At 33.7% G+C, this 63,445-nt stretch overlaps 3 protein-coding genes and 4 pseudogenes across 3 annotated transcripts in view; 2 read left to right on the forward strand and 5 right to left on the reverse strand.

The window, feature by feature from the left end:
- Positions 1-2,116, forward strand: part of LOC120216789 — a 3,650-nt gene extending 1,534 nt beyond the window's left edge. The window contains exons 4-9 of the mRNA XM_039214117.1: positions 605-644; positions 774-855; positions 1,003-1,077; positions 1,158-1,204; positions 1,503-1,621; positions 2,099-2,116. Of these exons, the coding sequence (XP_039070048.1) occupies positions 605-644; positions 774-855; positions 1,003-1,077; positions 1,158-1,204; positions 1,503-1,621; positions 2,099-2,116 (381 nt within the window). The remainder of the gene's footprint in view (positions 1-604; positions 645-773; positions 856-1,002; positions 1,078-1,157; positions 1,205-1,502; positions 1,622-2,098) is intronic.
- A 149-nt stretch (positions 2,117-2,265) lies between these two features.
- Positions 2,266-3,015, forward strand: LOC120216790. Its single transcript, XM_039214118.1, has 3 exons — positions 2,266-2,284; positions 2,334-2,559; positions 2,714-3,015. The coding sequence occupies exons 1-3, from the start codon at positions 2,266-2,268 to the stop codon at positions 2,862-2,864; spliced, it is 396 nt and encodes a 131-aa protein (XP_039070049.1). The 3' UTR covers positions 2,865-3,015.
- Positions 3,016-6,934: 3,919 nt separating this feature from the next.
- LOC120216791 lies at positions 6,935-11,733 on the reverse strand (annotated as a pseudogene).
- LOC120216720 lies at positions 11,544-13,130 on the reverse strand (annotated as a pseudogene).
- Positions 13,131-37,265: 24,135 nt separating this feature from the next.
- Positions 37,266-40,244, reverse strand: LOC120216792 (annotated as a pseudogene).
- LOC120216636 lies at positions 37,710-39,242 on the reverse strand (annotated as a pseudogene).
- A 3,664-nt stretch (positions 40,245-43,908) lies between the features above and the next one.
- On the reverse strand, positions 43,909-54,714 carry LOC120216721 (regulator of telomere elongation helicase 1 homolog). The gene is given in 30 exon segments (XM_039214068.1): positions 43,909-44,161; positions 44,256-44,363; positions 44,594-44,665; positions 44,788-45,709; positions 45,970-46,121; positions 46,234-46,254; positions 46,376-46,500; positions 47,350-47,397; positions 47,637-47,738; positions 47,741-47,757; positions 47,836-47,864; positions 48,053-48,097; positions 48,561-48,748; positions 48,968-49,124; positions 49,209-49,292; positions 49,374-49,467; positions 49,880-49,988; positions 50,725-50,820; positions 50,915-50,987; positions 51,061-51,148; positions 51,629-51,702; positions 51,793-51,866; positions 51,955-52,016; positions 52,723-52,864; positions 52,948-53,048; positions 53,164-53,208; positions 53,310-53,371; positions 53,514-53,589; positions 54,060-54,153; positions 54,306-54,714. Coding segments are annotated over 30 exon segments (3,669 nt in total). The 5' UTR covers positions 54,694-54,714; the 3' UTR covers positions 43,909-44,140.
- Between the last annotated feature and the right edge of the window lie 8,731 nt (positions 54,715-63,445).

A 63,445-nucleotide genomic window follows, 5' to 3' on the forward strand; every position in this document is an offset into this window, starting at 1 on the left:
TGAGTGACATCCATATTTAACATTCAAATCTTGTTGGAAAAATTTCCTTAAAATCAATCATGTTAAGAGAATTCATCCTAGGAAGAAATTTCTTTCTGCATTTTCTGTAACTTGGAAGAGATTTATAAGAGGCCATCATTTGCTATGATTTCTAATGTACCCAAAGTTCTGCATGTGATTGGCGGAACTTGCTAATTTGCAAGCCTTGTTTGCTGATTATTGTCATGCATATCTGTATTCAAAATTATCGGTATATTCAGTGACATTATGTGAAGCATATATTTGTTATCATTATAATTTAAAGGAAACACTCAAATTCAATTAGCATATTCTTTTGTGCTTTGCAGCAATGATTGATCAGCCAACTTGTCTTTTGTTTAATTTGGATGTGGGTGCCAACATATTGGGACACTGAATCCTCTTCCTTTTGAGGCTGTGTTAACTCAAGAACATTCAGTGATCTTAAGCTTGAGATCTAGGCACCCAAATGGTGTTAAATGACTTTTAATGTTAGTTAAATTGAGGAAGAAAAGAACTTTAAAGATTGAATTTATAACCATATTATCATCCCAGGTGGTTAATTGGATTTATATGTCCTTGACAGTGGTGGGAGAAAAGCAACTGGAGTGGATACAAAGAGCTAGGTACTTAGTTATCTTTTCATTGATTTATTCTATGAAATGAATTGTGGTAATTTCACATGGTTTCTTGCTTCAATGATCTAAATTCATCTGAGCATGGATATGTCTAACTTTTATTACTATATCTCGTAGGTGTTGAGAAATCAGGAAGAAATGCTGAAGGAGATTCATGGTGGGAAACTTGGAAAGAGGTGCTTCATCAAGATGAATGGAGGTCTTTATTTTCACATCATTCACTTCAGCAGGAAACACTTCAACGTTAAATCAATAAATTATCATATAGTGACAAATGGGATATTTTCAGTTTATCATGCTTGCAATTGTCACCAGTACAATAATTACTAGATCTTTGAAACTGCAGTAATTTAGCAAGGATAGAGAGTGCTCAGAAGCAAGCTAAATCAGGCAGTGAAAATGCTGGTTGGTATGAGAAATGGTATGGAATTAATGGTAGTAAATTTCATTCATATTAGTACTCCTATTATTATTACTTCATACTGTGACTTATTTTGGTAGGTGGGAGAAGTATGATGCTAAAGGCTGGACAGAAAAAGGGCACATAAGTATGGTAGACTTTTTTTTTATTGACATGTTAGATTCTGGAAATTTAGATGGCAGTTTTTATTGTCTCCATGAATACTTAAACTGATTGATATTATAAATGTCACTCTCTTTACTCGTATTGTTAAGGCCATTCCAACCTCAACTGCCTATGGTTTTTACATTAAAATCTGTTCTATACTTTAACGATATTTAGATTATAAATTTCCTTCTCTTTATATTCTCATATTGGTCAGGCCATCCCACTTCAAGCACTTTCCTAGTTTATTATATTAAAATCTCTGTTCCTATAACATTCAGGACAGATAAATGGGCGGAGACTGAGGGGAACTAAATGGGGAGATAAGTGGGAAGAGAAGTTCTTTGCTGGATTGGCTCACGTCAAGGGGAGACATGGCATGTATCTCCTGGTGGTGAACGTAAGTTTAGTCATTTCACCCTATCTGCATGTGAATTGTGATGCATAATTTCACGAGGTTGTTTGGTTCAGGTTAGGTTGTACATAATATTAGCCATTTTGTTTATCCTTATGGGAAAAAAACTATCCTTTATTTCTCTAAAGTTTGCACTTAGCATGAGCACCATATTCGGTAGGCAAACCTGTGGAAGATTTCAAATCAATTTACGCTGAAATGAATAGTTTTATTGTACTAAAGCTGTAACAAGGAGCTGTTGGGAATATAAATTATTTTTCCAATGAAACCTACGTTCATTCACTAGGAATGAAATTTATGTACAGGTTTCAAGTAGGCTTCTGTCTTAGTGGGAAGTAAACGCTTAGTTGAATATTGTTCCCTTTCATGGCATTGACAATGGCCGGTAGAATTCTTCAACACTGGTTGTAAATGTTGAGTAGTTGTATGATACTTGTTTCCTTTTTGGTTTTTGGTGAGTAGGCATATAGAAGCGACTAAGGGATGTTTTGCCTAAAATTCCTCTATAAAGTGAAACGATGTGATATTTTATATTTGTATTTGTTGCTCATCCAGTTTTATTTGCTTTTTATACTTTTTTTTTCCCTTGGTTACTAAGATACGATTGGTCTTACAGGCTGGTCGAGAAAATGGGTGAGGAGCATACGGGTATGAAACATTGGTTCAAACCCCTAAACTTTTTCATGTAATAAGCTAGAATTGCAATGCTTTAACTGCTCATGTCTCATTTTAAATTATTTTGTGATTAAACATTTAAAATTTGGAGCCAGGCTTTTATTTGATCTTGCATTTCACTCGGATGCATTATCAGCCACAGTAGGGGCTAATGTGCTTTGTATCATAAACAGAAAAGTTCACAAATACGGGAAGAGCACAACCGGTGAAAGCTGGGATATTGTTGTTGATGAGGAGACATACTACGAGTAAGAGCATGCAGCTTTTGGCTTTAGTTCAACAGTTGTAAATGCTTTTCTTTTTGTGTATAAATATGGGAAAGAAGAGTAGCGTGTAATATTATTTGTAAAGACAGTAGCAGTTTGGAGCAGGAATCTGACACGTGTTTGCATTTTGTTTTAGGAGAACCTCACTATGGATGGAGTGTGGTGGGCGACTCGAGCCAGTTGCTATCGATACAACCTCGGGAGAGGCCGCCTGTGTGTACCCACCCCTTATTTCGGGTCAAGGTGATGATGACCAATTAGACAAGCCTCCCTCTTCAAAATCATGAGAGTAGGCTCGTTTGTTTTTCTCCTTTTCCTTTGTTGACCCTAATTTATTTTGCTTTAGGTGCTCCATTTCATTTAATCATATTGGTTTAAACTCCAAACGTGCGTCAGAGACATTTGGATTATTTCAGTTTTAATTTATTCATGTTCCAATCCATTGGCGCTTTAAGGTAAATCTAGAAAATGCTACCTGTGTAGGGATTGACCAATAAACTGAACTAAAAGAAAACTAACGTGATTCATTAAAATCATAATTATTCACCAACCACAACAATGAGTGTCCAGTGGGATGAGGCAATAGGTTTTCTAGCAAGATTCGGAGTTTGACCTCTGTTTGTAAATGGAGCAAACTGGATTGAAAGAGATGTCTTCGTCTTCGTAATACTAATTTGGATTAGTTGATAAATAATAAATAAGAGAGATTAAAAAAATCATAATTATTCAATTGGAACATTTTTTTTTGGGGTACATTCTTGGGTGAAGGTATCTTGCAAGTAAATGTTGGACAGAGAAGAGGCGGGAACGCCGTGGGATTAATGGTGGCGATGATTGTGGACTGACTATTCAACATTAAAAATAAGGGTAAAGTATACGGGTGATTATTTAATTATTACTCTTTTTTTTTATTTGATCACCGTTGTTTCGATTGTATCAATCAAATCACCCAATAATTTAAATACTTCAATCAATTACTAGCAGTTAACTTTTAACTATTAATTTGGTCATAATTTTAAATTAATTTAATAAATTTAATCTCTCAATGAGATATTGACATGTGTCACCACATGATTGTAAGTTATTTAATTTTATTATTTAATTGTTTTATTTTTTATCCACTCAATTGTGACACGTGTATAATCAATTAATTAAAATAAAGTAAAGAAGAGCATACGCTAAAGAAACATGCAATTAGAATATTACTCATGCGTGAAACCACTGAGCTAACCTACCTACGTTGTACATATTAAATCATTGTTATATAACATATTCTAACTCAAGGAAAGCAAGTTGATTAGAATCTTTTAATATAATTAACAATTTATTTTTATTAAATATAAATGTTCGAATCAATTTTTAATTAACTAAAAAAATTCATTTAAATTCTTTTAGTATCACTATTTAATACAAATTTAATATTTTAATAAAAATATTAAAAGTAAATTAAACCCATAATTACTTAACTATTTTAATATCTTTAAAAACCATTTCAATAAAAATAAATAAATATTTTAAACTTAATTATTGAGTCTGAATATTTTATTTTTAATAAAAGTTTAAAATTATTAATTAAATTAAAAATATTTGATTTAATAGTATATATTAAATTATAAAAGTAAAAAAATCTAATTTAAAATTTTAATCTCATCTTACTATAAAAAGATTCAGTTTAAAATTATATATATATATAATAATCAATTAGATATTTACTTTGGCTTGATGGATAATATACTCACACGCTACCCTAATCCCTTGAGTAGTATTTTACATCTTTTTTACCCTTCCATTAGTTAGAATAGGTTATTTAAAATTCTAAGTGAAGAGGTTAGCTGAGTGGTTTCACGCGTGCTTGTTATTCATCTAAACCTAGTTTCAAAGCCTTTCAATTGTAAATTTCTACCAAACACATATCACAATTTGAGTGGATACAAAATAAAATAAATTAAATTAAAAATAATTTTTTATCACGTGGTAACACATGTTATTATTTAATTGGGAGATTACATTTATTAAATTGAATCAAATATGTAATTATACCAAGTTTTTTAATTGCCACATCACCTCCTCCGTAGAAATTATCAAAATACTCGAAGTCAACGGATCCCGACCTAACCCAACCTTATAGAGGTCGTTTTTTGTTGTTGAAATTTCAAGGATTGGGGCTGGACGGGTTATACACACACATATATTAATACTTTTTATTTTTATATTATTATAATATATTATTTAATTATTAAAAATATAAAAATTATTGTACAATATATTAATTTAATCATTTATAAATAATTATAAATATATATTATAAATATATTATTTAATAAAATTAATATATCATATTAGATTGAGTAGGGGTCGAGATTTTAGTTTATTTAGGTATATATTTTCGGGTCGGGGTTGGAGCGACCAAAAAATTGACTCTCTCCACCCACCCCATGCCCATCCCTACTCCTCCGTTAAAAGTTAACGGCTAGTGGTTTGATTGAAGCATTTAAATAGTTGGGTGGTCTGATTGATTAAATTGAAACATCGATGGTTAAAGTGAAAAGGGGTAATAATTGGTGGTCATCAGTGTTGTTTACCCTTAAAATAATAATGAAATAAAATTGTTAAATATTTAATGGTTTAATACAAAAATAAGTGTCTAAATTATACCCTAAAATACAATTTGGTGTCTAATTTTTTTCTTCTAAAAACAGGTGTCTAACGTTTTCTCCGCTACATTTTAATTATTTACCATTATTTTTAATTTTTTAATAAAAAAATATTATTTAAAAAATAAAACCCCTTTCCCTCATCATCCCTCTCCCTCCCGTTGCCCCACCTCTGACGACAAACGATCACCATTGGTCGAATTTTGTTCGGAACATGACAAGGAACACAAAGGTGGCGACTATGTAACGTTTGGACAGTTATAGAAGTCGAAATCTTAGAAAACTTAAACGAAAACCTAAAATCCGACGATACTTTGAGACATTTTCATGACGATCAACACAATTTCATTGTGAATGAGGACAAGGTTTTGGTCGCAATGGCGAGAAGATTCTGATGGTACAACGTTATTGCCACATATCGAAGGTGGTCGACCGACAATAGAAAATGTTAAATTTGGGATTTTTTGGTTTTTTAATTATAATATTAATTTTTTAAATAAAATAAATTTAAAATTTTATATACATGACATGTATCAAATAACAATTAAATTTAACAACTAATACGACCTATACACTTAAAATTGTAACATTAGAAATTTTAGGCACCAATTTTTAACAAAATTTTTTAAACACTAAAAATATGGAGATAAATTTAATCACTTATTTTTATATTAATCCTATTTCAATAAGAAAAAATAGACATCTGAATGAAAAGTAGCTGTAATTCGAACTTCTATTCTTGGATATCGTTGGATAAAAACACATGATCATGACAAACCATACCCTTTTTTTTTGTAACACAAACAAAAAAAAACCATACTTCTAATACACAATTTCAGTGAACGTTCGCATTGGCGCTGGTTAAATAGTATAATATATTAACAAAAGAGAAAATAATCTCAATGACCAAAAATACCTTATAATATATGATTTTAATCAATATTTTTTAAATTTGTCAAAATGACCAATTAAATCGCAATGCGATCGATAATTCACAACGCGATCTTCGATATCGCAAATCAGTTTCCAGATTCGCAACGCGAACATCGACTATAGCAATGCGAACTTCGACTATCGCAATGCGATTTTCCAAATTCGTTACGATAGTCTAAATTCGCGTTGCGATAATCCATGTTCGTTGCGATAATCGAAGTTCGCGTTGCAATTTATTCCAAATTCGTTGCGATTGTCCAAAAAAAATTGGTTAAAATCGTATATTATAAGACATTTTTTGTCACTGAGGTTTTTCTCTTAACAAATCATAATTACATAATAATTATTACAAAACGCAGGGGGGACAAATTAACAACTGAAATATAATTGAATGTAGATCAAATAAATTTAAACAAGCCTAAAACATTGATCAGATCACAAAAGGTCGTCCATCAGATTGTTAACTTGATCAAGACTGTGAGAAAGTAAAGATCGAATTATAATTAATTATTTCAACTATTCAAGATATTCAAACAACTGTGGGTTAGTATATTTCAAATCAAATTCGAACTAAAGTATTTTGATTAGAATAATATAATTCAAATTAACTCTTATAACTATTTAATTTACCATTTAAAAATTTAATCGATTACCTTTTCCCATATTTAGAATGCACAATCTCACGCGGTCCCAGCTTAAAAAGTACGAAAGAGTAGCACACCATTGATTCAAAACTCTCTGGATACATGAACAAAATCTTTGTCGGTTTGTTACTGAAGCTAAACCAATCAGTTCAGAACCAAAAAGGTAGAACGAAGTTCAGATATATATATATCATAGTCTTGTATTATTATGAAATAGGGTTTACCTCGAAAGTAGTCTGGTCTACTGGATTGAACTTTTAAAGCAGTCTTCGCTTGAGGTTTTATCACCTGCATAGATCTGCCACCCAACACTCAAGCTCTTTATGTTATTTAGAGGTAATCTTGGATTAAATCGTTCACTGAAAGTAGAGTTTCTATTTCAAATACCTCAAAGTTGAATGACATGGGTACTCTCACAGCTTCGTACATGTAATCTGGTGCCGTCCCGTGTGCCAAATACCTGAAATCAGCAACTTTCACATATTACTGGTCCTGCACCAACTGGAAAGAGTTTTGGTATTATACAGTAAAAGCTACCACAAAATCATCATTGCTTCACGTATAAGAATACAACCAGACAGATTTTCCATCAGAACCAATCTTGCAATGCCCATGGCAATGAACCTTATTCAGTTCTTCAGTCAATGCTTTCATTCGCAGCCCCTGGCAGTCCGTCAGGGTACAGTTTTTGTGGTCATATGGCATAAAAACAGTGCCTGAAATGGATTGATGCATATTGCAAATAAACAGGATTAATCCATCTTGACAAAATAATCCATGGAAAAGAAACACAAAAACTAATTCAAGATGCCACAAAACATCCAACTAAATCTGGAGTTAAGCTGCGATGAACCCATTTCGAGAAGCAAGCTCTCCCAGCGTTGTTTCTTTTTTTTTCAAAACCTTGCTGATGGTGATATCCAAAAGTTCACATTTATGTACAACTTAAGTAATGAACAAAAGTCGAGGCAATTCAGCATCACTTACCTCCGTCCCAGAGTGTACATTAACCCAAATGTGAGGATTAAATGATGTGGCAATATCTCGAATGATTTTGGTTTCAGGTTCGCTGAAAGGAGCAGTTCCAGGATACTCTTCGGCTGGATCATAGTCCTATATGATTGACGAAAGCTTTCAAATGGAAAACTTCACTATGTAAACAACGTTAATAAACATTTAAACATTAAACTGTAGCATAAAAAAACAATTTGAAATAGAATTTGCATGAAGGAAAATGCAAGGCATAATGAACCTTCTCCTTCCTTCCCCAATCAACACCCCAATTCCAGTCGAGATCAACTCCTCTCCCTGCCAATGAAACCCAAATTTAAAACATTTCAACTTCTTGCAAAAAAATCCTTCATATTTTACATTATTGCAATAAAATTGCTTTACCATTCCTCCTTCACAAAGTTTTCCTGCTTCGACAAGCTTCCGGCCATTCATATTCTCAATGGTACCAGCTATTCATATCATTGCATGTTAGCAGTCGAGTTAATTGAAGTTAAAAATAAACTAAATTTGCATAAAACACTCACTTCACTGTACAGAAAAATTTATAGATACACGAATTCGCATTGTGGCAAAACAAAAGCTAAGAATGTTCCCGACAGTAAATTAATTATACCTTGACAACTAAATTCTCAAGGTTTAAGGAAGCATGATCCATTCCAGGTAGAAACTATTCTTCACTTAATATTGACACAATTCGTAAAGCCAGTTCCGACGTGATAAGCTCTCGCAAGTGCTGCCCAAAATCCTGGAAGACAAGGAATTGTGTGTCAAGAATGCCACTACACTAGAAACGAAGTTAACGAACACAGTCATTGCATGCAAATCTAAGCATTGGATTTCAATCTTTAATAACTAAAGTGCGAAAACATCAATTGTTCTTCCATGCTATTCACCAAACATTATTATGCAAGAAACTTACAAGAAGTATCCGGATCTTGGACCTGTCATCACTCTGTTTCCCACTCTGGCCATAAGTAACAACCGTGACATTGGCATTGTAGCCTTCAGTCCCAGATTTGAGGGTTTCGACCTGAATATGATATTGGTAATGTTAAATCAAATCCCCACACAATAATTGTTTCCAAGTATAAAGAAGTTGTGCTCCACCTACAGTGAGTTTGTCAGGATGTCGATGGACCAAAGACTCGACCTTTTCAATCAAATCAGTACTGCAAAATTGTATTAAGAGTGAATCAAAATAAGAAACAAGATAGATTAAGGGATAAAAAAACTCTTACAAGGAAGATGAATTTCATAAAAGCAGATAAAGGAAGGCATCAGCCATCACAAACTCATTTTTTCCTAAAATTTCCTTAATCTTTCTACCTCGGTTTCACTTTTTTCAACTGTATATCAAGCTGATGAATATCCTCGCCATTCAGATATTATAGGTTCAAATAGTAAATATATAATTAGATGCATACATATTCGAATACATTATCTAATATGAATCAACAGTGAATTAAAAAATGAGCACCGGCATAACCGCATAACACTGAAATGAATCTTATTTTAATTCAAAATTTTCAGATATTTGAATGTGTTGTTGGATGTTAAGTTATTTGTACAAAATTTTTATATACGAATCCAGCATTCATTTATATATTTAGTTAATGCTTAATTTTATATTTTATTCAAAAACAATTTAACAAATTAAAGTTTTTGTAGTGGGCCGTATTTAAAAAGAAAAACAAATACTAATTGCTTCTAAAAAAATTCAAATAAATAAACGAATCCTGAGACTTGCATGAAACAAAAGAAATGCATATCGGATACCCGGAATGGTAAAGATCTCGGTTGATGGGAGTTTGATCAGGTTGGGGGGCGACCGGCAGCAGCGTAAACAGAATAGAAACTTGGGAAACAAGCCAAGAAGTAGAGGGAAGAGGAGAAATAGACCAGCCATTGCCCGGCAGAATTAGAAAAACGTTCGGGACGATAATATAAAAGGCAACAATTTGTGCCTTTCAGCGAAGATTCTCTTGCTTTTCTTTTGAGTTTCCATGACCAATTATTTATATTGAATTCGCGGGGGGAGAGTGTGTAAGAAATGTGTGGCTTTCTCGGTTTGTCTCCTGGATTTTCTCCATTCCACCGCCTTCCTGTTCTATTTCCCGCTTTTTTTTGGGCTTTTTCAATTTTTTAACATTTTTTAAAAATAATTTTAGGATGTCATGGAATTATTTATAACTCTTATTTTAAATTAATTTTTAATTTTTAAATATTTTATATTACTTTTTAAATTATATTTTTGTTTTAAATTAATTTTTAAAATATTCTAACTCCATCTTCAAATTATTAATATCATTTTTGTTTCAAAGATTCTCGATACATTATTTATGTATTTTTTCGTCAAAGGTATTTTGTGTATCATTTTGTACCCCAAAATCTCTTCTCGATCAAGATTCCAAAAGAGCATCTTCATGAAAAAAAGTTGAACATTCAATATTTCTTGAAAATTCGCGATATTTTAATATGATATTTAACAAGTTTATTTGATCTATTAGAGTCAAATTTATCGTTAATTAATCATATTCACTCAATCTTCCAAACTACATGTAGTTATTATAACTTTACACCTAACACCATACTAGGATTCATTATAAATTTTCTCGTCTAAGATAAAAAAAAAAGGATAAAATCATATATCACTCATTTATCTTTTATCTACCTCCTTATGAAATATAACTTTTGAACATTAACCAACCATTGCGACTCTCCGTTGATGCAACTAATTTGTTCTCGTTTAACAATTTTATTTTATTTTCTTTAACATGTAATCGTTTTTGAAATAAAAACAATGCTAATAGTTTATGAATTGATATAGAGTATTTTAAAATTTATGAATTAATTTAAAATAAAAATCATATTTAAAGATTAAAATTCTAAAATTGTTGTATAATTAACTCTATTTTTTATTCGGTTAATTAATAAAATTAGACAATTATATATCAGCCAAGTGAATTTGTTTGTTTATTAATTACGAAAAGCAAATTTATTAGTACTGTTTAAAATTAGGGTAAAGTGTATAAATGATCTCATAACTATAATATGTTGTTTTATTGAGTCATCGACTATTAAAGTTATAAAATAGTCATCTAATTAAAGGATGTTACTTTTTTTGAGTCCCCTAACTATTAAAATTTATAAAATGGTCATTTGACTATTCATCGTGCTTCAAACTCGTCTTTTTTATTAAAAAAGTGAGGATAGTTTGAGCTTAATGTTAACATGCTGATTGGGATATCATAGTCGTTGGAGATTCTGAGATCAAATTATAGTATATCTCAGTCAGTAAGTTAACATCCAATTGAAGTTGTCATTAAATTTTTAACGAAAAATTATGAGTTTGGAATAAAATAAATAATCAAGTGACTATTTTGTAACTTTTAATAGTTGGAGGATTAAAAAATAATGTTTTATGATCAAAAGATCATTGTGTAACTTTTAATAATTAAAAGACTTAATAAAATAATATCTTATAGTCGAGGAACCATTTATATATTTCACCTTTAAAATTAATATTAGAGATAAATTTATGAAAATGTTGATGAATACACGGAAAATACTCATCGTGTATGCCGTTACCATAAGCACAGACGGTGACTGAAACTGGAACTGGAGTTGTCTCAGGAACTGATTATTGTTTGGTGTCCCTTTCTTGGTACCGTGATGGGATCGGATTCCTTAGCTAAATCTGGCTCGGCATTTTTCAATTTGCTTTAGTGGAAGACAAGTACAAATATGACGATAGAACAAAGGTGTCGGCAAATTTCAACTTTGGATGGCCACATGGAGTATGGACCCATCTCATTCATTGCAAATCTGCATTGGTCAAAAGCACTAATTACATGTCCACACACTTGCTACTTTATAATACTACTTCTTACTGCATTTGCTTTTTCTTTCATTGTCAGAAACAAATGAATGACTAATGTTGCACAAATGAGTCGCTGATGATCAAAGGACTGGGATCGAACTCGGCCACTTGGAGAAGCTCCTCATCGCGTTCAATTATCGCCATGTCCTGTTCATCCAGGTCACCCATGCTTCTATGCCATCACCCAGTTTTGTGTCCACCAAAATGACCAGATTCATGAACATTGGAGTTTCCGTCCCGAAACTGCTGACCCATAAAGGTTTTCCCCATCCAAAATCAGCTTCGTAGAACCCCAACTTACACCAACTGCTAAACCCAAAATGATCTAATCCGTGTTGGGAAGCTTCATCACCTATTTCACTAATAATTTCAGAAATCAGAGATTTCCCTTCTTCATCGTCTCTTAGTTTCTTTATAATCACCATCGACTCTCGATATTGCTTTCCTCACCTGTCCGACCAAATCAGCTAAATCCATCGTGTTTTCACTCTTGGTCTTCGCTGATGCAATCCACATGAGATTCCCTGTAGAATTCTCCGTGTTATACGCCATTCGTCTCCGTAGATTCACTAGGTGGTTAACAAGGAAGCTCTATGAAAACCGTTATTCTCTTTGGAAGCAGCCATCGTGCACTTCCATAAGAAAGCTGAAACAGTCTCGACTCTAGTGGGGCACTTGCCCAAGATGGTAGCTCGGGCCTTGAGAGCGGCTATCGATGAAGCACCGAATACGATTCTCCTAGTAACACTCTTGCCTTTCTTAAACAAAGAACCCCACATCACTAGCGATGAATCTCTAAGCCACAAATCATCCGCGCTAGGGAAGAGAGACGTCGAAATGAAGTTGGGATTTATTATAGTTTCCTTACAGCCACGAGCTGTTGCAGTCCATGCTTTGAGAAAGGTGCTTAGGGCGGCGCCGTCGAGAATCTTATGGGAAATGCATACGCCGATAGCAATGCCGCCACATCGGAACATGTTCACTTGAATATTGGTCACGTAAGTTCCTGCAGTTGGTTCTTTCGGATTGAAGTCGCGGGGAAGGAATCTAGGCAAAGCCAGAAGGTCGGGTTGTTCAAGAAACTCGTCGAAACGACAATTAACTAGAGCTTCGACGAAATAAGCTCCTTCATCGCTGCACACGATGGACAAATCGTCTCTGATCCTCCCTGCAAGAGGGTAAAAGCGTGTTAAGGTGTTGGATAAAGATTTTTTCAACAGCTCGGGTCTGTCGGGAACAATCTCATGATCCGGAGGGTAAAATAAGATGATCGGAGCGTATGGGACGGGAATAAGCTGGTCCAAAAGCGAGAGTTTGAAGATCTTAAGGTGTTGAGGTGTTGGAGAAGATGGTTGTATGAGTTGTGTGGAGATGATTTCCACATCCATTTTCATTATTTTGTCTTAATGACAATCCACCAAACTTTTGTTTTTGAGCATAGGCTAATATGCTCGACCTGCTTTATAAATGCAAACAGAAGGTGAACTGAAATGTGTAGAGTGAGATGACCAAGCACTCCTTTACGAAGATTCCTCCAACTTCGTTAACAGATCTTTTAGAGGCGGCTCATTCGAAGATTTGATGGCATATTTGAAGTTTGGACTTGTCTACAACTAAAAAAAATTTGAATTGTCTTCCAATTTGAATTTTGTAACATTTTGATATACAACATTTAGAGAATATGCCTTGTGAATTAATTTAATAAATTTAAATATCAAATTAAAAATTAGTCAAATCTAGGTTTGAAAATTTGATATATGGTAATTTTCAGTTCGACGGTAAAGGTGGGTGATATCTAAATGGCGACTCTCACACCAGCCTTTTGTTTTTTAGCAATTGTTAGTTAGTTACTAGTTGATTTATGGAACTTTGCCGTCCGAATTTCAAAGTACTGGTGTCTTCCCCAGTCACTGAACTTTAGAGTGTTTGCATTTTGGTCATCAAAATACAATCACTTAACATACTTTCAACACGATCATTATCCTGAATAAAATCACTTAACATACTTTTAAAATGTGAATACAATCGCTTACGTACTGTTAAGAAATGCTTACATAACACGTTAAAGTAATATTTTCTAAAAAAATTAAATTTTTTAGACTAGTTTACACTTGTCGATCTCCTTCTATTTATACCATCTAACTTTTTAGATCGCTTGTTGTTACTGAAAACAACACCCATTATAATCAAAAAGCTTATTTTTTTTTCATGACCTCAAACCATAGAATAATTTCGACTCAGTTTTTCGGAAAATGAGATACAATAAAAGAATAGAAATAAAAGAGAGTATAAGGTGAAAGAATACATTACTAAAAATCCAATGGTACAATTCCATCCACGAAACAAGAGGGTTTTATCTAAATATAAAAATGGTAATTTTCATGGAACATCCACGTGATAATTAACACATATGAGTCATCGATTATTGGATTTTACTGTTGTTGTCTTGTTATAGGGCCAGCATTTGGAGGATGCACACGAAACTGCTATATGTAGTTTCGTCATTGGATTGTTATTCCCATTTAGCTGCAGCATTTAGTGTGACAAAGCCCAACATGGAAATAACGCCTACTTGTTGGAAATTCTTATACAGCTGTTGCATTTTGTCAAAGTCGATTGCTAATTGTCAACCCCTTTCTTTATCTTGCATCCTTTCACATGGAAGAATGGCCCTAGACAAACTTCTATAAATGCTTTCAAAACAACTATAAATGCTTGGTCGTTGGAGATTTGTTAAATTTTTCTTAACGTTTTGGAGATTTGTTAAATTTTTCCTAACGTTTCGTTAGCAAATTATTAAATTTAGTCTATACTTTTTTTTCAATTTCTGCATTTTTATTTTAAAATTGCATTCTCAAATATTAAATTTGTTGAGTTAAATTATATTATTTATATTTTTATATAAATGATAAATTCAATTTTTATCTTCTATTTTTATCATTTCAAATTTCTATAATTTAATTATATTACTTATCTATCACTTAAATTAAGATAAAAAATTTAAACATAGAGAGTATATAGACTAAATTTATTGAGTTGTCAAATTTATTTAAATATTATAAATAATTATTAAATTATAATAAAAAATAAGTATTAAATATAATTTAATAACTAAAATAATTAAAGATTTACTTTACTCTTTGTTTTAGTTTGGGTCATTTTAGTATGGATCTTGGTGGGCTACGCATGTACTTTGGATGTGGGCTAGTATTGTCTATTGAGTTAATTGGTGTCTTGTGTTTATTCAGGGAAAGTGAGTATCAATTACCATCGAAATCTGAATTTATATCAAAAGACGTGACCGTTTGAAACGCTCCTCGTATCTCCCATCCTCTCCGCAATTTCAAAAGTTATAAACCTCACACCACTGTCTCACAATAAAACATACCTTTGTTTCACGTAAAATAATTATTTGAAAACGTTTTTTTTTCGCTTTTTATTATTTGATTGGAGAAGAATAATTTGGTCAAAATTAAAAAATTTCCTGATCAACAGAATTTTCTTTATATTTTTTGAAAAATAATTTACGATTTAATTTTACGTATGTCATTTTTTAAACTTTTCATTCAAAACCTAAATACTCAAAATAATATTATTTTATAAATTTAATATTAATATGATATTTTAATGTCATTTTAATAAAATATTATGATTAACATATTTAAAATATTTATTAATATTTTTAATAATATAATAATAATAATATTATTACAATAATATACTCAATTATATATAATAATATTATTATATTCTTATTTTAATAATATATAATAACTTATTAATAAAAGTTATATTATTTATTAATTTCTTAAAAATAATACTATTGAATTATTAATAGTGAATACTTTTATTTATGTATTTAATATTAATATAATAGTCTAATAATATTATAAAAATTCTTTAAAATATTTATTAATAATTTTAAAATAATAATATATTTTTATTTTTATAGATATTCAATATAATTTATCATATTTTTATTTTAATAGAATATACTAGAATTAATATTTTTATTTATAAAATTATAGATATAATATTTTAATAATAATATTGACATAAATAATATTAAATAAATTATTCTAATATTTTTAAAATATTAATATTAATAAATATATATTATTATTTTTATTGACAATAAATAATTTCTAAAAATGTTTTCCTCTAATAATAATAAGAGAAAATCGCCTCAGTGACCAAAAAAAAATTATAATATACGATTTTAACCAACTTTTTTTGGATTTGCCAAAATGACCAACAAATTCGCAACGCGAAATAAAAATCGCAACGCGATCCCCAGAATCGCAAATCAGTTTCCAAAATCGCAACGCGATTCTTGAAAATCGCGATGCGATAGTACAAATTCGCATTGCGATTTTCCATAATCGCAACGCGAATATGAAAATCGCAACGCGAACACATAAATCGCAACGCGTATCCGTAAATCGCAACGTGTATCCGTAAATCGCAACGCGTATGGGTAAATCGCAATGCGTATCCGTATATCGCAACGCGTATCCGTAAATCGCAACGCGTATCCGTAACCGCAACGTGTATCCGTAAATCGCAACGCGTATCCGTAAATCGCAATGCGTATCCGTAAATCGCAACGCGTATCCGTAAATCGCAACGATAATCCGTAAATCGCAACGCGTATCCGTAAATCGCAACGATAATCCGTAAATCGCAACGAGAATCTGTAAATCGCAACGATAATCCGTAAATCGCACGAGAATCTGTAAATCACAACACTGAAATTTTGGGTATATAACACTGAAATCATAAACTAAATCCCTAAATCGCAACTCATTCCATCTCCATCTATCACTCTCTCCGGCGACATCCGTTCCTATATCCAACGACATCCTTCCCAATCCGGCAACAGGTTTTAGTTTCGCAGCTCGTCTGTTTAGTAAATTAATTTACAACCATGAAATCATCTAATGTTGATCATGTTTGGATAGATTTGTGTTTTGGAGGGTCATGGGATAATGTTCATGGTGTTTTACAATATATGCCTTTACCCATGAATCTTCAACTAAAATTGTCTTTACAAAAGTTAACTTATGAAACTCTAATGCTACGTGTTTCAAATAAATTGAATTTAGAGCCCCTAAGTGGATTTAGGCTATCTTATCAGAGAAATGGTAAAGTTTATTTGTTAACCGACAATGAAGATGTTGAACGATTCATTGCTTACATTAGTGTTTCACAAGATGATGTTACATTGTATGTTGTTGAACCTAGAAGTAGTATTGTTGGGTCAGTAGCGGGTAGTAATCAACTAAGTTTTTCTCAAAACCCACAACCTTTCTCTAATCCAAATCCCAATCAACTTTCAGCACCAAATTCCGGTTTTCGTATTGACCAGTTAGACGATGATGAGCCAACAGAAAAATTGTGAGTACTAGTCAGTATTCGAAATTTGGTCTTGGTCAATATCCGACTTTGATATTGGTCAATACACGGATTTTGATGATTTTCAGAAGAAGAAACAGACCATGCGTGTAATGATATTGATATTGGTCAATACCCGAATTTTGATGATGAAACAGCCGTTGCCGAAGAATGTAATGTTGATGATAATGAGGAGGAAGTTACGACTGTGAATGAACATGTTGAACATCCATTCTGTAATTTATATAATCCTGAAGAAGAAAAAGAAGAAGAAAAAGTCCCCGAAGAAAAGAAAATGCCACGGGCGTATAACTGGAATATGCCAGAATTACTTCAGATACCGGAAGAAGAGTTGATAAAGAAAGCAGTTGATTGTTACACAAAAGTTATTCGTATCAAGAAAGATGATTGTTTTGATACAAAGGAAGACTTGAAGATAGCTTTATATACGAAATGTGTGGAAGATGGCTATCAACTAAAAGTTAACAAATCAAGCAAAGATCGTTTCGAAACAAGGTGTATGATTGACAAAACTGTACGTGGCGTATGATTGCAAAGAATAAAAGATTGCAAAATGTTTAAAGTTAGGACTTTTATTGATAAACATACATGTTCAAGAACCCAAGTTTTTCCTCACCATAGACAGGCAAACAAAAAGGTGTTGGGTGGTTTTCTGGCTGAGTTAATGTTTTTGAATGGCAGGGTATATCGGGGACATGAAATTATGACTGACATGAATGCTCGGTTCAAGATTAGTATATCATATTCTCAAGCTTGGAGAGCCAAATGTTATGCCTTGGAATTGTTGAGGGGGTCGCCAGAAGCATCGTTTGCCCAACTGCCGGCTTATTGTCACAATTTAAAGCTGAAAATCCTGGGTCGGTAACTCATATCAAAACAGATAGAGATGGACGCTTGAGTTGCTGTTTATCGCCATTGGTGCTACGGTTAGTAAATCAATATAATTTTGTTGACTCATTTTTGTTAGTTACATGCATTTCACATTTAAATGATTATATTCTTGTGTATATTTTTTGTAGATTCGTTCGTTTATTACTTGCATGCGCCCAGTTATTATAGTTGACGGAGCACATTTGAAAGGTCGATACCTTGGAGTAAACTTATTAGCAGTAGCCATGGATGCTAACAATGGGATATTGCCAATAGCTTACGGGTTGGCAAATCTGAAACCTCTGATTCATGGACATGGTTTATGGGGCATCTTAGGGATTGCATAGGTCCTATTAGCAATCTGACAATCATATCCGATAGGGCAAACTCAATTGACAACGCTGTTAGAAGGTGTTTCCCAGATGCTTTTCATGGACTTTGTGGTGTTCATTTGTATAGAAATCTAAAATCAAGGTCTGCTGGTATAAAAAAGCACAAATGGACATACTGGAAGGCTGTAAAAGCTTATCGGGAAGTGGATTTCAATAAGCATATAAATTGTTTAAGACGTTGTATACTGTCGGGTAGATTTGATGTCATGGTCTGAAGCCACAAATGGGTCAAATTAGCATCTCCACCCGGATGCTGTACTCTCAGCCATGGCCCGAAGCAGGTTTCCTCAAACAATTGTCTTTGAGCAGGTGAAAGCTTCTTTGCAATTGTAGTGGCCAGGCTGACTTTATTTCTCAAGGTCAATTGAGCCGAAAAAAATTTCTACAAAAACAATAAACATACCAAGTTAGATATACCAAAAACTACACTGTGAAGATATACCAAAAACAATAAACATAAAAAGTAGTAGTTTATTCTTGAAACTAAAATTTGCAACACTGTTTTGTCTTTTGGTTGAAATGAAAATCGCAACGAGAGAATCGCAACGCGAGATGACAATCGCAACGAGAGAATCGCAACGCGAAATGAAAATCGCAACGAGAGAATCGCAACGCGAAATGAAAATCGCAATGCGATTTTGGTTTCGCGTTGCGATTCTCTCGTTGCGATTTTCATTTCGCGTTGCGATTCTCTCGTTGCGACAGTCATTCTCTCGTTGCGATTTTCATTTATCTCGTTGCGACTCTTCTGCAAATTGAAACTTGAATGGATTGCATTACTTCAACCAAAAGACAGAACAAAGACAAAGACAAATACTAACTTGAAAATCGCAACGAGAGAATAGCAACGCGAAATGAAAATCGCAACGACAGAATCGTAACGCGAAATGAAATCTAAGTGAAATGGTTAATCTATTATTGAAATGACCAGTAAACTTATCATCAGTTTCAATATGAAAAACCTACAATAATGCAAACATTTCAAAATAAAAATAATTAAAAAAACTAACCCTCGGAGGTTGATTTTCCATTTCTGAATATGTGAGGGATTTCTGACCGTGAATGGTTGTGAGGGATTTCGCCGGAGATGGGGACGGAAATCTTCGGAGATGGGGACGGATTTCTTCGCCGTAGAGAGTGAGAGATGGAGATGGGACTGAGTTGTGATTTTAGGTTTTAGGTTATGAGTTGCGATTACGGGATTTTGTCTTAATATTCTTTTTGTAATTTGAAAATAAAATACGCGTAGCGATTATAATGGCGCTTTAAATATCGCGTTGCGATTTACGGATACGCGTTGCGATTTTATGTATTATCGTTGCGATTTACGGATACGCGTTGCGATATACGGATACGCATTGCGATTTACCCATACGCGTTGCGATTTACGGATACACGTTGCGATTTACGGATACGCGTTGCGATTTATGTGTTCGCGTTGCGATTTTCATATTCGCGTTGCGATTATGGAAAATCGCAATGCGAATTTGTACTATCGCATCGCGATTTTCAAGAATCGCGTTGCGATTTTGGAAACTGATTTGCGATTCTGGAAACTGATTTGCGATTCTGGGGATCGCGTTGCGATTTTTATTTCGCGTTGCGATTTTGTTGGTCATTTTGGCAAATCCAAAAAAAGTTGGTTAAAATCGTATATTATAACTTTTTTTTGGTCACTGAGGCGATTTTCTCTAATAATAAAAGTCTGAAACAGTCTCGACGATTCGCTCTACTCTACTTTCTCAATCGAAGGTACCAATGTATAAGATGAGTTATGATCGTAAGCCGCGGCTTGCTAAATCGCCTATTCGCCTACTCGGTTCAAGCTCAACCTCTCCGTCAGGTTTCTACGGTTAAAGTTCATATTGCAACTCGTAAATTCATTTCTTCTTTTTGGAATAAATATTCATTTGTTTGTTTCCAAAGGTTCTTTGATGAAATCCCTGAAGCCGGTTCGTTCTTGGAGCAGCGAAGAAGCTGAGATTCGACCCGAATATCTGTCTATTTCTAGCGAGTTACGTGCTTTGGCTTGGATGGTCAACTGTGAATTGGAAAAGGGAAAACGGAAAACATTGGTTTTGGTGAGACTAGTCTCGGTGCCAATTCGACTGCTCAGTTCGAGAGAGGCAGATTTTACGAGGAATACTCGGCAAGGAGAAACGAGAGGCTGAAAAGGACGAGGAGAGACGAAACCGAGACAGAGTCAAAGATTGGGCACCGTCCTGGAATTGGAATAACCATTGAATCCTCTAAGAGAAGGGGGTCGAGGAAGCTTGAGAGTTTGAGGACGTCGATGTCTGCTGCTTATTCCTTGGAGAGGAATGAGATTCACACGCCCAGGTATTCGCTCCGAAGTATGAGCAAGGCTAAAGATAATAATAATAACAAGATGAAGCCTCCCCTTGCTTTCAATAACCACAACTAGACTGTCTCTTTCCTTGGCACTGCAAGCAAAACTACGACTAGACGAGTTGGTAGAAGGGTCTGAAAATTGGAAATCGGATTTCAATTTGGCTTTTTTTTTGGTTTTAAGAAATTTGGGTTTTATGATTATGCTTTCGATGCTGGTAGGTAAAGTGTTTAGCATTCAGCTTTTACGGGTTTTCTTGATGAACAACGGAAAGCAAGCAAAGAAAATAATTTACTGAATGTAAATGAGTTAATGAAGTTTCTTAGTTTCGTCTTCTCCTTTCACATGTTGGCGGTAATCTGCGAAGGCTGGGTTTCCACGCCGTACAGGCTATCCCTCTCCTTTGGATGACGTAAAATTTTTACGGATGAACAAGACAAATGAAATAGCCACAAAGCCTTCTAGAATGCAGTGCAGACTGCAGAGATGACGGAGATGAGCGGTTAGAAGTAATTAAATTTTTGGTAAACTATAGATTTAGTACTTAAACTATCAATTTTGATCTGTTTTAATACTTGAATTTTTGTTTTTTTTTTTCAAAATCATACCTAACTTTTGTTTTTGTTTCATATTAGTGCCCACTGTTAAAAACTTAACGTGTTTAGTATTTAAGTTATCCGTTTTAGTACCTAGACTTCTAACATTTTTTAAAACTTAACGTTACATCTTAAACTGAGTACTAAAATGAAATAAAAACTTAACTGTAATTATGATTTTGAAAAAATTGAAAGTTTAAATACTAAAAGGGACCAATATTTCAATTACCAAACGCATAATTTACCCTAAAATTTTATATATTTGAGATATTTTTTATTTTTAATTAAAAATATATTTTCTTCCTCCAAAGATTTTATAATCACTCTTATGTCCATTCCTTAAAATTTTATAAATTCACCTCTTTAATATAATATTGCACGTCCATCCCTAGTCCTGAGTACAAAATTTGCCATGAAGAATGAGGGGTTACATCACATGTAATCTAAGAACAAGCTATAAAGATTGTTTGGGGCAGGGTCTCCCACTTGAAACACCAGTTACTGGTGTATTCTTAGGAAGGTCTTCTCATGCAGTGACCAACAGATCCGCCGAGCTTCTTCCGGAAGCAAGGCCCAGATTAGAGGGGAGAGCCAAGTGACCGTTGTTTCAAGTGGGATGATTGCATTGAGGTAAATTCAGTCCTCAACTACATAAATTTTATTGGTAAAACTGTAAATGGTGATAGGTTAAACAAAAAGAGATACCTGAACGTGTAGGCCCTGGAGCCGTCCTGTCTCAATGTGTAGTAGTTGCACATAAGCTGCATTAATCACGTTTGTCATTTTCTATTTAGAAAAATTGATAAACAGTTTTACTCAAAGTAGAACCAATCCCAATCAATTTACTCACGGTCCGTGCATTCTACAACTGGAAGAGATATCGCGTGCTCAAATTAATACAACTAAATGAGTGTTCTTATAGTATGTGCGGTTAATAAGAGGGAGAACAGAGCAGAAACTTGATGATCTTGGCCAATGTCAACCATCCACCATGCAGAGACGTTTCCGTCTTCCATACGAGGCATGGCATCATTTGGTTAAGCAAAATAATGCAGGCATTATGCTTTATACTTGTTCTGCAGAGCTTTGAAAAGGTTTTATTCATCATACCTGGTAAGTTCTTGACAACAAAACCTTGGGATCTATATGTCTTAAAACAGGGCTACTGGGTGTAATAGCAATTGTCTGAAGAAAGAAGTTGACGAGATGATAAGGAACAGTAACTGTATTATGAATGAAAAACCAGAGAGGATTGATAGAGTATTTCATCTTGGACAGAACAGGGTTAACCCATGGATGTTCCCCATATGATGTCCCAGAAAAGTACAGAACTCCGTTGCTATCCCATCGCATATATACTGGAGCTCCTTATACAGGAACGTCTTTGCTGAAACCTTACACTTCACAAAATACACTCGTGTTAGTCAAGCTCAAGAACACTCCCTCTAACCCATGTTGTATTGGCTGTGTAGGATATATTTGTGTACTTTATGATAAACTTGATTTTAGATTTATCTAGGTAGAGTATAAGATAGTTATCTGCACAAAGTGGGACTCTTGCGTTGTAAATCCTATTAGGACTATACTGTTGTAACTCAGACTATGTTGACATTTCTATACCCTACATGTTTATCCCAGCTACTAAGCCCAACATACCGAACACCAAGTTTGGGATTTTTATCTAGCCACTCGAACACACGAATCTGAAAAGGGTATCTTCCTTTACCAATACTAATTAATCCATCACAGATACTAATCCAATAACTCTGAAATGCTGATGAACAACATAGACAAATACCTAGAACATCAACCACAGTTTTCCCATCCACTTCAATCTTCAATCTACTGTTCCTATGTCTTCCAATGATTACAGTATAATGAGGACAGCTATCTCTCTTGTAATGGTAGTGTTGACTTCGAACATTCTCCCTAAAGACCACAGTATCATCATTGTGTGCGGAAGCATCGAATGCCACACATCCTCTGCCAGCTTCACGGAATTTCAAATCCTTTATCCAAGCACACTCAAAGGAAGCAACCCTGAGGAACTTTTTCTCTTTCTTTTCCATTTTTTTCCTAAAAGAGAAACCAATAGTCTTCACTTACTCGAACTTCCACTAGGAAATCAGCCTTATTTATAGGACCTGAGATAGCAAGAGGGATATCACACACCGCCGGCTAAACTCACGATATAATGCACGAAAAATAAATAATTCACGAAATAACGTTCTCGCAAGATTATTTGCTGAAATAGGGCGAAATCAACAGTGTGGCCGTAGGTCGCCATGCCTTCCGGGAGACCTACGACGTGGCTTCCGACGAGGGTCGTGTGCATGGGAATGATCGTGTGCATGGGACATGCACAACCCAACCATAGGTCGCCATGCACTCCCAGCGACCTCCTAGGTCGCCATGCACGCCCGGCGACATCCCTTGCTGCATGCTCGCCTGCTCGCGACCTTGTCTTTGGCCCCTACTCCACGCTGCATGGTCGCCTGCTCGCTGCATTATTGCTCGCCTGCTCCCGCTGCTCGTTGCATTATTGCAGCATAATTTTCGCTGCTTCATGCAGCAATTATTGCTGCAATCCACGAGAATCAACGGCTCGTGATTCTTCAATTATTAGTGCATGGCGTGATTCTTAAATTATTGGTGCATGGCAGCCGACCCTTTAATATATAGGGGGTATGATTTGGGGTTAAGGAAGCATAAGAAAGAAAGGGAGAAGAGTGTCGAGAGAAAGGAAAGGAAGAAGAGGAGGAAGAAGAAAGGGAGTCCGGCAAGCAAACATCGAGGTAAATTTTCATTTTATTTAATTTAAATTAGTTTATTATTTTAAATTATTAGTTTGTTAGTTTAGGGTTAGGGTTAGTTTAGGGTTAGGGTAAAAATTTACTTAATTAGTTAGTTTGTTAGTTAGTAGTTAGTTATATATAAAATATGTAATTAGTTTGTGTTAGTTAAATAGTTAAGTTGCCATATGATTTGTTGAATTTATTTTATATAAAAATTTAGTTAATTAGTTTTTTAGTAGTGAATTATAATTAAAAATATTTTATTAGTTTAAGTTATATTAAAGAATAGTTTATTAGTTGAAGTTATATTAAAGAATAGTTTATTAGTTGTTTAAAGAAAATTCACGTTTAAATTATATTTTAAAAAGTTTAGTTTGTTACTTTATAAGTTTATTATATTATAAGTTATTATATAAATTTTTTTTGTTGGGTTGTAAATTAGTTAGTTAGTTAGTTACTTAACACTAGATTATATTAAATGATTTTTTAAATGCTGTTGTTTAATTTTTTTTACAGATTCATTCCAATGGCTGACCAAATTTCACTGCTGAGACTTGACAATGAACATATTTCAAGTCATTTGGGAATAATGGTGAAAAAAATATTTGTTTAATGAATTATAATTAATAAATATTTGAATATTATTTTATGGTGATTGTGATAAATGTTTTGTATTATTTAATTGTAGGAGGACGAGCAGCGAGTCCTTCGTCTTCGGCTACATAAAGTGCCCAAGCCACACAGATTGATAGAAGAAAACTTGCAGGAGGCTGGATTTTGGTATGTAACATTTGTGCGAGATTACAAGTTGGTCCCAGGTTTGATCAGTGCCTTGATTGAGCGTTGGAGACCAGAAACGCACACGTTTCATTTACCGTGTGGCGAATGTACGATAACTCTGGAGGATGTGGCATTGCAACTCGGGGTCTAAACAAATGGGATGCCAGTGGTAATGTCACATGAGTTTAATAATGTGGCACAACTTTGTAGCTTGTTTCTTGGGAAAACGCCCGTACCACCAGAGTGTAAAGGGTGGCGTATGAGGTTGTCATGGTTGAAGAATGAATTTCAGCTTCAACCAAATAGTACGGAGCACGAAATTATATATGCAACACGAGCATATATATTACAGTTGATTGGGGGTATTTTAATGCCGGATAAATTCGGTAGTTATGTTCACACTCAATATCTTCTTTTTTTAAGAAATTTTGAGAATAGTAGGCAATATAACTGGGGATCGGCGATATTGGCGTTCTTGTATCGTGAGATGTGCAAGGCGTCATTAGTCGTGAATGATAATAATACAGCAGAAATCGGTGGATGTCTGTTGCTGCTACAGTCATGGGCTTGGCATAGACTTCCGTTTCTGACACCGATTAGTCAGACTGCGGTTGACTTTCCGCTTGCCGGAAGGTAATATGAATTCTCTATTTTAATATAAAATATTAATTATAAAATAAAAATGACCATATTTTTGTTTTGATTGATATACAGATGGAGGCATAAAATTGAAGGCACGGGGTTGGTGCACAACAACATTAAAGAGTTCAGGCTGAAGATCGACATTAAGGAAAAAAATGAGGTATGTATAATCTGATATTTTTAATTATTATTTAAATTAACTATATTATTTGATTTAAATAAATTTTATTGTTTTTGTAATTTTACAGTTTAATTGGAGACCATACATGAATGAAGAAATACTTGCGTTGATACCGCACGATATTTTAGATGGGTTTCAATATTGGTGTGCTGTTACACCATTGATCAATTTTGCGTTTGTTGAGATCCAATTTGGGGATAGAGTATTGAGGCAATTCCACTTCCACCAACCTATTCCGCGGAGTCCATGGGATCATGACCTCCTCCAAATCTTAGATGGTCGTCGTCAGGTGAATTGGGTTGAGACGCATGACCAGCTGCACAGATTTGATGGTCGTCGTAAAGAAAATGTTAATTGGGTTGAGAAACATGCAACCTACATTAATGCTTGGAACAATAGGGCTTCATTCATGCCAACTCTTGACGACATTCAAGACGACGACTTTAATTTTGAGACTTCGGCTTACCTTGCTTATTTTTTGGATAATGGAAAGCCATTCTTGACAACAATTGTAGAGATGCGACAATTTTTGAGGTTTAAGAAAAGATTTGGTAAAGTTGAATACTCTCTACCAAGTGGGAGTGGGAGTTCATCTCAACAACCTGAAGCGGAAATGACCGATGTGGATAATAGCGCACCACAACCGTTCGGCGATGCATACATATCAGAGTTTGTGCAGCCTGATGCATCCATCTACTCTCCCATGTTTTCATCAACGTATGACTTTGAACACATATCAGTTCAAATGCCCCCAACGAATGAGGAGGATGGGTACCATACTCCTGAGCAACCGCAACGGCCACAACGCATCAGACGTCCACCCCAACATTATCATTCAACAACACCCCGACATCGGCAACAATTGTAAACTAGTTTGTTATTTGTTACAAATTTAATATTGAAATTAGACTAGTTTTTTCAAACCTTAACAAATTCAACATATTTATAATAAATCATTACTATCAAATCATTATTAAATCATTACTATCAAATCATTAAAAATTAATAATAATTTAATTATTACTAATCATTACTAAATCATTACTATCAAATCATTAAATATTAATAACAATTTCATTATTACTAATCATTACTAAATCATTACTATCAAATCATTAAATATTAATAACAATTTCATTATTACTAATCATTATTAAATCATTACTATCAAATCATTAAAAATTAATAATAATTTCATTATTACTAAATCATTACTATCAAATCTTTAAAAATTAATAATAATTTCATTATTACTAAATCATTACTATCAAATCATTAAATATTAATAACAATTTCATTATTACTAATCATTACTATCAAATCATTAAATATTAATAACAATTTCATTATTACTAATCATTACTAAATAATTACTATCAAATCATTAAATATTAATAACAATTTCATTATTACTAATCGTTATTAAATCATTACTATCAAATCATTAAAAATTAATAATAATTTCATTATTACTAATCATTACTAAATCATTAATATCAAATCATTAAAAATTAATAATAATTTCATTATTACTAATCATTACTATCAAATCATTAAAAATTAATAATAATTTCATTATTACTAATCATTACTATCAAATTATTAAAAATTAATAATAATTTCATTATTACTAATCATTACTATCAAATCATTAAAAATTAATAATAATTTCATTATTACTAATCATTACTAAATCATTAATATCAAATCATTAAATATTAATAATAATTTCATTATTACTAATCATTACTAAATCATTACTATCAAATCATTAAATATTAATAATAATTTCATCATTACTAATCATTGCTAAATCTTATAAATACATAGAAATTCATAGAAATACATATATCATTACTAATGATGAGGCCTATATCTTGGTAAATTAGGACAATTGTTTTTTGAATGGCCTTCACCCATACATAATTCGCATCTCTTTGCTTGACCTCTCTCTCTAGCATGGAAATCCATACTGGTATGAATTCGAGTGGACTCAGGTCGACCCTTCGGACTTCTGCGAAGCATTGGATTTGGTAGCCATTCAACATGATCTTTTTTGGGCTAATATGATTCATTCGAGATCTGTCTGAACGCATAGCTGTAGACATTTAATATCCTACGTAGGTGGAAGCATTCATCAACATAAGTGTATGCGCTTACACCAGCATACATACATGCAGCGACTGCATGAGCACATGGATATTTTCATGCCTGAAAATGACCACAATCACACCATTTGTGTCGTAAATCAACTCTAAATGTTTGGTCTTCTCCTCCGACGTTACGGTGTATGCACGACACGACAAAAGTATGACCAACTCGATCGAAATTATGAACAACCATCGATGTTGCCAATCGCTCATTTGCTCCCATTGATTCCACCACTGTAAGAGCCCAAGTTTGACCTCTATTTATGAGACTCTCAATTTCCTTACATTTGTCCGACCAAACTTTAGCCAATCTAAAGTACGTCTCTTTCACCACACTCGCTATTGGGAGATGGCGTGTACCTTTTAGTACTGAATTAATGGCCTCAGCAAGGTTTGTGGTCATATGTCCATATCTCCGACCTTCATCGTATGCTTGCGACCATTTTTCACGCGGTATTTTTGAAGCCCACTTCCAAACACGCTGATCATCGTAAAATACCTTCAAATTCTCCAATCTCTTGTCAAAATTTGGTCGACGTAGTTTGTATCCTGTTCCATAATATATTTTGTTAAACCGCAATTAAAAAAACCACGTAAAAAATGCACAAATATTGTAAATAAAACTTACCTATGCTGTATATCTCGCTACGAATATGTGCGTTATGAAACTGGTCGATACTATTCTTGCCAATATGACGGATACAAAATGTCGGATATGCATACGGAGGTATCCAACGACTTCCTGGTCGTTCAATTGCCGCCAAAATACCCGTTCCTCTATCGGATATCAAGCAAACTCCATCTTCACGAACGACATATTGACGTAGATTGGTCAGAAAGAAATCCCAAGCCTCTGTTGTCTCTCCCTCAACAATGGCGAATGCAATTGGGAAGATATTTCGCTCACCATCTTGAGCAACTGCCATCAAAAGTACATGCCTATATTGACCATACAGCCACGTACCATCTACTTGGATCATACGTTTGCAAAATGGAAATCCTTCAATACATGCCTTGAATGCCCAAAATAGTCTATGAAATATTTTCTTCCCTCGCAGAAGTTGACCTTCTTCGTCATATGCAGGCATGGTTTGAGACTTCACTATGGTTCCTGGGATAAATCGCTTCATTGCTTGTAGCAAATGTGGTAGCTCATTGTACGATGTATCCCAATCTCCATACGTCAGCTTCATTGCCTTCATCTTCGCATTCCACACCTTACCGTATTTTACTTGATATCCAAATTGGGTTCGAATAGATGCAGCTAACACTGAACAAGATATCCTTGGATCCTTTTCAACCATCGCCTTCACGTATTCACATATTACATCGGAGTCCAATAGTCGGTGATCTTGTTCGATGGAGTTTCACAAACATGTGTGCGGACCATTGTACCTCGTGATGACCCAAACATCGTGCCTTTGATTTTTCGACACTCTGATCTTCCACTTGCACTCTGGGCCATATTTTACACACTTCGCGTATAAGGTTTTCTGGTTAGACTCTGCAACATGGACATCAACATGGCATTTGATGCAGTATTCTTTAATCGCCAGCGTAGCTTCATTTTTTCCTCTGAATTGCACCCTAACTGAAAATTCACCAGAATTATCGAATGATTCAGTCATTTGGTATGGAGGTAAATGTGGCATGTATGGGAATTCAGGTGCCCTCATCGCATCATAGTCTATATCATACATGTGAGGAGTAGCTTCATACGGTGCCGGAACTTCATCAATTGCACCTCCACCAAAAATATTTTTGTCGTCGCCCAAAACGGGTTCTTCGGTTTCTTCATCTTCGCTTGAATCATCGTGAATTTCTCCCCATCGATTTTCAGCGTCAATATCAACAACCAATTTCGGTATGTTTCTCGTCTCATACTCTGCTGTTGCAAATGTCCCCCCGACTTCATTTACACTTTCCAATAGTGCCATAAAACTGTTCGGGAACCTGTATGTCGGCTCCTCAAACTGACTATATAAAGCCATTTCAGATGGATTTTGAGCCACACCTCTTGATGACCTAGGAACATCACATATGTTACGCACATCAACAAATAACTCAATAACTGCTATATTGGTTGACTCATGTAATCCAACAATGGTTCCAAAATATCATCATCTTCTTCAAGTGGAACTGCAGCATATCTGACTGAGTTGGGACATATCATAAACCTATACCTCAAACCATCAACTGCAGCTCGAATTTTTCTTTCTATCTTATGCTTCATTTCTACAAATGTGATGTCTTTTTTGAACATCATATTTATTGGTTTTTCAGACTGAAAAACTACTCCGACCTCATTTTCCATAATCTGTCCATTATAATGGACAATCGTGAAAAAGTTGTTGCTCATTTTCTCTACAAATAAAAAATAAATTAATTTAGATTAAAATATTAGATAAGATAATTTCATAAAATATTAAATCATTAAATATAATATAATATACTATTATATTATATTATATTAATGATCAAATAAAATTTGTTATTTAACTTGATTAATTGATTGATTACTAATATTATTAATAATGATTTAATAATTATTATTTATCTAATGATTTGATATTTAATGATTTAATAATAATATGATTTAGTCATGATTACTAATAATTATTTATTATAAATATTTAATGATTTAGATTTGATACTAATCATTTAGTAATTATTACTAATAATCATGATTAGTTTGATAATATTTTTTATTTTTTAAAAATATCAAACAAATTTGTTAGGCAAAATATCGTGATAATGCGTTGGCCGGATTATTTCATTCAATTAATTTTTACTCCTTACTAATTTACACATACAATATAAATAAAACAAAATATTTTTTTAAAACAACACTAAATATTTTTAAACACAATATTTTTTTAAACAAAAATTATCTCGCACAAATTAGTTTATATAATCTAATATAAATTTACTATCTAACTAATTTACACATACACAACAACAAAAAATGGACAACAAAAAATAATAAATTACTCATGTATTTATGCCTTCCTCCTTTCCTTTCTTTTCCTTCTTTGTTTCTTTATTCGAATCAATTTCAACATGGGCAAATGTTGTGGAATAATGCACTGTATGTGTAAACCGTTTAATTTATTTAAACAGCAATAGCTCCCACAAATTAATTTTATATAATCTAATATATTATAATATAACTTAAACTAATAAACTATTTCTTTATTATAATATAACTTAGTTAAAATAACACACTAATTAAGCACTAATTAATTTTTTTATAATATAACTTCAACTTCGATGAACAATCTAATATATGTTTAAAGACACTAACAAATTAATTAATATTTTTTTATATTTAATAACTTAAACTAATTAACTAATTTTTTTTATATAATATAATATATAACTTAAACTAACAAACTAATAATTTATACTAACAAACTAATTAACTAAATTTTAGTTTTACCCTAAACCCTAAACTAACAAACTAATAATTTCATATAATAAACTAAATTAAACAATAAAAAATTACCTCACAAATTATGTTTGATCCTTTATCTTATTTTCTTCTTCTTCCTTTTCTTTCTCTCGGCAAAGTTTATATGTGCTTATGCTTATGCTCCTGGTTCTACTTCTGCTTCTACCCTAAACCCCATATCATTTATATAAAACAAAAAATCGTTGTACAGAGTCATTAAAATTTCAATATTGAATAAAATAATATTAGGATTGAATCGTATAACTATTGAGCATTGAAAGTCTTCAATTGAATAGCAATATTTGTTGCATTTAACAGCTAAATTAACGCTGCAATCATACAACTATAGATGCAACGCGTGCAGCTACGGATGCAGGAATCTCCCAGCTAGCTATGGATGCAACGCATGCATGAGTGATAGGGTTAAAGCTTGGTCGCGATGCAGGAATCTCCCAGCTATGGATGCATGATGATGCAGACCTACCATGTCGACCTACCATGTCGTCGGGACTCCATGGCGACCTACCATGTCGCCGGCCATGGCAACCTACGATAGAACCGATCCTTGGTCGCCTCGAGTGCCCCATGCATGAACCGATCCTTGGTCATCCTTGGTGCATGGCCCATGCAGAGGTTTGCCGAGATCAGACCACGTGAACAAAGCGCAGTGCGACCTATCCCATGCCTCGTGCATGGCCCATGCATAGTACCAAAGCAGCATCAGCGGGCAACAGCGGGCAAAGAACCAAAGCAGAGGGCAAAGAATGTTGGACGCGGGGCGTGCATGGCGACCTTATAGGACGCCTTATAGGACGCCGGGCGTGCATGGCGACCTATGCTGTCACTGTAGAATTTACCCCATTCGAGCAATTAATCTGGCCAGTGCATCATCTCGTAAAATATTTTTTTTGAATGCATTATGTCGTGAGTTTTGCCCACACCGCCTTCATCATCTGATAAAGAAAAGGAAGCAAGTTTAGATTAAAGCAAGAAAATAACAACCTTACCTTGTAACAACTCAATCTAAAAAACACATTAGAATGCAGACCAAGATCAAAATCCCTCCCAAAACAGATTCTTCAAAGTGATAAACTGTGGGGTTAAAACTAAAGCAAAATGATGGTTCGCACATCGTTATATGCCAATCAGAGAGGACCCTGGAGACCGCTTGAATCTTGCAACTTGACAGAAAAACTAAACCCACCAGCAGCTTTAACCTCCCGCTATCAATCCTACGCCACATTTTTATTCAATTGCGACACCAATGCGCAAAAAAAATCTCCAAACATAACCTCAAAATAGGCCCAAGAAAGTCCGACATAAGTACATAACAGACAAATACAAGGAAGGGGCATGAAATGAGCACCCATGCTTACAACACAAACATCACTTTGACAATATTACATAATATTTACATATGCTAATATAAAATACCTGGAAATTTTCATGTAGGGTATTCTTTTTGGCTTCTGATTTTAGATTGAATTGGCAGAATGCTCACATGACCCTAAATAAAAGGATATACTAATTGATCAAGGAAAATGATAAGTCTTTTAACATTTAAATGACACTGAGGGAAATCTTAATCTGGCAAGTTGATCTCGTAAAATATTGTTTTTAAAAGAAGTTATAAAGATCTAGGGAGTGGAGTGAATTTATGGCTGAAATTTAATGATATTTAATGGATGATAAAACATGGCAGCTATGAATGTTATTCTGACAGTGACAAGTAAAAGAACGAACCAAAATTTTTTTGGCCTTTTGTCTTTATGATTATTATCTAGTCAGATCACATTGGGATCCTTGCTCTGTGTTTTGTCTTCTTAATTTTGTTTTGCGGTTTAAGGAATGTTTAAATATACAAAAGGTAAACAATGTAAGTTTCATTTTAGTTTAGTGGATTTATTTTGTTCTAATTTGATGTTTAACACGTTTTATTTTGTAACTCAAATTTGGTCAGACTGTGATGGATTGTTAAGTTATACGTGTTACAATATGTTAATTTTTTAAAAAATTATTTAAAAATTAAAATTATATATTTTTTTAAAAAGAAAACACAAATTTTAAAATAAACCCAAAACTTTAAAAACCTTCATTTCAACCCCTAAACCTACGCCGACCACTGCCTTTTGCTGTCGAAAAAGTTCCACCCGACCTCCCCTCCCCCCATATGAAATCGTGATCGATCGACTGTCGATCGACCGTCGAAATCGAGTGGGATCGCGATTTTTATCCTAAGGTTCGCGAGGTATAAAATGTTGATTCATCATCGATCAGTCGTCGATCGGTCACAATTTCATGGGGTTTTGGTTGTCGAGGGGACTAGAGGTCGGGTGGAGTTCGTTGACGGTAAAAGGCGGTGGTCGGCATGTGTTTAGGGGTTGAAATGGAGGTTTTCAAAGTTTTGGGTTTATTTTAAAATTTGTGTTTCCTTTATTTATTTATATATATATATATATATATATATATTTTATTTTTAAATTTTAAATAAAATTTACAAAAATACCAGGTTTTGACACATGTCACCTAACTGTCAAACTTAACGGTCCGTCGTGGCCTGACCCAATTTGAGTTACGAAATAAAACGTTAGACACCAAACTTGAATGAAATAAACGTTAGACACTAAACTGGAATCAAAAGCATACGTTGGGCACCTTTTGTATAATTAAACCTTTAAGGAAAGAAAGATTAATATAAGGTTAAAAATGATATAATTAGAGATTTTAAAAAAATAAAACATATTTAGTGTTACTGAAAATGTTGAATTATATGTAATATATTAAGTTGTAAGTATTTTAAAATAATTTAAAATAGTGTAACTGAAAAAGTTATCTTATATATTGAAAGCGGAACACAAAATGTTATAACGTGGAATTGAAAAAGTTATCAATCATTGCACCAAAAATATTATAAACGGTAAGAAAATAAGTTATAAATAGTAAATGTTATGAATAGTATTAACATTTTAGGTTGTACCCAATAATATTTATAATAAATATGATTACACCCAAGAATGTCATGATTCACTAAGAAAATATGTTGCGATCTGGAACATTAATATTTTTAATAATAAAATGGGTTACGCCTAAAATGTTATCATAGTTTAGGCTGATGGAGCCTTAGATTTTCCACGATAACAAAATAAGTTAAAAATTGAAAATGTTACGAATATTTATAATAAACACAGTTGTGCCCAAGAATGTCATGATTCATTAAGAAAGTATGTTGTGATTTAGAATGTTAATATTTTTTAAATTCGAAAGTATCGATACTTTTCTACAAATAACGATAAATCCGAATTAAAAAAATGAAAAATGAGAAGGCTGCAATGTATCAATATTTTTCCTCAAATACTGATACTTTCGAACTTTTTATAGATATTCATAACATTTTCAAATTTTAATTTATTTTGTTATGATCATGATAACGTAGTAGATAACACTTTTTTTTTAATGTCAACCATTTAAGTTATAAGTATGAAACCATTTGTATGACGCAAAAGTAAGACAAAACATATTTCCCATGATAGCGTAGTAGATATAATCTTTTTTTTATGTCAAATGTTTAAGTTATAAGTGTGAAACCGTTTATATTATACAAAAGTAAGACAAAACAAGTTGCTCATGATAACGTATTAGGTAACACTTTTTTTATGTTAACGATTTAAGTTATATGTATAAAATATATTATATTATGAAAAAGTAAGACAAAATATATTATTTATGATAATGAACTAGGTAATACATTTTTTTATGCCAACCGTTTAAGGTATAAGTATGAAATAATTTATATTATTAAATATTAATACAAATCCGGTTTTGTTTGTAAAGTAATAGGTTCAACCTTCTTTTTAGCTTAACCAATTAAGTTAAAGGCTGAAAATTGTATGAATATCTATAAAAAAATTCAAAATTATTGATATTTGTGGAAAATTATCGATACTTTGTAGACTTCTCATTTTTTATTTTTTAAAAATACGAAAGTATTGATACTTATGAGATACTTTATAGTCTTCTCATTTTCCATGTTTTTTTAATTTGAAAGTATCAATATTTGTGGAAAAGTATTGACACTTTCGAATTTTTAAAAAAAATATTAACATTCTAAATTTCAACCTACTTTCATAATGAACCATGACATGCTTGGGCTCAACCATATTTATTATAGATATTCATAACATTTTCGGCTTTTTAACTTTTTTTTTGTTATCGTGTGAAAATTTAAGGTTGTATCAACTTAAACTCTAGTGCATTTTAGGCGCAACTCATTTTGTTAAAAAAATATTAACATCTCAAATCGCAACCTAATTTCTTAATGAACAATGGCATTCTTGGGCGCAACTATATTTATTATATATATTTATAACATTTTCAATTTTTAACTTTTTTTATTGTGGAAAAATCTAAGGCTCAATCAGCTTAAACTCTGATAATATTTTAGGCGAAACCCATTTGTTAATAAAAATATTAACATTCCAGATCGCAACTTACTTTCTTAGTGAACTAACTACAGCAAAATAGAGTTTTAGCGGCGTTTTTTAGTCTTATAGCGGCGTTTTTAAGCGCCGCTAAAAGTATTTGCGGCGATAGGAAAAATGCCGCAAGAAGCGCAGGCAATACCAGCGCCGCTAAAGTTAGCAGCGTTTGAGAACAAAAAATGCCGCAATAGGTCATTATCTATTACGGCGTTTTTTGAACAAACGCCGCAAAAGGTCGATATCTATAGCGGCGTTTTTGGAATAAACGCCACAAAAAGTTATGATATATAGCGCGTGTCTAGAAAAACGCCCAAAAGGTCAGATCTATAGCGGCGTTTTTGGATGCAAACGCCGCAAAAGAGAAGACCTATACTGGCGTTTTTAGAACAAACGCCGCAAAAGGTCAGACCTATAGCAGTTTCAGACCTATAGCGGTTTTTTGATACAAACGCCGCTAATTACCTTTCTTTAGCTAATATTAATTGATTTTGCATATTTCATTTCTGCTATACATCACCTAAATTTATATCTAGCTTTATCTAATTAACAACAACCATACATTTTAATTAAGACAAAAACATAAAGAAAAATACTTAACAACAAAATAAATTAATTTTTTTATGGAGAGAGAACCTTAAAAGACATTAAAGTACAAATGAGTTACAACTGAACCTCAAAGTATAGATATACATGAATTTATTGTTCGATACATCCTCAATTTCACTAGCGTCATCATCATAACCTCCAGATATGCCTTCTAAAGCTACTTTGTTTCCCACTTCATTGGAATTTGTCATATTCATCGTCTTGACATCTTATTTAAAAGTATCATTTGACAGTGAATGATCTCCTCAATAGATTAAAAACAAATGGGAAATTTGCCAGTCTATTGAAGAAGCCGCTTTTTGTTGAAGTTTGTTCTTCAAGATTACTGCAATTACAATAATTTAGATGAGACTAAGAAGAGAAGGAAACAACCAGCAGAACTTGCATTCATAACATACATGAGTGATTGAGAACTGAAAAAAGATGAAACAAACAACAAAAACAGGAAGTCAGGAACCATGAAAACTAAATATATTCTACATAAGAATGTAAAAAATGTCATCATAAAGAAAAAATTTAATAATGTATTGGTTGCCATCTTACTTTTAGAAGTTAGAATTCTTACCCCCAAGAATCTGAGCAAGTTTGTATTCTTAGAAAAGTTAAGGAAATAAAAAAGGGATAAGCAATGAAATCTTATAATTTTGGATCAAGAAAGCATGCATGTCTAAGTCCCTCAAAGTTCATAGGGAAAACCCTAGTAGGTTCAATCATTTCAAGATTGCTTCATGTGCCTTTTGATCCTATTCATGATCAGTAAAATAAACAAATGAATCAAGGAACATATATTTCCAGTTATAACTTTGTACTATAAGAATTTTAGACGATAAAAAGAACTCAAAAAGTGAACTACTTACTCAAAAAATATCCCCGAACACTGTGCTAACAAGCATGTTCCCTCATTGCTTGATTCTTCTGAATTCCTTAAAACGAAGAATTATACCATTACTTCAAACCCATAAGACTGTACATATACAGAAAACAAAGATATAACAGTTCCATATTAATTAGTTCTACATGAAGATTAAGACCCTTTAGTTAGATGGATCACTTGACAATATGCGTCCAAACTTGAACCTAAATTGTAGGCACTTTACCTGTGATAAATCTAATTTTGAATAGAATTTCAGGAACTAAGCTTGCAAATGCACTACTTGTACAGAATTAAAGAAATTGAAATATCAATTGCTTTAATGTTAAATTTGTGGACCTTGGATTTCAAAGTAATCATTACTTCAATAAACCCCAATTCTGTAGACATCATAAAATTAGAATTTCAAGGATCATGTTTTCGAGTAACTGTAGCATGTAAGCTCTGTTGCATTAATTTATCTCCAGAATTAAAATTTCCAGATAGATTTAGATCTCTAGCCCCAAAACTGTAGGGAAAAGCTTTCTCATCACCTTGAAACATAAGGAACATACCTTCCAACATATAATATATCTGAAGTAACAACCTACAGAAAGAAAACATTCACCATCTGCTTTTGCAGATACCATCCTTGAAAGAAAAAAGGTTAAGCAAATCTAACTTGAGGGCTTCTCCATTAATGAAAGCAACTTAATTGAGATTCCCTAACAATCAACTTATACAAAAATCAAATTGCCAACACAACTAAAGCACGTTCAGATTGCTTGGAAATTACTTCGGGAATTTAATAAGACAATTACGTAGAAAAACATTATTATCAAAACACAATTAAAAAGATCACACAAAATGTTGAGCATAAAAATACGGATGCTAAAGAGAAGAAGCCAAATACCGTATCATCAGTTCATAGTAGATACGCTTCAACTCCAATAGTGAAGGTATATCAGCAGGAGGCTCCTCTACTACATTGTCACCTTCCTTGGGTTTCTTCTTCTCTTTAGAAGGGTCAACATCAAATACTCTAGGACTAATCTTCCTCGACGAATTTGAGCACGAACATAATCCTGACGATCTAAGCAAAGGTGAACCTGCAAAATTTAATTATTGACAGAGTGACAATAATATTGCAGTCTTAATATAAAAGATAAATTCATATTAAAAACAATTAAGGGTCATGATCAAAATAAGATGCTCATACTTGTTCAAGAATGAAGGTAATTTTCTCAGTTTTTGCCATGGCACCAAAAGTTTCGACCTACAGATCAAAACAATCAAACATCAGGAAAGGGGGATTAATAGAAAAGAAGGTATCATCTTATTACAAAGGAAGTTTACTGCAACTTCCTGCATTAAATCTGCAGCTTCCGCAATAAGGCCCTGTTCCTCTTTAATATTTGCAAGTCTCCTGATCAATCTTGCTCTCTCAATTTCAACAAAAAGCTCAGACTATATACACATCCACTTGCAAATAAGCGAATTAGGTTCAGCCCAATATGATTCATAAACCCTAAACCTAAATATCCAAACTCGAATTGGTCAAACCAATAATTTAATCCAGTAAAGAGAAAACATCAAAACACTTGTTACCTGCTTAAGCTGACCCTGTTTCTTGGACAAGTTTACGATCTGCTCATTGAGAGCCTTCCAATCCTTAGCTTCAAAGCATAGCTGCAAAATCTCAGTGACGGCTTTCTTGATAGCGGCCACATCACCGGCCAATCTCATCTGCTTTTCAACATTAAGAAGCTGGTCGATAGCTGCCTCCATATTCACATTTTTACCATCCTGCAAATCCTCCCCCAAAAAAAACAATCAGTGAAAATTTACAGAATTATAAGGGATGGAGATTTCAGATCTGAAATGAGAAAAGAAAATGTATTACAGATAATAAAAGAAATGAAGCTTTACCATAGCTTTAGAATTCAGATGACAAAACCTAGCAGAGCCTAAAAGAGAAGACCAACTGTGATATTCTTTAGGTGAAACAAGGGAAATAAATAAGAGTTGCGTAAAGTCGTACCGAGGAACCAAGTTTAAACCGGGTTTTAGTTTTTAAATTCAAGAAAAACCGGTTTATAAGGTCCTCGTTCTGTTCCTTTCTTTTCGCACAAGAAAATAAATCAGGATTTTTTTTGGCCCGATAAGGCTTTTAGATTTAAAATTTAGGGCTTTACCCATCCTAGAATTTAATTAGGGTTCTAAGTTATTTATTACAATATCTGGTGAACTCGTTATCTTGAGGTGACGAGTTTTTTTAAAATATTATTTTTTAATAGACTCGGATGAGTGGATCTTACGTAGGTCATTAATTTATTATTTTTAAGTGGACTCGTCACGTCGGGGTGATGAGTTCCTTCGAATTCAAATTTTTTGCATTATAATCGTTGGAATCAGTGGATTAAACCTGAGTAAACTCATGTAGTATGTCTCTATGTCTTGCAAGTTTCTGGGTTACCGAAGTAGTCGGTGCAGAAGATGCAGTACATCTACTCATACGATCAGTCCAACAGTTTCTCAAGCAATGATTGAATTTCAATTTCCATAGACTTCCATGATCTGCTTGACCTGGCCGGTGGCGACCCAGTATCTACATAATCTAAATGTAAGTAAATATTATCACAAAGAATAAGAAGAAACGAAAGAGCACCAGATGCCTAAGGCTTTGGATTCCTAAAACAGGAAAAAATTCCCATTAAACAAATCTTATTTATTCAGATTTTAGAATATGTTCAGTTCTTCAACAAATTTGTTCCTAATTTCAATAATCTATTGGGAAAAAAAAGCAACACACATTCCAGAAAATAACAATAAAAAGGAGGAAAACGAGCAACCCTCCTAGATTGAACCTAGCACCGAGCTTAGCATAAGAAGATAGTTTGACATCGAGATCGCCTTCGATCTTTTGAGCTTCTTTCCTCAATTCCTCCCAACCCGATTCTAGTTGATTCAGGTTTAGATCCATCATTTGGATCTCGATAGTTCAACTTCAGATTCCTTGCTCTTCAATTCCAGCGATGAGTTCTTTTAAAAATGTGGATAAGAGAATCTAAATCAGAGATAGCATAAAAATGGTAGTGAAACATATGGGTTTGGGGTTTGGTAGTAAAGAAGATGGGTTTGGGTAAACGGCGGGATTGAAAAATGCTTGAAAGGGAAAAAAATGAAAAAAAGGTTAAAGGGCGCAACACTTAAAATTTGTAAACTTGCGGCGTTTGTAAACACAAACGCAACTATAGTACAAATGTATAGCGGCGTTTGAATAAAAACGTCACTAAATTACGAGTCTTTAGCGGCATTTGTAAACACAAACGCCACTATAGTACAAGTGTATAACGGCGTTTGAATAAAAATGCCACTAAAGTACGCGTCTTTAGCGGCGTTTGTATAAAAACGCCACTAAAGTATGAGTCTTTAGCGACGTTTGTATAAAAACGCCACTAAATTATGAGTCTTTAGCGGCGTTTGTAAACACAAACGCCACTATAGTACATGTGTATAACGGCGTTTGTATAAAAATGCCACTAAAGTACAATTCTATAGCGACGTTTGTATAAAAATGCCACTAAATTACGAGTCTTTAGCGGCGTTTGTATAAAAACGCCACTAAAGTACTACTCTTTTGCGGCGTTTGTTGAAAAAACGCCACTATAGATGAACCTATTGCAGCGTTTTTATAAAAACACTGCTAAAGTTACCATTTGTGGCGTTTGCTATGTAAACGACGCTATATGTTTAAAATTGGTGGCGTTTACTCCTAAAACGCCGCTAACAACGCCGCTGTAGAACAATTTTGCTGTAGTGACTATGTCATTCTTAAGCACAATCGTATTTATTATATTCATAACATTTTCAGCTTTCAACTTATTTTGTTATTGTGAGAAAATCTAAAATTCCGTCAACTTAAACTCTAATAACATTTTAAGCGCAACCTGAAATGTTAATAATATTCAAAACATTCACCGTTTATATCATTTTAGGTATAATTTGTTATTTTACTAAGATTGATAACTTTTTTTAATTCCATATTATAACATTTTGCATTTCATTTTTAATATGTCACCTTTTTAATCAATCGCACTATTTATTGGTGTTTATTAAGTTTATTTTAAGCGCCTCACAGCATAACTCTCCACTTTTTTCACTTGAGTCGTAGTCTTAATTTGTGGAAACATGAAAACCATGGCACTTTTCTTTTTCCAACTATTTGTCTCTGACTGGGAATCCGTTTTGTTGAATAAGAGCTTTTTCAAGCGTGTTGCGCCAGGTGGCAGGCACGATGTAGAATTTAAATAAACGGTTTTAGTGAGAATAAACGTAGACCTAGTCTAGTTGGTTAGGATACTCGGCTCTTACCTGAAAGACCTGGGTTTCCAGTCCTGGTAATGGAATCCGTTTGCTTTCACCCACTGAACATTTGGTTTTTCTCCATCTCACAGTAGGCTTGTACAGTCTTCCTCCACCAGGTTCTTTTTCCATATTAGCAACAAAATCATTCTTCAATCGAATGCAATTCTCCACGAAATCTCCCCGTCCCTCCTCGTTCTGAAACACTAGCTTGCTGCGCCTCTTCCATAGCTTCCAACAGACCACTGCAAAATACATTGCTCCTTTCGTTCCATTCCACGGGAGCTTCCCCCTACCACTAAGACCTTTCAACAGCCAGTCCTCCATCGGCAAGGTGAGGAAAGTTGGGAGGTCATCTCGACCAAGTACCGTTCTCCAAACCCCCAAGGCAAAGGAGCAACGCCGAAGAGCATGGGAAATATCTTCATCCTCAGACAAACTGAGAGGACACCATGCCGATACCGCAATGTGGCGACGCATTCTCTCGGCATTCGTTAGCAGTCTACCATGAAGGGATATCCAAAGAAACACACGAATCCTCTGGGGAACCGGAAATGTCCACACTTTCATCCACCTGATCGGAGCAGTTGGCCACGGCTCCGGCGATAACGCTTTATAAGCTGATTTGACACTAAATGAGTGATTTACTTCCCATCTCCACCCCGGCATGTAATCGCCGAGCCCTGGCGTCGGAGGACAAACCGCAGCAATTGTATCACAAATAGGCCCTGGAAAATAAATCTTTAACCTCTCCCAATCCCAATCACCGGACGATGTTTTGCTGCAAGTGTTGGCTGCTATTTTTTTTTCTGGTTTATTTGTCTGTATCTGTGTTTCGGAAAGTATCTTTGTTATATAGCATGGCATGATATGAAAATTAATGTACATTTCCTGTTTTCTTTCTCTATCTTTCAGTGTGCTCCACAAACTTAAAAAGAATCTGTAGGCACCATGGAATAAAACACTGTCCATCTATAGCAATCAAGAAAGTAGGCCTCAACTTGCAGAAACTCCGAAATGTCATTGATTCGGTACAAGGTGCCTCTGGTGCTTCTCATATTAGTGCCATCACTACCATGTACCCGTGCTTCCCGGAGATGCCCTCTCCAAGATCATCAGGAAAGAGTACATTATCGGCCTCAGCATCGAAGTAGAATGGTAAGCCAAAACAAACCACCTTGCAGCCTAAGGATGGTGATTTTGTTTCCCAAACTGCTACTTCAAATTCACCTTCCTCCTCATGTATCAAATCATAGCTGTTCTTCTGGGAGCACAACCTTAAAAATTTAACATGTCTGGTAACAAAGGTCTTATAACAGGAGAGAATCCTGGGAATGATGATTTGAAAATTGTCACAAGTGATGCAGAGTCGCCTCAAGTCAAGAAGGACTAAAGCTCTTCCCGACATCACAGAGCCTTAGATTGCTCAAGGAACAGCTTATCCCTGACCAGTATTCAACCCATTATAATTATAAAGAATACGAGTCCAATTGCTCAGGATTGGGATGCTCAAAGGGTAAAGGTCACCAATGGAGATGTGAAGATACGTTTCTCCATGCTAATTAAATGGTGGTTTGGAGATATATTGCATGATAAATAGTTGTGATTCAAAGTTATAGAATAAAAGACTCGGGGGCTACAAAAGTTTTTCCAAGCCATGCCATTCAACTTTAACATCAAGGGTACAATACCCTATAGAATGTGTGTATATATATAGCAATAAGTTTGGGGTATTTTATTCATGATAATTTTGTCAAAAAAAAATCTCTTCAAATTAATAAATTATTAATTTATCAGTTAATTAATATATATTTAAATTAATAAAATTACACGATCCTAATATTATTAATTTATAGAAGTTTTCATGTAGACACTAAAAAATATAAATATTATTTTTCTCAAATAATAGTTTTATTATTAATAATAAATAATATCAAATAATATTTTGAATTTAATATTTCTTAATTATTTATTTTAGTTAACACTAATTTCGTAGAGATAAAATATAAATAATGTATAAGAGCAAAGTTTGGAGGGGCGGCACGGTGGGATTGATTAAACATGCCTCACCATTAATGTTTCAAATACCAAATCTCGTTGGTGTCAACTCTATATATTGCGTTTGCTCGATGTACAGTACAAGTCTACTCAACAAGATATGATGCTTGTAAAACTAAAAAAAGATGTCTGTCTCTCCCTGGTAAATCAGAAACGAGATGAGTAATAGCCAGTTATATTGATTAAACCATTGGCACTATTCAGAAAAATACGCCAACAAAATTGATGATAGCAAAACTAAAAGACTAATAAACGGACAGGACAGCATCCTCAGCTGCATAAGTTAGACTGGGATATGGTAAGTCCATAATTGCTGCCTGGTTTGATCTATGAAACCTATCAAATTCAAAGACTATTCACCAAAATGTACATCCCTCTATCTTCTCCATATCTCATCAAGCGAAGGCTTTGTAAATAACAAAATTTAGTTGCGTGCAAGTCGCATGTTCATGCCCAACGCTATCTTTTTGAAAGTTTTAGCTGCAACATAGCAAATATAAAGTTAAAAAAAAAAGAAAAAGTTTTGGAATGGACAGAATATCTCTGTGATTCAAAGCGTTTCTTTGTATCTAACCTTCGATTTTGTAGTCCTCCACCCTCCCAAGCCCGACTGCTGGGAGGAATATGCAAACTTTTCAATGGAATTTAAAATGGCAGTCTTCTTTGTGCTTGAGCTTTTAATCTGTAACAAATCATATGTTCGGTTATATCTTACAAAACGATTTTACCAAAGTATTCAAGTTTTTTGGACAGCATGCAATATAGTGCCTGAAATGGAAATTCTCTTGCATGATTGCCAAGTGGATGAAGGCAAAACTATAAAATTTCAGCATTTGTCTTAGTATCATAGCATGTCTGGAAAAGACAAGGGGTCAACGGTGGAAGAATCATTAGGCCCAGTATTACAATTACCTCATCCTTTTCTGCCCGGTCCTCTGTTGCTTCAGAATTTCTAATCACCACACTTCCATGGTAAAGCATTATCTGCAGATGAAAAGTATGTTTCAGACGAGCATTTCAAAAAATATAAAAAGGATAAGACGCTGTATGTAGAATGGAAAAAAAATTTAAAAAAAATCTATGACAATAAGGTCTTAATAACCTACCTTGTTTAGCAACTGCACATTTTTTTCATCAGCAGCTTTGATTTGCACACCAAGACAATTGTTAGGGTTGCTGCAAAAGGGGCAGAAGACCTTTTTGAATACACACCCATCTTCCTCATGCCAAATGCCCTGTTCTCTGTCACCTTGGAGAGTTCCATTGCTGAGTCTTGGGTCAACTGATGAAATGTCAGTTATTATAACTGGTACAGTTGGTGGCATATTTGAATCACAAGAAATTAATCTCTCCTTGAAAAGAGATAACAGGTAGACTTTTGAAGACACGGTCAATGAAAACATGATATACAAATTATTTTCAGGGCGGCCTAAAGGGCTTCTGCAGAGTAAACAGGAAATTTGTTGTCTTTTATCCATAACAGGACAAGAGAAAATAGTATTATCAGTTGCCAATGGGAATGGAACATTTGACTCCTGATAATCGTTTTCGGCTGAACTAGTTTCAAACCCAAATTCAATCCTACGAAGCATGTCTCCATGGGCTAGTCCCTCGGAATTCATGGAACCTGGAATTTGAGCGGAAGTATCTTCATCAACAAGGTTAATGAAAGTTGAAGCTACCGATTTCCGCCTTTTCTGGGTATAAGAACAAACACTAAGATTAAAAGGTGATTCTTCTCCTGGTATCACGCCAGCTTTGTTCTGATCCACATCTTTTTCAGGGGTGACTATTGTCTCAGATTCACAAACGGAAGGAACTTCATTCAGGCTTGTTGACATTGGATGAAACAAAAATTGATCCGGACACTTGGTTGAGGCCTGAATTATAGTCGAACCAGAGCTACCATCCCTAGTTAAGGAACCTGGACTAGCTAAAGTGATACCAGTATTCACAAACGGCATTTCCTGGACCATGAGTAAATCTCGATCTTCATTGGCAAATTTCATAGATGAAGGCACAAAACACCTGCAAAAAGATGCTTCTGAGCCAATAATACCAGTTTGATGTTCCATAATATTTTAAAAGAAATAGTTACATACTGCTAGATATAAGTAAGAATATTGAAAAGCGTCCAAAAGCAAATGATCAAACAACAGAAATTTCCTAAACATGATGCAGCCAGTATTGACGTAGAGTGATTCAACAGTGAAGTGGCATGCACGAGCATATAGTTTGTCATCGTTACATTTCAGCTTCAAAGTACACAATAAGTGTCAGTCACTTACTGTGAATCTTTTGGAGAGTCACACACTAAATCAATACATCCATTGCAGGTCTTCTCATCCTTATCTGCTTGCATACTTGGCTGTGCTCCAACATCACTTTGAGGCTTCAATTGAGTAAAACTGATATCATATTTTGCTAGAGAAGATAGTTGCTGTCCACAATGAACAGTGGATAAGTTTCAAATTTCTATTTCTGGTAATTCACAGCTTCAATCCATGAAAGGGAAATTTTCATTAAAGTTATTCAAGTTCAGGTTTGCAAACCTTGTTTTTGGCAACCAAGTCCTGCAAACAAGTGAAGCCATAGAAAAGAACTTATGTAACACCATTAAACCACAGTCCACACACAAGAAAACTAAACAGTTTAAAAAGAGAATATATACTAATAAAAGAACTCAAAACGGACCTTGACTTCACTGAAGAAGGACCTCAACTCGTCTAATGACTTCTCAAAACTTCCATACATTCTAATGGATGGCCTTAGCCACTTTGAAATATAAGCTCTATTCTTTTCATCCTGAAAACGCCAATCTGATAACAGAGAACATTTCCCTTTAAATCAGCATTAGAAAAGGTGAGGGTTACTACCCATTTTCTTAATGTTATGAAGAACACGCCTCAATGAAGCAAAATGTCACAGCCTTTTAATTGAATAATTAAATGTACCAGACTGTTACATTGCTTAACTTTGGTACAATAGCATCTAATAGAAGACTCTGGGGAAGCACAGGTACTAGGTACCTAATAGTAACATCTGTACGTTTCTAGGGGCATCGCTTCATGTATGTACTAGCCACCAAATAGTAACATCTGCACATTTCTAGGGGTATTGCTTCATTTGTTTAACATACAAGTTTGATGCGTCATTACAATGAAGTAGAGCTCACAAAAAATTCTCTAGAAGAAGAAATTGGGAATTCTCAGAAGATAAAGATTTGTTTTTCTTGCCAAAGAATGCATAAAAGAAAACTAGAAAACAGTTCTAGACTTTAATACAACATTTAATTATCCATGAAGTAGCAATAACCAGATGGTTACGCATCTCACTTCCAATCCTATGCATATACAATTATACATTTTCAGGGAAATAGAGCATCACTCATTTCCAAATATGCTCACCGACAAGATTTAGACATTGTCACAAATAGAGCATCACTCATTTCCAATAAACTAGTGAATTATCACAAATCAATGGCACCAGTGGTAATTTGGGTAAGGGAACATTGTTATAAGATTTAGACATTGTCAAATGTCCACGAAGATGTTCCCTTATTATCTTTTCATTTGGAAGTAAATTTTGTCATTTTAGCATCTTATTTTCTGAAACATCTTATTTTCTGGAACATCTGTAATAACTAAAAACAAATTCAAAATCATTACCTAATAGGATGATAGCTCCATAATCATATCTATGTCGTATACAGCGCCCTGCATAGAAAAAGGTAGCTATTGAATAATACTATTGAAGACAAAGGTTTCTTTCTCTTCACCGTTTTTTCACGGGGGATTTAGGAAGAGTATATGTGTAAATAAAGTAATCAACTATCTCTAAATATCCAAAATAACATGCAAATACTTGGACCTGCTGTATTACCAAATCCAGTAACAAAACAGTACAAGAATGAACAAATAAATAAACCTTGAGGCTGGAAATTTACTAGGCATACCAAGAGCTTGATTTAAAGATCTGAACGCTTGCTGGCAGTACCACTCATTTCCACTCAGAAGGTTTTTAGATGATCTGTATGTATTATTATATTTCTTCTTAATGCGATCTGTTTATCATTTCTGCGAAGTGTACAGAAGTCAGAAATCTAGAAAAAGAAATTTTATTTGAAAACATCACCGACAACTGAGAATACGTACATATTTGGAAACGGAATGCCAACAGCTATCTTATATAGTCAAGAATTCACAATTAATTAACAATCACACAACAAAATACAACTTTGTGCTTTTAAAGGCATGGGCAAAAAACAGATAATCAGAAGGAAAACGAACACAGTTGATAAGTGGCGAAAGCACCAAGTTAATGACTGAAATATAGGAAAAGGCCAAAACTTCAAAGCGAACAAAAGGATACAACCACCCTAGCTTTATCGTCGGAAAAATCTATGCCTTCTGACACCTGCAAAGAAATATAGAAATAAACTTTTAAAGAACCACATAAATGTATTTCCACCATTAAAAAGTACCAAGGCATGAGACATTAAAAAGTACCAAGTTAATGACTAAAATGTATTATTTAAAAAATTGTTAAAAATTTTATAAAAATAATTTAATTAATATTTTATTTTAAATAATTTATCTTTAAATTTTTAACTAATTTATAATTATATGTTGAGTCTAAAATTTTTATAAATTAAATTAATGATACTTATCGTTAGTAGTACTCTACTGTACTTGTTGAGCATAGTAAATTTTACTTCCACTAATTAGTCGAAATAGGGACCAAATTGCCCAAGCCTATAGGATAAATATAAAGTGGTAACAATTGGATTTCACTGTACTCATCTAGACAATGAAACCACTCCTCACAAAAAAAAATCTCCCGGCAGTTGAGATTTGATAACGAAAAGGGCAATTCAAACCTTTCCCCGGAAAACGGCAAGAAAAGCTGCTCCTCCGAGGTTTGTAACTTCAGCAGACTCACTCACATAGTCATCTATTTTTTTTGTCTTTCTCTTTCTCCGAATAACAGGTTTCTTTCCTTGAGATACTGAATCATAATAACCTTTCAGTACGGTCTCAAATTCTTCCTGATTCCCCCCTCTTGGCTCTGCACAGAGTCCACTAGATCAGATTTCCAACCCAATAAGAGTAATCCAAGTATGAACAACATGAGTTGTAAATACCGCGCATCAGGCTTTCTCCAGCATCAATACAAAGGGCCAGGCAAATATGCATAGAAACAAAGTTTTAAATAGCAATTTCTGACAAGAAAATTAATCATCACACCACCACCTTAGATCTGAGGAAGGGATAAAATATGCCTTACCAACAAAAAGGGGCTTCCGTGCTTTAAGTTGTGACCATTGGCCTGTGTTACGCCAACGATCACAAAGATTCTCCATCAGCTTGTAACTTGGGAAAAATATCAGACAGCCACCAGGAACAATCTTGAAAATTTCTTCCAAGGATTTGCCAAGTGAGTCCTTCAGAACAATAAAAAGATGTGCAAATGTCAAATAATAAATTAATTCTCACTCAAACCAATATTGCCACAAAATTCAATATACCTGGAAAGCATATTGATTCGCTGTTTTGTAACTTGCATCCAATCGACAATTGCCTGGACCATGGGAGATAACAGCAGACCATACCTGCAACAGAATAGTCAATAACCCATGACAAAAATAAAGTGGAAATAAGAATCATAAGCACGAAGAAAATTAAAATTGCACCTGAGATTTAACATCGATAACATGAGGAGCCTCCAAATAGTTTCCAAACTGCACTCCAAGTTCAGATGAGAAGGAGTTCGTTGGTGATAACGTCCTAGATAATAGAATAATTAATAAAATTACAAGTGGAAACACTATTTATAAATTCAAGTGAGCCCAAAGAAATTAGTAAATGGAAAACAAATAATTTTGAGAATCTTCCCCAAATTTCATCACAGTATCAGACATCATAAATGGAAAGTTCCTTCAAAAAGGATGGCATGCCAGTGGGATGCTGGTATTGGTATATAATTATGTGTCAAACAAGATACTAAAAAGTATCTTCAAAAGACGATATCTTTCCAGGTAGGTAGCAGTAGTTAATGTCTTTGACTTGGTTGGAATAAACTTGCAAGGAAATTTGGGGTCGCTATTTTAGGGTTGCATAAAGCTGAAAAAACATTTTTATGATGTATTTCATTAATGCAAGGCTGACAACTGAAACATTCAAATAAGTTCATTCTTACCCAGAAGATAAGATGACTGATAATGAAAGATCAGCTATATCTCTGAAGACAACAGATGGGTTCAAGCACCACAAGCTTAAGGAACATGTCCAACTGCCAAAAGCATTTTCTGTATGCAAAACATTGATAACCTTTCTTTTTAATCAAAAGTGCAGAAAACATAGAGGCAACTTAAAAAAACTAAGTTCACTAGTGAAACTTTTTAACTATCATAGCAATAAAGGGAAAAAACAACTATAGAAACGAACAGCTAAATCAAAACTTATGCTCATGATTATTTAAATTCTTTGTGAGCTAAGAAACTGTCGCTGATTCTAACCTGCAAGATCAACATACCAACCATCCCATTTACTAATATGAACATGGATGAAATTCTCCCCGAGTTAATTTGAAAATTAAGTATGACTATGGATAATGCAAATTCAGATATTCGTATAAATTTTTTTTTGATAGAAAGATATTCGTATATATCCAAATCAGTTTTTTTGTGATTCAAATATTATAATTATTATCCAAAGCAGATGCCAATATTAACACTCAAATATCCATTGTCAAAATCTGCAATATTTAAGCAAATAACATATTTGGATATCCAAACTATCAGAGTATTTGCAAAATGCAAAATAAATAAATAAGCTTGACCAAATGAATTCGTTTATTTAGCAGATTCAAATAGTATCACTCAGATCTAATTTGAATGATAAATAGATTCAGATTTTAAAGTAGTTATGTTAATACGAGTTCGGATATCACAAACAAATGCAGATATTCAGTATCCAACCCACTGCCATCTCTAACAAAAATGACAGTATAAAAACTTAGTTATAAACTCATCGCCAACTTACTCTCATCTTTTTTAAAGTATCGTTGTAGAGCAAGATGATAATCAAATATGTGAGAACCATCTCTTGAAAAGAAATATGTCAGCGAAGAGAACAGCCCTGTAATGCATATCTTAATGTAGTTAATATCAATTTTCAGACTGCAGGGGGGCTTTATTAGCTTGCGGCCATAAAAACAAGAAAATAGATGCACCTTCTAAGGTTATCACGGACATTCCACTTAAATGAAGTACTTCCGGTTCTGTATCTGAAGCGGCTTTGATTGCCTTGAATGAAATGTGGTTCACCATCAATATCAATATAAAACAGTAAGAATCCAGACTAAATTTTGTTAAGTACCTTCATTGCACATTCTAGCAAGACAGGAAAGAATTTCTGTGAAATGTTAGCTTCTTGGAGTTGCCTTAATGCCTTGTCACCAGTCCAACTAAAGACATGTTTATAGAAACATATAAGACTATGCAAACCAAATTCTAACAAGAAAAGAATACGAGAAAGACAAAATAGCTTCTATAACTTCCTCAAACAAAATTGTTTGCAGGAGCTAAGGTGAAAACTGGCATAGTTCCATTGATTTCTTATTACAAAATAAAGCATAACATGTCAGAAAAAACATATACTATCCCCAAAACTGTTACATGAACATGGGTGGGTGTGACTGCCATTTAAATAGTATCAATAATGAAAAACACTACTCATGGGGAAGAACGGAAACAAAAATTAAAGAAAGCAAAATGGCCGCTATACACAAGGATAGTAACTATACAAGAAAGCAGATGTTAACAAGAATGTAACATTTGTTAAAAAGAAAGATTAAAGGCATTTCATTATAATGTGACAACATGAAGTCCCACGAAGGGAGATAAGGATAACCTTGACAACGAAGAAGTTTTTTTGCAGAACTTACGAGGACAAGTAGTGCTTAGATTCATGCGTTTCTTCTAATTTGCTTTTCGCCTGCGCAATCCAGCTTAGTAGGTTCTACATATACACAGCACCAATAATTAAAAGCAAAATATTAACAGATGTAAAGTCATACCTCACTGTTACATGATAAATGACTTTACTTACCATTGACATTTCATACAATGGTTGGTAAATGTCAGCATTTATCAACTTGAGTTGATGAAGCTCCGTCTGCAATTCTAACATAGCCAACAATTGCTATAAGAACTAGAATCCTAAGTCCTAACATAACAAAGTAGAACTAAAACTAAAAGTTTGGTAACCCACTGAACAAAGCATCTTCTTCAAGATCCACACTACCGGATTCACGAGCAATATCTTCTATGTTGCTGTAACAAGAGAAACTCTTTTGATACGCGAACACAAGCAAAACAAGTATAAAACAAAACCAAATGGTAACCAGTCATCCCAGATGGCATGAGAAGTCAATCCCAAACCACCTGCATTTGTCCACATGTGCAATTTGGCAAGCTAAAAGGCAGCCACCGACTATTATAGACATCAAATTTAGAACTTCTTTAAGGATCCAAAGATATGTTCCTGAAGTCATTTGGACTCATACAAAACACAGCTGTCACATCTATTCTATGTAGATCCCAAGAATGAAACACAAAATCAAACACAGTAGCATGTATTATTCCCCTTACAATTTTGAAGAAATCATAGACTTAACCAATTGATTCTTTCCAGTGTATCGAGGTTGCAGAATTTGTAGGAGTTCAAGTACTACAAATAAGAGAAATAAAAACAAGGGGAAATAAAGAGATACTGAAATAGTTGAGTGTTCCTTTGATCGTATAAACCCACAAAAAGGTCAAAAAGGAATGTAACTTTTGGGTACATCAGATGCTTCCAACCAAAAAAGAAACATACAAAACCCCAACCCGGCCAAATTAAAGGGTAGAGACAATAACTGGAAATAATTATTTATCAAAATCTAAGTTCTTACTATAGAACATATGTTTCTACTAAAATTTATCTTAAATCAATAAAATGTTTATCAGGAAATCATTGTGGAAATTGGTAGTAACATACTGTGCTTCATCAAGAACTATAATGGCTCCTTTGATATCTACATCCATTGCCCCTCGAATAACAGGATTGATGATGTAGCTATATGGGCAAAAAACCAATTGTGCATCATCTGCCATTGATCGTGCAGCATAGTATGCACATCCTGGAAAATGAAGAAAACCTTCAGTCAGATTCAGAAGAGCAACATAGTTGTAGAAACACATATGAAAAAGAAAACAAAAGAACCTCTAACAACTTGTCCAATTTTGACAAGATCTTCGATATCATGGGGCTCATGACAGCCTCCTCTCTGAAGTGAGGGATGGCATTTGACCTTATGCATGTTCCTGCTTGACATGAGTTTTTTTGTTGGTTATACTCTTACTCTTAAATTGACAGTGAACTTGTGGGAAACCAAAACTAAGACACCATAAATGGATATCAGACAGAGGAACAACTCACTTAAACTCAGAGCATCCTTCCTCTCGATTACTCAAGAGAAGCTTGCTGTCAAATTCCAGTAGCAGCTTTAGTATGAATAAAGTAATAGAAATCAAATTGGGGAAAAATAAAGAATTCACTAATTCAGAGTTCCAGATATGACACACCATTCTTCATCAATATTCTCTTTGGACACCTGAGGATTTGTGCAATAATGTTTCCTTGAAGCCTGAGAAAGTTTCAAAAGAATCAACAGTTGACAGTTTCAGTAATAGAGTCTGTTTAAATATACCAAAATTATGTAAAAGAATACAACTGATGAAAGCTTTTTACAATTAAGAAGATGTCAAAATGAAGAAGGTAAAACATACCAATATTGCCATTGGCACTCGATAAGAAGTTTTTCTGTATTCATGAATCACTTGAGAAATTTGTGAATGTGTCCTCCTGACATTAATAGCCACAGTGCTTAATAAAATATCCTCATTCCAAGTATACAGGTTTTAGCAGCTTTTTACACGGATTAATGCACTGAGAATATTAGCTTAGTTATCAGGAGAATTTTAAATGCTTAAACCAGCAATGATTCCAAACACAGTACCAACTCCATAAGAATCATTTTCTATCACACCAAAAAGGTAAATGAAATAATATTTAGTATCCTTTTCACTCAATATACACCATTACCCTTTTGCTCCTGTAGTAGATGCTATAACATAATATTCGATAATAAGTACACTAAATCAGATTATTGCAGAACCACATTCATCTGAGTGGTAGTTTGATGTCCAAAAGACAAAGAGACTGGTAACTTAAATAGAATATGACGTTAAAAGGAGACCTGCTTCAGACAAACAAAAAATAGTAATAATGAAGTAAAAACCAAAACACTAACTTGATTTATTAATTAAACTTACGAAGCATAATATATGGTAGGAGCCAACTTTTTCTTCTTATTCTTGCTATTTGCTGAATGCTCAGGTGACTCTGAAACACTTGATGGAGGAACGCCTAAGAAAATAATCAAGGACCATCCACTCTTGAATATCAATAAACAGTGTTTATTCTATCAAATCCCAAGTTCAAGGAAAACAATGCTTGAAATAGTAAACCTGAATTAAAATTGAAAATCAAGGAAATGTGAGAGAGCATTATAAACCTACTTGAAGGTTGAGTTGCAGGGATAAAACCACCACCGTGACCAAGAGGATCAGTGATGGCCTCTGGATCTGGTTTGGATTGAGAGAGAATGCTTTTGATGTTGTCGGTCTTATACTTTTGCTGCCAAGCAAGAGTGGAGCAGAGAAGCGAGAGTGATTTACCGGTACCAGTGGGCGACTCGAGCAAGGCATGACAGTGTCCGTCTTTCTGAGCTCGATCTAGGGTTGATATGACTCTGTACATGAATGATAACTGAGTGCCGTACGGCTTGTATGGGAATTCCACCGGAATCCCGGCAATATGGTGAACATTTTTGGGATTCTTGGAGTTGTTGAATTTAGGGTTAGGGTTATGGCTGGGGATACCTCCACTTCTAGGTGCTGATGACATGGTTTGTTTGGGTTCCAGAAAAGAAAAGCATTGAAGGACGCTTGATTTGAGACTATGTAAACGATAAGCGGGAGCAGTGAAAGTTTTGGCGGGACTTTTGAGCGTATTGCTTTCGATAATTCAAGAATGCGAAAACTAAAAGGCTTAATACCAAAATAAGTGCCCAAACTATACCACTTTTCCCAAATAGGTGCCTAAACTAATTTTTGTCTCATCTAGGTGTCTAACGTTACAACCGTTACCTGTTTAGGCGTTCGGGCCATCAACGGCGTTAATTTCCCCCATTAAGTGACACATGTCACAATCTGGTGATTTTGAAATTTATTTTTTTAAATAAAATTTTAAAAATATTATGATATTTATTAAAAAAAATACAAACTTTTCTTGTATTACAAAACATCCCAAAATCCAAAATTCTAACCTTAATATGCCGCAGCAGCCGCCCTTTTCGACTATGACTATTGCCATCGACGCAGGGGCGGATGCACTAAGCCTCCTAGAGGTCAAGTGCATCCCCATTATTTAAGAAAAAAATGAAATTTAGTATAATATCTTAAAGAAAAATAGAAGAAATTTTTTTTCACCCCATTATTTATAAATTTCTGGATCCGCCACTGCATCGACGTAGTCTCTACCATCCTCCTACTCATACTCCGTCGTATTTTCTGTCAGTTGGTCATCGAAATCGCGTGGAATCACGATTTTAATCCTAGGGTTCAGGCAGTTTAAAACATTGATTCGCCGTCAATTTGTCACGATTTCATGGGAATTTTGGTCATCAGGGGAGGGGAGGTCGAGTGAAGGCTCTTCGAAGGTAAAAAACAACTGCCAAAGTGGGTTTGGGGATTGAAATAAAAGTTTTCAAAGTTTTGAGTTTATTTCAAAATTTATGTTTTTGTATATTTTAAAATATATAATTCTAATTTTAAATATTTTTTTTAAAATTATCAGGTTGTAATACGTGTTATTTAACGGGAAATTAATATCGTTACCGTCCAGACACCTAAATGGGTAACATTTATACTATTAGGCACCTGGATGAGATGAAAATTAGTTTAGGCACCTATTTGAAAAGTAGGTATAGTTTGAACACTTATTTTATATTAAACCAAATTAAAATAAAATCAAAATATATAAATCAAGGAAAAGCCCATCCAAAATAAGTCGGTTAGTTCAAAGTTTTTTTTTTTTGGCTCATTACGTCAGACGAAAAAAATTAGCCCTATAACATATTAGAAAAACTTATTTATGGATCTATAGCATTTGCTATCGTCTTTATAGAACTCGTTATGTTTGCGTGACGAGTTCTAATAAAAATATATTTTAATAGATCCAATCATTGGGTCTAAAATGTTATTATTTTTCTTAGAACTTTTCACCTTAACAGTGACGAGTTTCATTAAAATAATATTATTTATTTATATTTTTTCGTTATTTAAAATAATAATAATGAAACTCGTCATGCACTCATGTCAAGGTAACGAGTAGTGGTGTTCAAAATCGAGTACTCAATTCTCTGGGTAGTATATTTGTCTACCTATGACCCGTTAAGTTAAGTCTGGTGTACCCGAAAATCGGGTACTCGCATTTTCGAATCACGAGTACCTGGTTTATATATATTTTTATTTTTTTAATTTAAATTTTAAAAAAATACTTAGGAAATACATAAAAATTTAAAAGTTCATAATATACTATCCATACATAAAAATTAGTGATTTGAAGTTAGTTTTAAAGATAAATATTTGGATATATATATATATATATTAAAGTTTATTTTCAAAAGAAAACATTAAAAATATTAAAAACGATCATGAATTTTTCTTTCAAATCACATATTGAAGAAATAATAAAAACATTTTTAAAAATTCAAAACTTAAAAATACATAATACAAATCTAAGAAAAAATTAGGGATTTAAATTTAATTTTAAGATAAAAATATTAAGAACATAAAATAAAATAATAATTTAAACTATATATATTAATACACTAGGTCGGGTCGGATTGGGTATCCAGTTATAAAAAAATTCGACCTAGACCCAGGCCAACTACCTAGGAAAAATAGGAGTCGGGTACCTAGATCGAACAAGTATTTTTTTTTAGAGAATTATCCCGTTTTTTAAGGTTTGGGTCGACGGATCGACGAGCTGAGTCAACTGAATTGGATATTTTTTAACACCCGTAGTAACGAGTTTTGTTTGGTTTAAATAACTAGTTATTTATATCTATTGCCCAACTGCATGATTTTGAATTGATGGAACTAGTTAAGTGGGTGTATCGAATTCCAATGATCATATTGATAAATTTTCAGCATAAATAGTAGTGGGGTGAGTTGATAAAGTTTATACGAGAATCAAATCATGTATTTGTGGAAAAAAATTACAAAAAATTATCGAACGGTCTATTTGGGTCTGACTACTCTGACGATTTGGATTCAAGATCGTCTTTAAATGAGGAATGGGTGAAAAAGACAATAAAATCGATACTTGATGAACATACGGAGAGAATGAAAACTTGAAGAACATAATAAGGAGATGAAAATCGAGAAGAATAAGAAGATAATGATGATGATGAAGTATGAAGACTTGCCAATTCGACGTAGCAAACGACTTATAAATAGTAATGAAAAATAGAAAAATAATAATGTATAAATTGAGGAGGAGGAGACGACGAAAAGTTGATTTTTATTTTGAAAAATGTTTTAAATATATGCATGAATGTTTGTTTAGTTAAAAGTTATTTATAAATAGTTTGCAATTATATATGAAAAGTTAAAAATAAAGATAGTTAATGATGTTCATAAATCATTCAAAAAAAAGTTATAGATAACAAATTAAAGAAATACATAAAGGGAGTAAAGAAGGTACAATAAACAACATGGGATCAGAATTATGAAGGTTTTAAAGGTCAGGTCGATATTTAGGAAGATGTGGGCAATGCTTCTTGTTGTGTTATTCACCTCGCAGTGCTCACAAAGCTTTGGTGGGTCTTGCTCTCGTTGAAGATCATCCATATTAGTATGATTTCAATTAGATTCTTTAACTTCCTTCGTAATTATGGATTTGACAACAATTCTTCAGAAATTATTGGTGGCTAATAAGAATCGTTTAGGAGATATTTAAACTTACAACTGTATATGTTGCGCATAGTATACAGGCTATAACAATCATCAGCATAAGAGTATAGGTCAACATTAACACGTATACATGCAGCAATAGTGTGAGCACATGAGTATCTAAAACCTTGAAATCGACCGCAATCACATTGTTGAACATATATTTTTGATGTAACAAAAAGAAATGCAAAATGATTTTTGACTTAATTGAATTTGTTCAAATATTTCAAAAAAAATCAAAGTCCAATAAACTTGAAAATATGTTTCAAAGTTTTTAAAACTCAAAAATATGTGTTATTAATTATTTTACTTTTATCAAATATTTTGTAATCGATTAAAATGTTTTTAAAGTATTTAAAAATATTTTTAAAGCTTTTAAAACATGAAAACACTATTATATCAATATTCGCAATGTTCACGGCACTGTTCATGAACGGGTATTGTTCATGAATAGTGAGTATCGATTCTACTGTTCATATTATCGATACTGGGCTGTTAAAAAGTCAAATTTGAGCTTGTAACGACTATATTTTGAAGGAGTATCGCTACCACTGAGTGTAGGGACCTAAAATTACTCGAAAACTCACCTCCAAATGGCTCCAAACATCTTTCAACGGTTATAAACAGCTTCAAACTCATTTCTTCTTATAGATACACTTCAAGGACACTTCAAGAAGTGAGATATTAACATCCAAACCTAAATATCAAGAGAAAAGAGCTTCAAATCTTTATTATTTTATTTTCTCTTGTATTTTTTTAGAGAGTTCCATTATAAATCTTTAGTGTTCATCTTTTGAGAGCTTAATTGTGCAAACATATTTGCCTTGTGAGATTTTTTCCTTGTTTTCTAATTTTGTATTTCTCGAAGGGAGAGTGTAACTCAAAATTTTGGGGTATAAACTTTGATGGAAATGATTTACCAGATTTTGGGGTCTAAATCTTGGTGAATTATGTAAGGTTACTCTTTGTCCTCAAAAGAAAGACAAATTAGTGAATTTGTGGAAATTCTTAGTGTGGATAGCTAAGGTAGTGGATGCAGACTTCATTGAGGAAGTCGAACCACTATAAATCGTTGAGTTAATTTTTTATCTTTCGGTACTTCCACCACATTATCTTGTTTACCAATTCAAAACTTCTTGGCGATTTTTTATTGATCGGTTCGAGCTCAACACACACATCTTCTATTGAGATTACTAATGTATGTGGCAAAATTCCCACCTTCATGTGATTGAACAAGTGTTTGAACAACATAATCAGAATCAAGTTTGGCGAAATTATCAACAAACATTGATGTTGTATGTGTTTGATTTTTGCTCATTGCCTTCTTTAAATCTAGAGCCCAATTTTTGTCACCGTTAATCATGGCCTCTATTTGTGCACCTTTGTCTGTCAAAACTTTACTAATATAAAGTAAGCCTCCCTAACAATACTTGCTATAGGAAAATGTCGAGTCTCTTTAAGAAATGAGTTGATACATTCGGTAAGATTGGTTGTCATATGGTCGCAACGTCGACCCTGATCATTATATGCATGTGACCATCTTTCCTGAGATATTTAATCTGCAAAGTAATAAACATTTTCTCCGTATATCCTCAAATTTTCTAGCCTCAGACGAAAGGTTTATTGTAATAAAACATATCCTAAAAAATTTTATTTAAGAATAATAAATGAATAACATAAATGAAACAAAAAACGTAGAAGTTACTCATGTTGATAATCTTTTTTTTATCATTTTGTTCTTAAACATCGTCATAGTGTTGGAGGCAATATGACATACAATAAGTCGGATATGCATGGGGAGGTGACCGCCTACTTTCCGGTATAGAAATCGTTACTAACAACCCAGGTGAACGGTCTGATATCATGCAAAACTCCATCTTGAGTGACAACATGGGAACACAAATTTGAGAGAAAAAATTCCCAATTTCCTCTGACTCATTTTTAAAAATGGCGAAGGCAATAGAGAAAATGTTTCTGTCACCATCTTCTGCAACGACAAGCATCAAGACATGTTTGTATACCCCATATAGAAAATCCCATCCACTTGAACCATTTGTTTGTAAAAGCAAACCCCTTCAGTTGATGACTTGAAAATACAAAACAAGTCACCAAAAACTCTATTTCTTGGGATAACTTATCTAGTAATCGTAGTCACAAGATGAGTATAAGATCGTACAATGGTTTCAGGGATGAAAAATTCAATTGTATATAACAAATATGGTGGCTCATTACATGACTGACCCCAATTATCTTACAACATTGTCATTGCTTTCATTTTCGTCATCCACGACTTGTAGTAAGATGAAATGTAACCAAATGTATTCCAGATAGAAGCCACAGTCACTGAAATTAGGATCATTGGATTTTTTTACCATAAGCTTCACATATGAGCATATGACATCAAATACTAAATATTTGGGTTCTTGTGTCAACGAGCTCAACGTACATGTGTGTTGGCCATTGAATCTTGTCACTTTTTACAACATTTTCCATTGTAAGTACGAAACTCATATCATCCACTTGTAGTCGATATTATGGTTTATACACCAAACAAAATTTGTCTTTTGATTATACTCCACTAGATAGATTTCAATATAGACTTTGATACAATACTCTTCACTGCTAGTTGTACATACTTTTTAGTTTCAAACTGGGACCGAACAACCAACTCCATTGATTCGACTTCATATATACCCCAGTGCGTAGCAGAAATATCTGATATGTTTGGAATAACAAGATTCCTCAAAGTATTGTAATTAATTTCATAAATTGCAACTAGATGATGACAGTAAGACGTTTAAGGTTGAGTCATTTGGGTGTGTTGGTATATAGGCCCAACCCATTGGAACATTTTGTAATCCATAACCCTGTGAGATTGATGCCTCCCAAAAGTCACCATCTATATTGACTCAAATTCAATGATATATCAAACCACTTAATGGTATTTTTTACCATTGCTTTAATAAAAAACGTCATTTTCATATAAACCACACAATGACAAAAAAAATTAGTGCACATTCCCTTTAATTCAGTGATACATCAGACAATTGAATGATGTTTTTAACCATATTTAATAATTCATCATATTCCATCGTAATTCACCATAACTTTTCAGTGCTATATACAGTCATGGCTATATCGGACACAAAACTTCATTGCTCAAGTTCATATTCTGAAAAGTTTCATGACAACAATTTCAACAACAATTTATTGCGAGGGGAAATCTTTCACCATCTCCTTTAAGGGAGACATTCGAGTTAATGACAAAAATTTCAAATAAGGTTAGAGCTGCTGAATATTCAACATTTTCTTTACTACAGTTCAAGTTTCCAAACTCTTTTGTTCCATAACATTCATTGATGGGTTATTTTAACAATGATAGACACATATATTACCAATTCAGTGAGTAATGTTGACTTATTTGTAAAATATCACAAGCAAGTCGCAACTCCTTCCACATCAAAAACAAAATCTCCTACGTATTTGATAATATAGAAGTTGAATTTCAAGAACTTGAACTATTTACATATAGAATGAAATAAGAAAAAAAAATATGGAGAATTGAAGAACTTAACTTAACATCTGACGAGTCAAATAACTATGAATACTAAAATGTTTGGGTAACTTAATGTTTCTATTGTATTATAATGTAATGCAAGAGTTAATGTTTATAATGTATTGCAGGGTTTATCTTTGATTTCTCAAACAAATCACATTTTATGTGTTAATAACATGTTTTTATGATACCTTAAGACCCTAAACAACTTATTAAAGCTTCAGAATAAGTTTATAAACCAAACCAAGTCATTTGGGATGAATTTTGTGTGATTTTTAGCCTAAAAAAACTATTTTAGGGTTCAAGCATCTATATTAATTAAATTATGGCTAAAATTAGGGATTTCAAAAGGGAGTATCGATACTGCCAAGGTGAGTATCGATATTGCCCCTGCAGTATAAATACTCATGGAGACAATATCGATACTGAGGCTCATTTTTCACAACATAATGCATTTTTGGTACCGATACTCATAAGGGTATCGATACTTGATCCTAGGGCATCGATAATGCAAGTAAAGTATCGATACTACTCACTTTGGATTGTTAGATTTGACCCGTTTAAGGTTTGTAAAAGCTAAATACTATCTGTAATAGTAAGACATAGTCCGTGGGGGACATAAATGATCTAACGTACCTATAAATACTCATAAAAGTGGGTTACAACAGATGTAACCATATTAAGCGTATTACGTAAAAATATCTTCAGTCGATGACGTATACATAATGTTAAGGACGAGGATCTTTGCAGAGTATGTACCAACAAGCGGTACAATGAATAAGTTAGATTCTGTAATAGCGAAAAATATGAGCTTCGAGAAAGTTAGCGAACCCAAAAAGTGTAAGTCATCCTTTCAATTCAAGAGATATTAAAGGGAAGTACAATAAGAACGACTAGAGCGTTGCTACTCAGAGTTGAACCTGAGTCAGGTATTGGGCTAACAAATAGTACAATCAAATATCAACAAACTCAATGATTATCGTTTAATTAGGAACGCGTAGAGGCTTATCTTGAGTCAAAGTGACTAAAGCGTCATTAAGTAAAGAATGAGCTGGATAACTACTATTGAGAGGATGACCTCACTTTAGTGGATCCAGCTATGCTAGGGTATAGCCAGACTACCTTAGTTTCCCTAAAGAGGCATTGTCAGTACGTGAAGCACATCAGGAGCTAACTAGGACGCGAGGCCCCAACACTCGCAAGGAGTGGGTTAGCAGTGTCAGTGTTATATGACCCTTGGCATTATGTGTGCACTGGTAGTAATGATTATGAATTTCCTTAAATGTATAAGACACTAAAATATTGTTAAACTTTACATAACGTTCTAGGAGAGTAAACAGTCGAAATACTAGTAAGTAAGGGAGATTTCTCACATACTTGTGTTGTAAATAATAATAATTACAAGATAATAATACTATATGTGTGATAACTATAAAAACCTTATGAGGTAAGATTCCATAAGACTTATGTCTATGTTTGTTGATCGGGAACGATAAGGACACCTTAGCTACTTGTATGCATGACGATCGTCTAAAGTATATGTAAAATATCTGAATATATGCCAACAGTGCTAAGACACTTTATTATCAATGCAAACGCACTTTCGTATTAGTGCTGAGCACTTTAGTATCAGTGCTAAAGCGTTTCTGTGTATTGATGATAATGTTAATATATATATATATATATATATATTGATGTTTGGTTATGTATCATGCTTATTGTATTTTTTCATTTTGGTATTGCAGTTAGAGACCCAATATTTGTATACTCATGGTGAGGCTCTTAATTGAAGACTAAGGGAAGCACAAGGCTCAGATTATATCGATAGAACCGTCGAACCCTAAGTAAGTAGCACTTGATCTAGATCTTGTATGTATGTACTGCTTAATACCATGTATTTAGCATGCTAATGTTTATGAAATTCTTATGTTGCTCTAGATTAGTGATTATACTGTTGGGCTTTATAAGCTCAACCTTCAGATGCTTTCCATTGCCAGGTCAGTAGCTGGTGCAGTTTGTGGAGCATTATCATGGTAGAACTTCCAACGTTTCTTTCAGAGTACTGTATTATAGTTTAGTGGGA

Source organism: Hibiscus syriacus, unplaced genomic scaffold (assembly GCF_006381635.1).
Source record: "Hibiscus syriacus cultivar Baekdansim isolate YM2019G1 unplaced genomic scaffold, ASM638163v2 tig00110163_pilon, whole genome shotgun sequence".
NCBI classification, from domain to species: domain Eukaryota; kingdom Viridiplantae; phylum Streptophyta; class Magnoliopsida; order Malvales; family Malvaceae; genus Hibiscus; species Hibiscus syriacus.

Excerpts from the sequence above, each read along its gene's own strand:
- LOC120216790 (XM_039214118.1), top strand. Across the intron at positions 2,560-2,713 it reads GATGAGGAGACATACTACGA|GAGAACCTCACTATGGATGG; the intron begins GTAAGAGCATGC and ends ATTTTGTTTTAG.